This window comes from Rhyacophila brunnea, unplaced genomic scaffold, assembly GCF_057557595.1.
Source record: "Rhyacophila brunnea isolate RB1 unplaced genomic scaffold, BYU_Rbru_1.0 scaffold_75, whole genome shotgun sequence".
NCBI classification, from domain to species: domain Eukaryota; kingdom Metazoa; phylum Arthropoda; class Insecta; order Trichoptera; family Rhyacophilidae; genus Rhyacophila; species Rhyacophila brunnea.
The window spans coordinates 1,662,856-1,734,944 of record NW_028233345.1 but is presented as its reverse complement, the minus strand read 5'-3'; positions in this window follow the sequence as shown (position 1 = coordinate 1,734,944).

The following is a 72,089-nucleotide window of genomic DNA, read 5'->3' as shown; positions in this document are numbered from 1 at the left end:
CATAAATAATATGGGTGAATTCCCTTGATGTTTTCACGAACATGAATGCCGTTTTCAAGTATCATCTTGGTTAAATCATAATCACCCACCACAGAACAATAATGCAAACAATTATTACCATCACTATCTTCGCTATTCAAAACCTCGAGACTAGCTTTCTTCATAATGATGACCAATGTTCTCCAGTATTCGTCTCTTAGATCAAGACACTCGCATATACTCATGGTACTGCCCAAAATCTCTTTCTCTTTATCTTCTTTTGAAGTTGGCAATTTATCTTCTTCGATGATTATCTTTGCCAATAGATATTGAACAGTATTAATATTCTTTACTGTTCCTATATTTGGAATGAAAATATCTTCCTCAAGTTTTTGGTTAAGAATAGACGTCACAATCTCTTTTTCCTTTGCTCTCTCAAGAAAAAGTATTAGCTTCTTGTGGTTTAATTCGTCCAACATACTGAATATCTCTTTCATCTGGATTTTTGATTTCGTTACTTGATTTATATTTATCTTGAGATATGAAACTATGAATGTGAAACAGTTCCCTTACAAATTAAAAAGTTTGCATCAGATTTTATGATTCTAATTTGTTTAGGTATTTTGAAACAACCAATTGTTATTACATTCTTCTGCATATATATACCAACCACACATCTATATCCCTTTTAACTACCAATCATTTAGAATATTGAGCCAATATAATTCGCTGTATTAATATCTATTAAATTAGCTTTGTTGATTTTGAGATACCAAATTTTATGAAATAGAAAGTTACATCATAATTTATTGGTTTTTAATCAGAAAGTTGTTCGTGTGTTTTCTTAGGATATCCAATACAAGCATTTATATTCAAAATAAAATTGTTCAATCTAATATTCATTAATAGAGATTTCATGTTAAATAATACATCAAACAATTCTAGTTAATCACATACAGAAAAAGAATGTATATCACATGTTATAGAATCTTCTTAGAAGAAAAACATAAAAATTTATCCAGCATTTGTGGGCAAATCCATTATGAGAGCATACATACATTTTAGAATTATATAATTTTATGAATATAACCCCTTCCGTTAGCCCTAAGTTTTGTCTTCAAGACAAATAATATCATAGCTTAGTCTATCTTGATTTAAGAATATAAATAAAATAAATACTATACCCATGATTCAATGTTCAATAAATTCATAAAAGAAAATTCCATGCGAGAAATCGGACTTTTGGCCTAGATATAAATTATAAAAAAAAACACTTTTAAGCAAGGTTTAAATATAGATAACATATAACTTCAAAATAACGAATCTTATCTCATAAAAAATCACAAACAGGCTTTAAATGTGATTTAAAGAGCAAAAACACCACAACTTTTATTTGATAAATACATATTTATTTCTATTTTATTGAAACGAGAATAATTACAAACCTTTTATTTAGAGCCTATTCAAAATGTAATTTATATCAAACTGTACATTAAAGAGCGTTGAAATTTAAAAACCAATATGCGATTAATTTATAAAATAAAAACCACAAGTACCTTAAGTTCTTACTGGCTTATTTTAATTATAAATGTGGTATCACTTCTTACTTGTATTTTAAAATATGTGTCTTCTCAATATAACTATAGAACATAGGGTATTCGTTTTGACTGATGTCCCGAGCCAGTGTTATGGAAATCAAGCATTTACATTATTTTACCGATAATAACCTCAGAAAAAAGGTATTTTTTACAAATTAATTGTTTTTAACACTGCCTCTTGGTAACAAAGAACCAAATAAAACTAGTAAACATCAAATGTAAAGACACTGATTTTTAAACACTTTATTGGGGATTATGGGGCAGAAAATTTTATGATTACAGTTTAAATGATTGAAACAGTGTATAATTGTGGTTGAAGAGTTTTTTGTATATAGGTCAAAATATGGTTGAACTAAAAATTCCAATATACTTTCTGTTGAGACATAAATCAAGAGTGCTTACACGTATATTATAACCGTGGTAATTATTTAATGTTTAAAATATTTGCACATCGGACTCCGTTTGTTAAAAATTTCATGATTAAAAAAAATTACTGTAATTTTTTTACTAAGTGTTGTAAATTCAATCTTATATGCTAGGGCCTAAAATAATTTTTAATGGATAAGAAAGCCTAAACTATCTACTTGATTAAATGAAAAATATAATGGAATCGTTTCAAAAATAGATAAAAACATCAGATGTATTAGATTTCTAAAAACCATCATAAATAACCAATTAAAAAGCAAAATAGTAATTTTATAAGTTTCCAGGTGCTATATTACAGAGAATGTGACAAACTTTGAATTAATATATTATGATAGATAAAAAGAAAATATTGTATAAATGCATTTATAAAGTTTATTAAGAGCCTTAAAAAAAATTGATTTCTCATCAGATTCTCGGCTAATAAGGTGTAAATGCGTTTACAAACTTTTTTATACGATAAAATAGCAGAATATCATGTAGGCGTAGTTGTTTTAGTGGCCTTTTTGTAATTGTAAAGGGCTCGAGCTTCCTGATTCTTTTCCGTGGTTTTTTTGGTGCAATGTTCTTCAAGCTAGCATTTTAGATAGTTTTATCTTCATTCTATATTTTAATTTTTTCTTGATCGAATCTAGTTTGTATGGATATATTATCTTAGTGAAACACTTTTTATTGACATTCTGGTAAAAAAAACATTATTTTTTGAGTTAAAAATAATTAAACCATTATGAAAACAAAAAAAAAGCGATTTTATGTAAATTGACAAAATCTGCTTTTATATAGAAAATTTTACCACCAAATTTGTGAGCAGAAATAAAAATCATATTCTAAAGCAAAAATATTAAGCAGAATTCAAAAAATGAATACCTTAAAAAAATGTTTATTCGACTATCAACCAATAATATTTATTTTAACGGCATAAATTATTACATAGAGTATAAAAATCTATTATGAACTTCAAGTTAAGCCGAATTATTATATTAAATCTGCAATATGAGATGATTCAGATTAACTATATAAATATCGGAACATAATTAATATTTTCTTTCGACTAGATAAACAAATACAAACCTACACCATTTAATATATAAAGTAGATTAATACCCAGACTTTATACAGAAGGCACATTCTAATATTTTATTTTGCGGCGTTAAAAACATACCATTTTTTATTGCGACTTTATGGGTCATTCAAAGCTGATAGTATTAATATGAAGATTATGCTCCCTAATTATATTATAAAAATTATATTTTTATTTGAGGTTAAATTTATGGTTATAGTTTCAGTTATTGTTCTCAAGCACACTTATATTTATTTTCCTGCCCACATAGTGTATTTATAATTTAATCTCTTCTCTTCGAAATCTTCTTCAATACCTCTATTCTTTTCGAAGCCATCAATTCAAGGATTTTTTAAATACAAAGTTTTAAAATAGGCTCGCTCTGGTTTGGACATCATCTTCTTTCTGCGTCTTCAATATTAATATGTCATGGTCCTTTTTCAAGTTATAAATAATGGAATATTTTATGTATTGCACTTTTATATTAATGAAAGCTCAGATACTAGCAGATACATTATAAAAACATGAATAATATATTATTTGCGTGCTCTTAAGTATACTATTCCTAACGAAAAAAATATAGGTAAATTTATGGCGAATATCGAAAACTTTCAATTTTTTTTATAATTTACTATTAGCGTTTATACTTTGAACATATGATGAATATAGCTGTCTATATGAAAACAGGAATCTCTGAAAAATTATGAGCACTATTATATAAAAAAAGGATTTGTAAACAAAAGACTATAATAATAGTAATTTTGTTTAATCATATTTTTTGCATTGAGTTAGATCTTTTTATTTTTAGCTCACAAACAAATTAATTAACCAATCAGTCATCATAAAAGTTGATTGGTATTTTTTGTTCTTAAAAGATGTGATTCTTATTTATCGAAAATCTTTTTCAAAATATACTGTGAATAAATCCTAGATATTTTTGCTTTGAGCTTGTTCGTTTGACACATTCAAAGATTGGCTACTACCTATCTTATTATAAAGCTCTCATGCATTAATTTTGGCTTTTACTAAAGTATTATATTTTCTATAGATCTATAAAAGCATAAATAGGCTCTTTGGAGGAATGCAATGCCATGTATTTAAGATTAATCGCATATATTGGTTTTTATATGATCAAAATAGTAAAGTATTTATAAGATAATAGCATTTATACGAATTCAAAGCGTATATTCTCATATATATATACCGTATAAATAAATAAGAATGCACAAATAACCATAAATTGCATCCTGTAAAATTTCAACTCATTATTGATCAACCTCATTTGGGCTAGAGCTATTTTGTTTGTTGAATTTAGAATGCCAGTCTAAATGCTTAAATGCACATGAAAAAATTTTAATGAAAAAAAAGGTTCTGTTTTGAATTATATTAGACTCATCTACCAAGCATAAATATATACAGGCCGAATAGATTTTATTATATCATGTAGATATTTCAAACTGAATTTATTTGAAAAGACTCGGGTTCAAATAATAATTTCAAGAAAATGATCGAAATATTTGGCCAAATAAGTGTAATTTTATCTGAATTCTTTTTATACTTCGAATTTTTATGCCAAATAAAATTGTCAAAAGTGTAATTAAATGGTTTTTTAGTCATTATTTTAACATAAAAAAATAAATTAACAAGATTAATATATTTAAATTCCCACACAATAATTTTAAAAATAATTTATAAAAATATATAAGATGAATACCACCATTTGAGTTTCCTATATGAATCGTGAAGCTTTGAAATTTGCATCTCTTATAATTACACTTTCATTTATCTTTTTTTATAAATTCTAAATGCGAAACCAGCATAATTTTTTAGTTTTATGCTCTGATTTGAATCAAATATAAGGGGATAAAAAATTTGATATCATTGAATTTTGTATAAATAAAAACGAGTGCACGCTCTACGGTAAGAAAACATAATAAAATATACCTTCAGTTACAATACTTCAAGTGTTTTCGCTAAAATTTTTATAATATAAGATGTTTTATAATTTTTTTCTGGTTTATTCAATATTTATACCCAGATAATTTATTTATATCAACAATATTTGGCTGTTCTTTTTTTTTAATTCATCAGTATTATTATCAGTAAAATTTAATTAAAAATTATCTACATGATGGAAAATTTTTTTTTAAAGATTATGTATTTTATTAGAATAGATACATTAAATGAATATACTGTATATTTTTGTAAACGAACAAATCATCGAAATTTGTAATTTAAAAAGCCTTTTTGATTTTTGGAACACTGGTAAATAAAAAGTATAAAATCGATGTGATATCATTTAATAATCCCAAGTACATTTTTTATCATCATAAAAGTTTATAAAATAATATGAATATTTAATATTTATTATATGGGCATAAATATTTATTCTTCTTACTCTGTAATAAGAAATTGGTATCTCTCTAGAATCTAAAAATCACACTTTACATCTCAATGTAATCCACTTAAAAGTACAAGATAAATCAGCAAATAAGAATAACTACATTCTTGGAAGAATTATAATATGTTTTCGCCTGAAATTAAATTCAAAATTACAAAAATTTATTTTATTTATTTAATATAGCTATGAGAAATTTGACGCTTTTTAAGGTGAGTTCATGTTCCTGTATCAACAATGAGTATTAATATATCACCATTAGTCATATTATTTTATATAAATGTGATACTGTGATAAGATTGGCTAAAGGCCACATAGAGCAATTTTTAATGCCGTCAAAGGCTGGAACATATAAAAAATAATATAATGATACAACTACTGTTTATTTGACAATATATATAGGTAAAGCATGAAAAATAAAGATATGTGACAAAAAAATTCATATTAATGTGTTTAAACATTGACCTATAAAGTTCTGCTCTGGAGACTGTCATAAATTTTTTTTATATTAGCGGTATAAATTTTTTATTCACAAAAATCATATATAAAGATTTAAATAAAGATAGATATTTTTATATATACGATGTAAAATACAATTTTTCTTCTTTAACGAATAATATACTTTCTTTTCATTGTTACGATCGATTTTCGGTTTATAAATTAGATTTTCCCAAATAAAAATTACAAATATTCTCAAAATTTGGGCTTAAGATACTATTTGCGAATTTAGTTTAAAGTTTTAATAAAATCGACTTTGTTATAAGGGTGTAATTTTAAATGAATACTTTCTAAAATATTATGCCTGAGGTAATTAAATGTGTGTGAAAAAATATTTTAATTTTTTGAAAAAAAAAAGTTCCATATTATAATCAAATCAAAATAGTTGAATTTGATTTTCGTGGTAAAATAAACTTCACCTTATTTAATTTAATTATATTTAAAATTTTACTAAAAATTTTCAATACATATAATATTTATAAAAAAACTACCTAAATACATCAAAAAAGTCTCGTCTATTTTATCTTGTAGTTCTATACCGATAATTAGATAAAAAGATAAAAAACACATTTAACAACATATACTGACAAATAACTCTTGCTTTATTTTTATGTTTTTCACTATATTTCGTTAACACACGATATTTTTCGCCCTTAAAATTTGCCGCATTTTTTTTATAAAAGCAAGAATTGCGTGTGCATTTAAATCTCCTTTTTTTTTGTAAAAGTTATTCTACGGTGCAAAATTAGATCAAGATGGATCATGTAAACATTTTTACATACAATAATAAAATTTAATAGAGATGATGTTTCTATTTGCCCTTTTTACGCCCACTTTTGTTATTTTACAAAGATTAACCACTCGACTTCTCTAAAATTGCATTTTTTTTGTCAAAAAATCAAGAGCTGATTCAAGTTCAGCAACAATTTTCATATATTCATTTATTTTTTCAGTCTTTTCTTGTTCTAAATAATCACAAATTTGCTCTTTTTTTGGAAATTTGATAGTGGCTTTATCCAAATTTTGTTCTAAAATCTTAGTTTTAGTTTTCATTTCATTAATGGACTTTTCTAACATCACGTTTTGCTCTTCTAAATGTTTGCAACTTTTTTGCGATAGTTTTTGACTTTCGACTAAATCTTTTTGCTTTACTTTCAATAATTCATAACTTTTTACGGTATTAGTATTTTCTGAACCTAAGCGCTCAATATCTTTTTTATATTTTTCATTTTGATTTTTTAATAGGTTTCTTTCTTCAGTAATTGATTTACTCTCTTGTGTTAGACTTTCGTAATTTTTTTTTGGTTTTTCTTTTTCCTTTTTCAGTTCATTTTCTCTTTCTTCTGATTTTTTTTGCTTTACTTTCAATGATTCATAATTTTTTACGGCATTAGTATTTCTCATACATATATGTTTATATTTGCTAAAACTTTGATAATTATGTGCATTGAAGAGATTACGTGCACTATTTAATAAGTTTAGTTTATTTTTGATATTTTCTGTAGTTTTTTTTATTTTCGTATTTTTATGAGGCTCTAATTTAGATCTAATCTGTTTTTCGGGGCTTTTATTATTTAGTGTTACATATTGCATGTTATATAATATGTTTACTATGGAACTACATGTTTGAATTTCATTGGACTTGCTAATAATGGTCGCTCGGGCTTTATCAAGATAATCTGGTGGTTTTGTTCTTATGTCTCTAAAAATAATAATCATGTTTTTTTTTGAAAAATTTTTCGGTGTAATTTTCAGTAAATATAAACTAATAAGATTCTTTTCATTGATATTAGTTTTCTTTAAAGCAGTATATACTGGATTTAATGTTTTTATTATACATGGCTTCCGGGTTTTTGCTTTTAATTTAAGTTCTTTGTCCATTTTAAACAACAAATATTTTATTTTATTTAATAGATTTACGAAATTAATTTTCATATTTTTTTCTATTAAATCTGATTTCTGTTCTAATTTTACTTTATTCTTAAGAAAATTGTGCCATTCGTATACAAGGAAAGCTTTTAACTCATCGTCATAGGAATTTTCTTGTGAAATAGGTTGTTCATGACAGGTATGAAAGTCCATCTTTCTTAGCATTCTAATTTTATTTGATGAAAATATATCACAAAATGGCGAGCACGGTTTATATATAGTCTTTATTCTTAATATTTTCTTATACATATTCATTTCTTCAATATACCACTTAACTATGCACATTTCAATAACTTTTTTATAATTTTCTTCGTTATTTTTTATTTGATCTTTTGCCATCAAAAAATTATTGCCTTTAGAGAATTTTTGTGATAATAGTATGTTTGCATAATTTAAAAGTGCCCTTAGCCTTTTAATCTTTGATTCATTTGTTTCTATTACATATTTTTTTAAGATGCGAAACAAATTATGAAAATCTTTACAAGATCGGTGATTTGCAAACGCGTTATTTTCTTGAAATTTTTTCGGGGCTCTATTTTCACCATTGCACTTTATTTGTTCGGCTGCTTTTCTCTCTCCATACTTTTTACGTTCTAAGCTAGAAAATTTCCTATACAAGAAGGATGAAGGTATAGAATAAGATTCATGGACTAGTAATGTATACATAAAAAGTGTCAACGTATAATATTTTGTTTCTTTCTATTTAAATGTTTTGATTGATAAATTAGATTTTTATCTTTCATGCCCCAGTGATTAAATTGTTAATTCACATTTAATCTTTATAAAATATAATTTGACCATTTTTACGATATTTGTCGATATAGACTATTATACTCAAGCTTTTTTTGGAGATCACACATTTATATTAGCATATATAAAATAATATAATGTGAACTAAAATCCTCTTTGCTGCATTAAATCAATTGTTGATTTATAGTATTGAATTTTCGAGAGTTAAATTCTAATCACTTGTGCAATTTTAGTGCTAACTCTAGATTTAGTTATAAAATATGATGTAAAACCAGATAGTGACAAAAAAATAAATATTATCTGTATTTAAATTTTTTAGATGCAACACTATTTTTAATATAGCCATAAGAAATTCACAAATTACAATTGTGATATAAATTGGTGTTATTTGATTTGATAATTTGCTTAAGCTAAATTGTGATGTTTTAATTAGTTAGAATGCGTATAATTATGTATTTTCTTGTCATTTAATTTGTAATTATTCGCGATTGTACAATTGTGAAAAGACATTTATAATTACATATCATATGATATAAACAAAATAAAATTTAAAAATTTTCAATCCGTTACAATATATACAAAAATCAAAAAATATGTATTGAACTAATTAATTATTTGACTTTTGTTAGGCAAACCGATTATTCATAAAAACAAAAACATTTATGAATTTTTCGGCGATACAACATTATTTTTACGATTCGGATGGTTAATTTTCTAAAGTCGCCATAGGTTAAACATATGGTATTTTGAAAAAACATCATGGTTCGATAGGGAACCTTAAAAGAGTACTTCTAAACATGGCTGTGATCACATGCTTAATATAAATACTCTTAAAGACGGGCATAATTTTATTTGCAGCCACACGAATCATAGTTAAGAAAATACATGAGAAATAATAACCAAAAATAATAAAATTTATTTTTAATTTCTAAGACGCTGAGTGGGGATAGTACAAGAAAAATACTATTGGATTTGGCTTCTATATGATCTTATTTAGACTATAATATGCAACCTAAGTTGACAGCATTGACATCTTATTTATATGAAATAGATGTATCGATGACGTAAATAAGATAATTTCGTCTAATATTTATTAATTAAAATCTATTATTGATCTTAACATTTAATCATGCTGTAAATATTGGCAGGTAAATGGGATAGAAAGATTAAAAACATTGGTATATATCTTGTCTAATAATAGTAGTTCTTTTCATATAAAGGAAAGTTTTGGTTACAGATATATAAATTTTTTGGATTACTAAATAAAGTTCATGGTATCGCATCTGCAATTATGCTCAGTATAATTTATTATATATAATTTTTCTAAAAAATATTACAATATATTTCACTAAATTAATATAAGAGAATGAAAAGCAGAAGAAAATATGTATTTTCATATTAGTTGCGCGTTTATTAAATGTTTCTAATGTGTATATTAAAAAAATATTTTAATCCCTTTTTCGCCTGTTTATTTTCTTTTCTGAATTTTTATAAAATTGTGCATTAAATTTGCTCAAAGAACATAAAATATAAATTTATGTTGAATCATAAAATTTGCAAGAGTTGTTATTTTTAATGCAAGGTTTTATTTTTTTATATTGTCAAATCTTTTAAAACCCCTTTTCTTTTAGACACTACAATTGCATTATTTATACTTCTAGAAATAATAATGGAAAAAAATTACTTAGAAATTTATGTAAGAACATAAAAAATTTTGATTCCTGGTGATACTTTGGAGCAAAAAAATCATATTCCCATTTAAATAATTAAAGTAACGCTAAAAAAAATATAAATTTTCAAACCCTAAGTCCGTAATTTAAATATAATAAAAACACTTAAGCATGAATATGTTTAGTTATTATACAACAAAAAAATAAATTCTTAAACCGAAGATTATTATCGTTGCAACTTAATAATTAAAGGAATATTTCTTGTAAAATAGTTTTCCATGGATCGAAGCTAGATATTCGACATACTTATGCATTTGTAGGGTCCATTTTAATTATTTTAATTTTTAAATGTTGGTTATTTTCTTTTTTTTGCTTTCTGAAATTATATGGAAATAAAGGCAAAAAATATAGCGTATTCTACTCAAACAAGCTACTATAATGCCAGTATATTTTTCAGTTGATACTCAGATAGCTTTAAATTTTTATATGTATATTTTCATACAGTAGTATAGAATACTCTATTTATTTACATCTACCGTATTTTAATATCCGTTTTATCATAGATGTAATAGAAAAAATAAGAAAACTATTTTTTCATGCTTAATATGTTATCAAAGAGCTAGATGTTTATTTCCTGTCGTCAATTATTCAATAAAATGCTCTATATAAATATAATTTGGGCTGTTTCGGACTTTTTGTCCAAATGTATATTATGTAACATGCTTGCGTCTAAACTCCGCCGATTCATTCCAATACATTATTTTAGGTTGAAATACACCACTAAATAATAGTAAATACGCAAGTTCTTTGACTATAGCTTAAAAAAAAATTCATTTAAACATATTTATTAAAATATATGTTATTATTTGAATCAGTTTTTTTGACATAATTCATACGGATTCCTTGATCTTATTTTAATTTTGTTCTCTGGATTTTCAAACATACATATTTTTGATTAAGTATAAATTGGATAAATACAATTTCTATTAATTAAACAAAAACAATTATTTAAATTGTCACTTGCTATTAATCAGATAGCTCACAGAATTCTAACTTCGGTGATCTCACTAGACATATTTAATTTTTATAAATATGACTTTAGTTGACTACAATTCTTCAAATCATGCCATACAAAATTAGATTTCGCCCAAATAAGGTGAATAATTTAGTCACGATGAATAAAAATTTTAAATCAATAAAATTACAGTTAGAGTTTGTCAGATGACGTTTGACTTGCATGCAATAATTTTATTGAACATTTAGAATTAAAATTCAAGATATGTGTTGATATTTATTGATAGATACCAACACATCTTCAATTATCCCAGTTCAAATTATCTATTAAAAATTAATACAATAATCGTATTGATAAGGTTAATTAATAAATTAAGATCGTAAAATATTCTAGATTAGAATCTGTTTATAACGAAATGTTTAAACATATTTATTGTTGAATATACAGGTTTCAAGATATATCGAGATTATATAATTGCTTATCAACAAAATCCATTAAATTTTTGTTGATGCTCATATGGCATAGCCCGAAAATCCTAATTAACTCATTTTTAATTTTATGGATTGCGTATGTAAGCTCTGATACCATCTTCTATATATTTATATCCTTCATAAATATTGTAGGTCTGTAAATTGTTTCACATCGTTTTCCATTATTGCATTAAGATTAGATAACTATTTTGTTTAAAAAAAACCATCGTTCTGTACTAAGAAAAATTTATGAATAAATTATATTATTATAAACTTGATTATAATATAATTTGGCTTTGTATAGTTTAAACTTGTTCGAGAAATATTTTGCATTTTTCATAACAGTTTTGGTATATTCCGCCTATCTTAATCACATATTTACGCCTATTTTTTTAGCATTTTCCCTTGTAATTACCTATAAATTCAATTCAATTCGTTTTGATATTGTTTTTGTTTGTGCGTATTTTTCAGGTTTGCTTGGTATTCTATAATACCCAATGTATGACTTATAGTTTTTTGTGACTCCAATTTTGATGCTATAAAGTATGTTACTTTTCGTTTGCTGCATTTATAATCCATATAAAGTTTATTTTTTGATAAATTATATTTTTTTAAGCTTCGAATTCTGCACAATAATGTGTTTATATAACCCATATGCCTAGTCTATTCATGAAATAAATATTTTTATCATCGAAAATAAATTATATAATTCTGCAATAATTTAATATTCATTTCTATTCTAACTTCTTATTTGTCACCAATAGCTTCTTTTATATTATTCCTTAGACTGTGTGTCTCTAATTTATATTGGTTTTTAAAGTTGTGTTTTCTTAAAAGATTAGAGTGTATTTATCGCGTTAAACGTTATTTCACAGTGTGTATTTATAGTCAAGCTTTTATTCACACCTCTTTCTAGGTTTCCTGCACGTTTATATGTCTCTCCACAGTGTTGGCATTTTGACAAACACCCGAAAAATTATTTCTAGCTTTGTGAAAATTCCAGTTTCTTATTTTGGCTTTATTTTAGTAGTTTTTAATAATATTAAAGATCCAGTATGTTAAAAACCGAGCTGCTGTTAGCTCATAACAATTTTAAATGCTGTTTTTATCATTTATTTTGCATATTTAATTTCTTTTTTTCTGCTCAAAGATTCGATGAATGCAATTATGTGATTTTAAATAACGATAAAGTACTCATTTATAAGTTTCTGACAAAAATTTACAACCATTCGATTTTATATATTACAACCATTCTTAGGATGCTTTCTTTATTATCACTATATGGTATTATTTTAGCCCGAGAAACATCTAATTTTTAGATTCAATACGTTAAAACTCTTTCTATTTCTTATTTTTTTAATTCATAATCTTTGTTTTTCAGGCTGGAAATGTATAAGATTCTTCAGCTATTGCTGTCCCCTTAAAATCATCTATTATAGAAAATTAACATTTTGTTGTTCATTTACAATAATGTGGCAATTTAAAGATGAGTATCCTCATTGAATTTGTTGAATGTATTTTTAATCTAGAAATTCTGCAGATTTTTTTATTTTGTTTTATTTCAAAGTGTTTATTGAAGATATTCTATCGTTAAAGATAGTTTTTTTCTATATATCTTTCCTTTCGATACATCTGACGCCATTTTTTTGAATTTTCGAGTTTTTAATTTTTCTGCTCATACAAAAAAAAAACATTTTTATTGTGTTTTACTTTTAAGTTTTCTAAATCCTGTGAAACATGTTATAGATCATCTAGGTATATAATTGACTCGACCTATAAGAATTATCTAATGGTATATTTAATGTTGGCATTTCGTTTGATAGATTTATTTTCAAATCAAAAAGAAATGATGAAAAAACTTTACTTTGTATTAAAACTCAGTAAATATATGTAAATTTTTTTCCGTTGTTATGCTATACCAAAATAAGCATCCCTTTTTTTCACACGTATAAAATTATTTCCACATTGATTGTTTAATTTTTAATATTACCGCATAAGATAATTATTTTAATATTATAAATACACTTTCTTTCATAATTTAATTTAGTTTAAGTTATTTTCTTTATCTATTAACTCTTTTTCCGTGGCTCTTTATTAGGCAAATGTTACCGGTTTGGATTTCTATTCCGTAAATTTGTTTTTATGAAGTCAATCGTAATTTTATTCTGGCTTCGCTAGATTGGATTATTTCAAATATGATTCATTTAAAAGAAAGGTCTAAATCCTCTTATATTTTTAGAATCCTTTTTTGCTATGTGTTATAAGTGGCTCTGTGCAATCAAAGGTCTCAATTGTACCTCATAATATAATATTGTTTATATTATCGGAAATTCAATTTCTTGGGCTAAGCATTTTGTTAATAACTTTTTATGTGTTATATTTGATCTAGCAGCCATCCTCCAGACAAATAGTTCGATTTTTCTATAAAAACTCAAAATATGCCAAAAAAATTCAGAGTTTTCTCTTCGAATTCGTACACATAGCTATTTTTAAAAACATATTTTCTCTGTCTTTATTCACCAAAAACCTTAATATCAGTTTTAATCGGCTCTTAATGTGTATTTATTTTATTTTTATCGACTACAAAACCGTCTTCTTATATTTAACTGATGTCTTGCCAGTTGAAACTATTATCTTTTGTTATTTTTCGATATATATTCATTCTAATTTTTATTTTCATTTTTATACAGCTTTTAGTCACATTGTTTTTAGTAGAGGATTTTATTTTGTGGCTGATGTATTTTAGAATATTTAATTTTTTACATCATGGGCTTTCTTCTTAGGTTACTATACAGGGCCAAATCGTAATTTATTTCTAAAATTCAAGTTTTTTCATTATAAGACAATTAATTTATGGTGGCATACACATTTTTGGAGATCTCCTCATAAGTGAATAGGATTCTTAGTAGGATTTCGATATTTTTTGTATTCAATACTGATACAGTTTGCAAAATATTATTTAGATTCTTTGGAATTTTTTTATTTATCAAGTAGGAAAGTATTTTATTTCTTTTTCATAAATTCTTATCTTTTTGTTCGTAAAATCTTAGTATTTTTTTATAAAATACTTTAAAAGAGCAGTTTTCATTTTAATCTGTTGAAGTTTAGATTTAAAATTTATTTACCAGCGAATTTTTTTTACTATTAAAGGATCTTATTTCCAAACTGTAATTTCTACCTCTTCTATATAAAAAGTTGGTTTTCTTGCTTTTTTATTTCATGTTAGAGCGTTTTATTTTACACCTTCATTTTCAAAAGGTTGATATTTTTGTCAATCTAGCTGGGGCATAGGTTTAAATACCAAGATATTTAATTCATACAAATTATGGTTATGCATATTTTATGAAGTAATGCATTTTATTTTTATTGTGTTCATTATGAGAGTTTTGCAGCATATTATATATTGTAACATGGTCAAACGTCTTTTTTATATCCTTTTTCTGTCTTTACACGATAAATTGGGGTGTTTTTGCTGTCGTTGTGTCTTTTTCTGATTTTCATGACATACTAATAATTTACACATTTATGTTTTACATCTTTATAAATATCGCTTATTAGCACTGAAATTATTTCTTAACTGAAAATCTTCAGCTTTGCTCATCCGAAAAGGCTTTCTGACTATATTAATGCAAATTTAAATCTTTCTAAAAAGAATCTGTTATTATAAAGAAAAAAAATGTATTTCTACTGGATTTTTCATGATTATATGCCACATCTATACTTTATTTTCCTCTTTATTATTGCTGAACAGTGTAAATTATTTTTCATAATTGCGACATAGATGAAGAGCTACACATTAATGACTTATTTTCCATTGTAATATCAATATTATTAATTTATTTTTTTCTGCTTATTAAACGCCCCTTGTGGATATTTTTAATTTGGAGGAAAATATAATTTGGTGGGATTAATATCGAAGGTTACAGATAAAACCGTCAAAATAAGATTTTAATAATTATAATATTTATTCTTAACAATAATATTTTCAGTTTAAGTAAAATTATATACATAACACTAAAAATAGAATAAATGTACCATAAAACTTAAATATTTAAAAATACGGGCAAATGATCATTAAAAATCAATTATTCCTTCGTTGCATCACAGATCACTTGATTCAATGAAATTCATACTTTTTAATATAGATCATTTGATTTTGATCTATAAACTAGTACAAACAGATGGTGGTTTAATATTTAAACTAATTTGGTGGTTTTTTTGTACACAAGTAATTTTTTTATTTACTAAATTTAGTTAAAGCTTAAACCATGACTTATCGAGTGATTTTGTCTATTTATATAAAATAAAAAATGATTCTTGTGAAATCTGTGATTTTAAGAATGATATAAATGTTAAGGTATCATATTCTTGATACAATTATTATTATTTTTGATATTTTTATTTAAAAAAGATTCATAAATTTGATTAGATTGTTCTGTTTGTGATTTTATATAGAAAACCATCAATCATACCTAAAATTCGATCCAAAAACATCATCTATCTATAATTATCACAATTCTGATAAATTACATCAAATATTTCGGGGATAAAATTCAGCACAAAGGTTTATTATTGAAAAATTAATAATCAGATCTGTTGTAAACTAGTGTCTTTCGTAGACAGAAACGAGTAATAGAAGCCAGCAAATTCTGTTTTGACTGTATTTGTTTTAAACTGGTTTTTCTGGATCTAAAGAATTGATCTAAAATGCATTTCATATTTGAAGATAAATTTTAAAATTTAATATCGAAAAAATCATGGTAACTAAAATTTGATAATCAATAATTTGAGATCGAATCGTATCTTAAATAAAAAATCCCATACAAAAATAAATAAAACTTTATCCATCCTGAATTATTTTTTATATATGCTAAGTAAACATGCAATCTACAAAGAATTGGTTTTTATGGTGTGAAATCTTTAGTGATTTGGGACATTTCGAATCATATTCACGTGTTGATAATATCAAATAAAAAACAATTTGAATTTTTATAAATAAATAATTTAAACATAAAAATTATTCTATTATCGTGTTTAAATCCTAATGTGGGTAATATTACATTTTAAATCATGTATTTTTTGTATATATTTAATTACTAAGGGTGCTAAAATTTTTGAAGATCAAGCAATAAATATTGTTCTCTTTTTCCCCATAATTCTCTTCACAATGAAATTTGTGGCTTTAAGTTATTCGAATTCTATCTTGTTTTTTAATATATATCTGATTCGTATTAATATTTTACCATACTTTAATCAAAGGAATCGCATAAACTCATTACGTTTTTTTGTAAAAAAACACATTAATATAATTTTATTTTAACATTTTGTATTGGTTTAAAAAATATTAAAATTTTTTGAAACATCTATATTAACAATTATGATACAATCTATAATGAAAAACGTGATTAATGGAGTAATAAGATTGCTTTATCTTTTTCTTAAAAAACTAGTCCGATAAAATTCATATTGTGTCTATAATACGTAAATTTACGAATAAAAAAATATTCTTATTTTTCTAATCTTAATTTCTTCAATAAAATATTCTTCATGATTTTTTTATTTATTGGTTAATTTTAGTGCTGTTATTTTATATATTCTGTTGGAGCATAACATGATTTATTTTTTTAATTGGCATTATATTTATAATCTTGGTTATACTCTCTTCTATTTCCTTTTCCTATAATTATCTTCTCTTTCAAGAATTTCTATTCAAGGGTTTTCCCAAATCCTATAATTTAGATATATCCCTTAATCTGGTTTTTTACTTAAGTTCTTTCTGGTCACTCTTCTAATATTGCATTACCACATCATTCCATGCATTAAGTGAACCTATATTTTACAACTATAAATAGATTAGAATAATCTAAAGGAAAACAAATTTGATTCAAATAACAGAATGCGCGATCATGAATAAAAAATATTTTTATAAAGAATTTACATAAGTATTTCTATCTATATGCTATTTATCAAGCAAGCCTAATCATTAAAAACTTGTTATTGGTTAGACATTATCGAAGATGGCTATCAATAAAACATACGGAAAAAGATTGATTTTGTCAAAATCGATAATTTTTACAAATAAGCATTTAAATTACCATAAAAATTAGATAGACTAAATCTATAAATTCTATCTACTCGATAAAAGCATGATATTAATGATGTGGGGACAAAAATTAACCCTAAAAAAAGGTGAATTAGCCAAATTTATATTCGTTTCTTGCAAAAAAAAATAATGAATAACACATTAAAAATTATGAATCTATTTGGAATCTCGATTCTATAAATTACACACAAAAATAAAAATAGATTTAAGAATGTGTAGTATAAGCAAGCTTAGAAAATAAGAATTATAGAATTATTCTCTGTGCCTTTAATAAATTTGACTGATAGAATGTTAGTCACAACTAAATTTAAGGTTTAAACTCACTGGGTTTGATTACTGAATATATTCTGCATTTACTTAAATATATAAGTTTTGCCCATGTTACATAATTGTTAATTTTAAATGGTTTTCTAAGGCATGGTGTGAATTGTCTTGATTAGATTAAATTAAAATACTCTGGATTTTTTTCGAAACTCATTGTATTATAGATGAATTTTACTAAATTTTAATTTTTATTACTTTATCCGTTTATTTATTTATTATATATAAATTTAGCCGATATAGTTTTCTGCATAATCTAATACGGGCCATAATATACTATTTCACCTAAAATCAGGCAAAAAGAAAAATAATAAAAGGTATGTTTTTGCTAGATGTCAAAAATGTTTTTTTATAAACACATGAATTGATTATCTGTATATAAGATTCACTATAAATAATACATTTTATTTGGATTTATTATAAAATTATTTCAATTTTTTTTCGCATTATTATGTTTTTCGAAAAAATATTTGATAAATTGATATTTTATGGGTGCGCGAAATAATCATGTTGCAATCATACCAGAATCAAATCTATAATCATTCCGCTGATGTGATTAACTATAGATCAGATATTTTTTGATTAACCATTCTATCACACAGTAGATATACCTGTAAATATTTTTTAACGACATTCGATTATATTTAAATTAAAAAAATATCAATAAATTTATTGCTTTTTAATAATATCTTTTATATCACATTAATTTTTTTATTTTGCTGAAAAACTAAATGATTTTCTTTATGGAATGATTCTATGTAATACAGTCTATCCGCTAAAAATTATAAAAAGGCAGAAAATACGTTTATAATCTTGGCAATACATTTTATTGACAAGAGCAGAAAAAAATAAATAAACATTTTTTATGTTACAGAAACATAGTTCGAAAAATATCAAAGTTTTATAAACATGTAACATAAATTGTAATTACGATTTATATAAGTTTTTTACACATAGAAACTCCATAATGAAATAGCATAATCATATTTTGACAATTTTTATAAGGGTTTAAAAAATTTTAAAAGGCTTTGGTATGTAAATTTTTATACCCTTTACGTTTTTTTGGGGTTAAGATCCAATAGGAATTCGTGGTTTTGTCAATAAATAGTATTATTCTAAAACTTCGAATAAATTTACACAAAGTTCAAATATTTTGGAATTAATCTATAAAAATATGTGTTTGCACGAATATAAAATATCATTTTACAATTTAAACCAAATTATATTAGATTGCTATTGTTTTTACGATATATAAAATATCATATTCTATTGATTTGAAGTTTATTTGCAAAATATGCTACTGAAAATAGTTTTTTTAAACTGGGATATTTAATTGCTTTTTTTTATAATCAAGATGCTGATTAATATCTAATAATACTAAATGTACAGTTTTTTGTAATTTTTTTACGTAGTTAAAGTGAAAAAATGGCCTTGATCGATCATTTAAAGACATTGGGAATAACAGTTGAATTTACATATAATATTTAAGCCAAATATATATAATAATTAAAACCCTGAGCTTTAAACAAACAAGAATATGATTTCCTATTCACAATCGCAAATACCAAAAGGTGACAGAAATTAATTTTAGATATAATTGTATATATTATGCAGGTTTTATTGATTTCATAAGATTTATAATATGAGGCATCACGATTCTTAACCTAAACTTTCTTTAAATAAAAAAGTGCGCATTATTTAGAATAAGTGCAAAAATCTTAATTTTTTATTAACATTTTTGCAAAGGTTTCGAAATTTTATCCAAATTTATTAATTTTTTTTAAGCATTATGGTTGATAGTATTGAAAACTAATATGAAATATATTGTTATTAATTTTATACTATTTTGAATCTTATACTATGTTGAATTTTATAGTATGCTGAATTTTATACTAGTTTTAATTTTATAAATTTTTAATCATATAATATGTTGAATCCTTTTAGTAAATTGAATCTTATTCTATTTTTAACCTTTTATTATGTTGAATTTTATATTATTTTTAATCTTATGTTATTTTTAATCTATATTATGTTGAATCTTATACAGTTTTGAGTTTATTCTTTTTTAAAATTATAGTATGTTGAATTTTATATGTGGCTTACATGTTTTAGTCGCGCCTCAAAAAGCATTTTCCTTCCAAGGGTTATGTTTCTACCTTTGTCTACTACTATAAAGCCAAAGTTATAAGTTTAGGTAGAATAGTTTAAATATGTCTATATTTGTTAAAATTTCAGTAAAAATTTGTTTGTTTTAGATATTTCTGTCGTTTTGTATATAATAAATATTGCATGAGTTCTACTTGATTCTTAAAATGCGATTTGAAACAATTTTTTGCAATAATTATATTTCACTAGACTTTTAATCATATTAATCTACTATTTATTCTCGAGTAAGTTTTTGGATTATAGACTATCTGGCATTAACTTGAAATATAACACCTGAAAATTCACTCCTTAGCAAAGTGGTTAAGATTGTGTGGTTCAACTTCTATAATGGTATCTTCAATTTTAATTATTAATAGTTACAACCCGTTTCAAGCAAGGATGTGTATATTGTAAAGAGGTAATTACGTTGCATAAATGGAAGCTATACACAAACATTGCCGGTCCGGCTCACGGTAAAAGTAAGATATTGATTTTTACATAAATTCAGTTGTGTCGCTGTAACAATTTGACACGATTCCCGGGCCCAAATGCAAGCAATCAAAGCTATTATCGGTAAGTCGATGTTTTCCAGAAGTGGTGAATGATTGATATGGTCGAATTGAAAAAATTAAATAAAACTGCACAAATATGCAAGTTCAAATAAAATATCCATTCTCAACAAAGAAATATTGATCAATTGTAACTTAACATCTTATTAAACAAATATGTATCCAACGTTTATATCACAAAAATATTTTATTTAGGGATATTTTAATGAATATAAGATATAATGCGTTAATAAATTTTAATTTTACCTTTATTATTGATATATAATCTTATTAATCCTCAAAATTTTCTTAGTTCAATATTAGGATGCGTGGCTTTTTATCTTTAAAGGGGGCATATTTAGCGTAGATTTAAAAAATTTAAATACATTATCCGGTTTAATTAATGTGTTAAAATTTATACGTTTTATTTTTTCTTGATTTCATGTTTGGTTTTTTTTCTGCACGAATATTTATAGGGTCTAATATCATGACTATATTTTTACTTAATATCCTTTTATATAATGTTTATGTTGCATAATTTATTTATGAATAGCTTAGTTTACATATTTTCGCAATTTCATTATTGCTACAGTTTTTATCTATGCATTGTTCAATTATAATTTTATTATATTGTATTTTTTTATTTTCGCAATATTACAATTTCTAAAGTTTTTATCTATGCATTGTTTATTGATTTTTATTTATGGTTTAGTTTGATTTTTAGCTTTTATAGTTGTTAAAGCAAATGTTGAGATTATTCTATAGAACGGATTTAACAGATAAATCTTTTCGCCTCATCATCTTATCAATCATGCTTGTGCATACTATTCGTTATTGTGTCTTCCTCAATCCTATTGCTTGTGTGTGCATTGCTTAATTAATATTATTTGAATTTTTTATTTATATATTCTTGCAATATCATTATTGGGTTGGTTTTTATCCATGAATATTTTAATATTATATTTTCAATTTATTAACCTTTTATTCATGGATAATTTTTATTTATATCATTATTGGTTTATTTTTTATCCATGAATATTTTAATATTATATTTTTAATTTATTAACCTTTTATTTATTTATATTTTTGAAATATCATTATTGGTTTATTTTTTATCCATGAATATTTTAATATTATATTTTCAATTTATTAACCTTTTATTCATGGATATTTTCATTTATATAGTAATGGATATTTTAATTTATGTATAAAGTATTTTTTTTTATTCAAGGGCTATATTTATAGTTGTAATTTTAGTTTTTGTTCTCAGACACAGCTTGCTTGATTGTCTGTACACACAGCGTATTTATACTTTCGGCTATCTTCACCTCTCCATAGTCTTCTTCAATACCCCTCCTTCTTTCGAGACCTATTAATTCTAGGGTTTTTCTCAATCCCAAGGTTTGAATATATGCCTCAACCTGGTTCGTGACATCTAGTTCCTTCAGGTACCTTCTATGATATCGTGTCACCACACCGTCCCATGTTATAACATATGGAATAATTTTTGTCTTGCATTTGTATATTAATGATAGTTCAGATGCTAGCAGGTCATATTTTCTCAATTTTTCGTTTTCAGCTATGTTTATGTTGTCAATACTTGTCACGCCAATTTCGATCAGAGTGATGCAGTTCTTCTTTTTGTCATATACAAAAATATCAGGTCTGTCATTCGATAACTTGATGTCTGTTTTAATTCTTGTATCTACTTTGATCTCTGCGAATTCGTTTTCCATTATTTCTTGTACAGAGTGTCTGCGGATTTTTTTAGTTTTTTTGAAATTGTATTTTCTTGCCAACATAAAGTGAAGACATCTTACAATCTCGTTGTGTCTTCTTGTATAGTCATGACCAAGCATTTTTTTACATCTGCTTGCTAAGTGGTCAACAGTTTTAATTGAGTCGTTACAGTGCGGGCACCTTGATCTATCTCCAAAGAATACGTTTCTATCATGAATAAAGCAGAATCTCGCCTCTTCTAATGGTCTGATATTTCCATATTGTAGCCACATTGAGGATCCTAATATTTCAAGCGTTGGATTTTTATGAACATCGAAGAGTTTTTGATGTAGTGTTTTTTGATGTATTTTACACAATAAACTCTCTTTTTGTTTTAATTCAAGCGCAGGAAGGTCTATGTCAACGAGACCATATTTTGTTCTAAGGAATTCATTTATTACGGATAGGTGTGTTGTGTTTTCATTTTCAAATTTAAATATTGCGGCTTTTCTGGGTGATTGTCCTTTTTCTTGGTTTAGAGTTTTATATAGTTGGTTGTGTATTCTTTCGGATTTAAACTCAATATTTTCCAATCCACGTCCTAGTTCATTTCTTTTAAGATATAATCTTTCTTTATTGGTTAATTTATGTATAATGGATATTTTAATTTATATATTAATGTATTAGATTTTTTATTATTTGCTATATTTTCTCTTATTCAGGCTTAACTTAATTATTTCCTTGTGATCACATTTTATTTGTAGTTTCGACTATAACTTTTTTATTATATTATGATTTCAAATTAAATTTATAATTTTTTTAACCCCATATATGACAGTAGCTTTAGAACCGAACGCCTGCCTCCACGGCCACAAACAGCGAATCACTTCAATCTCTGTTCCCGAAGATTCTCCGGATACGTTTTACACTTCTTCACGGGATAAAAAGATTCTAAGATGGAAAGTTACCCATTCCGATGGTTTTGCCATGGTCAAAAAAGCTTTTGAAGGCTCGACCCATTTTGTTAATACAATTGCAGTGACTCGAAGTGATAAAGTTATTGGTGGAAGTGCAGACGGTGTTACCCGAATTTATGATGTTGATTCAGGTGAAGTTACTGCATTAAAAGATCATGCCCGAGATGTCACTTGTGTTTGCATAAACCATAATGATAATAAGATAGTGACAGGAAGTCTTGATGCAAGTATAGTTTTATGGAATACAAGTGGAGAAATGATAGCTAAGTTTGGAAGAAATCACCCTAATGGGCATCAAGATTGGGTTACCTGTGCAGCTTTTATACCAGGAAAGGATTCTGTTGTTAGTGGTTGTTTTGATGGTTCTTTAAAGGTTTGGGATATTAACACTGGTGATGTTCTTAGTACTTTTTATCGTGGAGGCCTTAAAATGATTTCTGAATGTGGAGGTGTCACTTGTTTGAGTATTACTCCTGATGGAACTTATTGTGCTTATGCTGGAAGAGATTCTGAAGTATATATTATGCATCTGGAACGTGGAGAATGCATAAGAACCTTTAAGACTGAATCTATTGTTTATGCATGCTCGTTTGCATTGACAGAACCTATTATAGCACTTGCATCGAGATCTCAAATTACTTTATGGGACATTCTCGATGACAAGGTTCTTACCAAAATAAATATTGCTGATTTTGACAAATCATCATTCTGCACCTCAGTTGCATGGTTCAAAAACAGTCTTCTCGTAGGACTCGATAACGGAAAACTTATGGTATTCAACTATAACAGAGAAACACTCTAAAACAGTTTAATTTAAATAAATGACCAACGAGTAAATCCATCCAGGCTTCTAAAATTACAATATTTGAATATGGTCAATAGATTTAAAATATCTTTAACATTCTTCATCATCGTTAGTTAATAGTCTATTTATATTATCAGCGATTTATAAAATTCTGAACATTTAATGGTATATTTATATTATTAGCGATCTTATAAGATTCTGAACATTTAATAGTCTATTTATAATATTAGCGATCTTTAAGATTCTGAACATTTAATAGTCTATTTATATTTTTTAGCGATCTTATAAAATTCTGAACATTTACTTATCTATTTTTATTATTAATAATCTACTATATTCCAAAATGTCTTTATATATTTATTTAAGGTTTAATTTTGCTATTAAATTTTCATGTTTATCGCGCAAAACTTTAGATTGCTCTATATTATTTAAAATTTGCTTTATATTTAAGATTTGCTCTATGTTTAAGATTTGCTGTACACTCTTTTCAAACACATTGCCCCAAAGTCTTCTTCAATACACATTATACACTCAATACATTTTCATTCAAGTTTTTTTTTCAATGCTATTGTATGACCATAAGCTTCCACTTCCGTTGGTTTCCACTTTCTTAATATCTGACTCATGGTATTAAAACTAAAATTTATGGTCCAACATTCAAAATTCAAAGACTTAAAAAATTCCAATACCTTAAAATTTTTTATATTTATAGCCTAACTTAACAAATTAAAGATAGTATAAAATTCAAATATCTAGACATTTATTTATATGCTATTCTATATATTTCTGACAATCTAATATCTTAAAAGTCCTTATTTATAGGTTTTATACTTCTAAGCACAGAAACTTGCAGCGTTTGATTTCAAATAAAATTGACATAACAAATTTTATTTATTTTGGGTCTATATTATTCGTTATAATTTTAGTTTTTGTTCTCAAGCACAGCTTGCATGATCTCTTGTGCGCATGGTGTATTTATACTTTCGGCTATTTTATCCTCTTTGATGTAAATAAACAAAAAATATATATGGGTTAATTTTAGTTTTAAATATATATTATTCGTTATAATTTTAGTTTTTGTTCTCAAGCACAACTTGCATGATCTCTCATGCGCATTGCGTATTTATACTTTCGGCTATTTTCTCCCTTTTGATATAAATAAACAAATATATATGGGTTAATCTAATTTTTAGACATATATTATTCGTTATAATTTTAGTTTTTGTTCTCAAGCACAGCTTGCATGATCTCTCGTGCGCATTGCGTATTTATACTTTCGGCTATTTTCTCCTCTTTGATATAAATAAACAAAATATATATATGGGTTAATCTAATTTTTAAATATATATTATTCGTTATAATTTTAGTTTTTGTTCACAAGCACAACTTGCATGATCTCTTGTGCGGATTACGTATTTATACTTTCGGTTATTTTCTCCTCTTTGATATAAATAAACAAAAAATATATATGGGTTAACTTAATTTTTAAATATATATTATTCGTTATAATTTTAGTTTTTGTTCACAAGCACAACTTGCATGATCTCTCGTGCGCATTACGTATTTATACTTTCGGTTATTTTCTCCTCTTTGATATAATAAACAAAAAATATACATGGGTTAATTTAATTTTTAGATACATAATCGTATTAAAGCAAAACTTTAGAATATCCAAAATTTAAGATCTGACTAGTACATTTTCAACATCGTCTTCATTACAATCTTCCTCAAAACATCTTCTTCTTTCAAGCATTATTGATCCAACAGAATTAGTCTGCTCATATTTACAGTCCTTTCAATTTTCGCATCTTTTGAAACCTTCTTTATGCAGTTATCTTTTTAAGTAGTACTAATTATAGTATGTTCTTCGATACTATTGTTTCCCCCTTGTTCTTATATTGATATCCTCAAAATTTAACATTTGATTTATGGTATCGGCCCTTCTCTCATACTTTATGATGGCTTTGTTTAGAAGGTCATTTTTAATAAAATACCAACAATACTTTAAAAAGCGGAGAAGCATATAAAACAGAAGACCAAATACCAATTACACATAAAGCAATGTTTTATAATGAAAATACACGGTGACATAGCGAAATGGTATGATGTATACACTTTATGATAGTGAGGAAATTAAATTTAAAAAAATAAAGACAATTTGTAGAAAGGAAGAAATAAAAGATGTCAGGGAGAAAAGAAAGATTTTATAAATCACTAGTTAATAGAATTAAAGAAAAAAGTAAAGATGTTGGGGTTACAAGAAAAATTAAATAAATCAATAGTTAATAGAATTAAATTAGAAATTCAAGATGTCGGTGTGAAAATATAGATAGTCTAAATCAGTAGTTAATAGCATTTAAGAAATTTTTTCATTGACAACAATAATAGCTAAAACGAAATTAACCCACAAATAAAATCATGCTCTACAAAGTAAAATAAATACAGTGTGATAAGACGCTTAATCAATGATGGATCAATGAATAAATAGCAAAAGTAATTCTTAATATATAATTAAAGCACTAGCTTTTATAAAACATTAATTTATTAGAAAATACTAATTTTTAATATATAATTAAAGCACTAGCTTTTATAAAATAGTAATTTATTAGATAATAGCACTTGCCTGCGAACTAATCTTAGGCCACATTTCACTAACCTCACGAGGAACAGGCCCTGCAATCTGTGTTCCTTTAATATCACCATTAGGCAAAATAACAATTCCTGCATTATCTTCAAACCCAATATGGATTCCTTCCCTTCGCCTAAAAACCTTCTTCTGACGAATAAGAACTACCGGAACTACTTTTTTACGCATTTCTGGCTTTCCTTTCTTAATAGTGCAAATCAATATATCTCCAGGACTTCCTGATGGCAATCTGTTGAGTCGACCTTGTATACCACTGGCTGCTATTACTTTTCCTGTCTTCGCTCCAGTATTATCTGCTATGTTAATTACTGCACCAACTTGGATTCCTCGCGTCATTTTTTGACGATTTACTTTTTTATCTTTCTTATTCTTTCCACCTGCTGCCATTTTATTGGGGGCATGAAAAAATTAAATTAGGAGGCTTCTAAAAAATGATATAAATATAATTTTTGGTATTTATACATTAAATGATTTTGCAATGCTTTTTTTGGTTTAAAATATTGAAATATTTTGCTATAATCAATTAATATAATATAATATAGAAAGACTAAACAATTATTTATAAATTATTTTATTGCCTATATAATCTTAAAGGAAGCATTATAAGAATTAAAAATTATATTGAAACTTATTTTTGTGTGTGTATTTTGATAACTGGCAAAAAATACCAGTACATAGTGGAAATAATTATAATTTCTGTGTTAAAGATCATATTAAAAACTCGATGTTTTATATTAAAGATGATCCATCTTTTTTTTATGTTTTATGCCCAGAGTTTAAGTCACTACAGCTAATTATATTTCCAGTATATAATATAGCAGAATATCTTAAACTCAATGTATGGATAAATATGGTTTATAAATTCATCATAATTCACTTTATATTTTTTAAGAGACCAAAAAAATAAATATTTATATAATTTGTCAATTCGAGGTTTGTTTTGGCATTATTGTATGAGTTGAATCTTAAGTCTGAATTCTGAAACCAAATGATGCTACAGATCATTAATAACAGGCCGTTTTTTTATGAAAATACAAACCAGACCAATTGAAATTTTTCGTCTGCATTTTTTTAGATAAGTATAGCTTTTAATCATTGTTAAATTCCTTATTCCAAAATTACTTTGATTTCTGTCACAGATAATCCTAATATTTTATTTTCTGAAAAATACATCGCGTGAAAATGTATTATAATTGCACAATAACTATTTTTTTATTTAATAACTAGTTTTAAAGGCTAAATTATCTATAAATCTTGTGGTTTTTATAATGAAGATACAAACTATTGTTTTGAATCCTTTAAAGAAACTTGTTGTATTATTACAACTATTCCAAAATAAAAAGGGCTATTTTTAATATTTCATATATGCCAGACATTTTTTTCCCTTTTTCCTGAAAATGATCACCATAATCAGCAAGAAATAAATTTTAATGACTTTTCGAAGTGTATTTATATAATTACAATAAGGTTTCATAAAATATCACTTCTCTATATATTTTTATAAGTTATTATACGTAAAAATACCCTTACATGGGTGATTTTAAAATTCTATAAACTTTGTTTTTTATTTTTTTATTTATTCATATATTGATTTTATAACATTTCAGATTTCAACTAAGCAAAATTTTAGATTGCTCTTTATTGAAAGCATATAATATAAATTTATACATTTAATTATCAATTTTATTTATTCATAGATTGATTTTATAACATTTCTATTTTCAACTAAGCAAAATTTTAGATTGCTCTTCATTGAAAGCATATTATACAAATTTATTATATAATTATCAATTTTATTTCTTTATGAATGATTCCAACGAAAGCCGAAGCCTATACTAAAAAAATAGTATCATATAAAACACTTGAATCTATAAGTCTAGAGCGTAGAAAATATCTTATAAGATTATAAGGATGAATAGATTAAAAATTATAACACAAAAACCAGTAATATACAGTAACTATAGTTTGCACAAGGAAACACGATTATTCAAACGAAATTGTGGTCCCTAAATAAATAAAAGGTGTTGATTTATATTATTTTTGTATAATTTCTCTTCTTCAACAAAGAAATACTTTCTGTGGCTGTATAGAGCATAAAATCACGGGTATGCAACATAAAAAATATATTTAAATGACTCTGTGTGTTTGTTGCATGAAATTATATTTTAAATAAAAAAAACCTTTTATATAGTTTTATGAGAAGCAACATTCGTAAATTTTTCAGTCTGTTGACAAAATATTGCATAATTTTCTATTTTTAAAAAATCATAATTTATGTGTCTTACTTAATCTTGTTATTTTTATATATACATCAGCTTTTTAGCATCCCTAACAGCTTAACATACTATTTTAAAAAATCATGCACTGCATAAAATAGTATTTAAAGTATAAATTTTTTTTGTATAGAAAGCGTTCAAATATAAGAATAATAAATAAAAATATGAAATTCGAGCGCACAAAAAAATATACACTAGGGTCAATTCCTCGAACTAGAATGAAATTAAACTATTTTCGGGACCTATAATTTTCTGTGGTAACAAATATTTGATACTGTGGCTAAATTATTTGAATTATAACTTGTTATATAAAATTAGGTTAAATTTTTTTTTGCGAGGTAAATTCATATTTAACTTATTATTTCTAAACATAAGCAGAAAAAATTGAAATCAAATAAAAGAATAGTATCAAAGTATGAAATCATTATTTTTGATAAACAATTCTATTTATTCCTTGCATATTGGAGGAAATACATATAACTATTATTTTTCTTTAACAATCCATTTCTTTCAATAAGATGATCAACATATTATAAATATTCTAATTTCCATAATATAATAATATTTACATGAAATATTTTTATTAAAATATTCGAATATATAGATAAACATCTTATCTACAAAAAGGTCTATTAATAATGAATCTATGAATCTAGAATATTATTTGCTTTAAGCATAATCCTGTAAATATCTTGTAAAGCCAATATTCGAGTAGTTGCATACCTTTTTATATTACTTTATTCATATTAAGTGTATTTTGGAAATTTATCATACGATAAGTTATTTATATGCTTAAATCAGATAGATTCTGCAATAAGTAAACTACTCAAAATTTAAACTTACAAATAAATATGCGTATGTTCGGTATTTTGATTAAGAAAGGAGTTTAATGTTTATTTATAAATTAATTGACTTTTATAAACATTCAATCTAAAATTTTATCTATAATTATATGAATTTTCATCTAGCGACACCTCCCAAATTATATAAAAAATGCAAAAATAACCGTACCAAAAAATATTAATTTAAAAAGCCAATATCAATCGTGCCATCTACTTTTTTATATTTATAGATAGTACATGGCCTGAAACTATATAATCCTATTTTATACAGGGAAAGTGCTTTTAAATATATTTTTCCAAATTATTATTGGTATACGTATGTAATTGGTTATAATTCACCTTTTTATTTTCTTTAGCACTCAGAAAACTGAATTTTATAATTTTTTTTTGTGTGAATTCTTGCATGGTTATAATCATTTTATTTTCGATCGAATATAAAACTAGTGATCATAGCTTACAGCGACCCTATAAAATCCATAGGTGAAAGTGAAGATGCCAGATAGAATGAATTATACATTCAAAGTAATCAAAGTAAAAAATTGAATCCTAGAGGAAGCAAATATAATTATTATAAGGCATGACTTGCTAATGAAGACATATGAGGCTGGTGGTTTTACGATTCTATAATTTAGCTTCTATATTTCCATAATTATTATATAAAGAACAATATTTTATATATTTGCCCTAATCCATTTCCTAATTCTATTTTCTTTATTTATTTATTTGAATCGGTACCTTGTTATTATAGGACACAAAATGTTGTTTGTGCAATTTTACAGTTTTTTAAAGCCGTAATAATCGAGAATTTGCCTGCAAAAGCACTCATAATATCTTAAAATAATTGTATAACTTCCTTTCTACCGATTATACTTTTTAAAGCCTCTTACTATTTTTTATTATAATAAGATTCCTATATGTTTCATTTCATCTGGAGAATATGTACAAATATATCTGTCGCTGATACATGTGTACTCAAAATAATTATATAACTTCCTTTCTACTGATTATACTTTTTAAAGCCTCTTATGGTTTTTTTATTATAATAAGATTCCTATATGTTTCATTTCATCTGAAGAATCTGTACAAATATATCTGTCGGTGATACATTTGTACTCAAAGAACAATATTCATTATTTTCTAGATGTTTTCAGAGCGCGTGAGACTTTGATTTATAATGTGTCCCTTTTAATCTTTCGAATAGTATTGCAAAAACCAAACATTCTCAAATATTTGTTCTTAAAAAATTTGGACAATAAAATATTAACATGCAATCATCGAATTTTTTTGTGTTAATTGTTAATCTAGATAAATATACAAGGTATGTTAGTAAAAATCCCAATCAAAAAGTAATTAATATATTTCAATATATTATGTCGCATGAATCATACTTCGATTCTTGCAGGCATTAATTTAATGGTAAAGATACAGATGGCATATTTATATACTCATACCCTTTTTTTTTATATTTATTAATTTCGTCGCTGATGATTTGCAGAGAAGTAGGCATGTAAAATATATTCAGATTCTAATATGCTGTGTTTTAAAACAAATAAATGTTTATTACTGATTGGCTTTGATATTTCGTTTTAAATTCATTCATTTTATACGTCTATGAGTTTATTAATTTGTAGGTTTATAAATTTATATTATATTTTTAAATATGGTGTATAAAATGTGAATTTCAGGTATTTTATTTTTTTGTACATTATATTTTTTATAAAATTATAATCTATTAAGTATTAATCCTGAAAAATAGCTTGTAAAACCACCATCCAAATCATATTATTTTCTGTTAAAACTATATTTATACAAGTTTACTTAGAAAAATTTTATTGTATGGTTTAAATTATCCATAAATATTGCGAAGGTTATCAATTATTCATAAAGCTTAAAAAATACTAAACATTTCATCATTTATATCATATGGTGGGAATCAAGAAGACCGTCTTTAAGCTTCAATCATTGTATAAATAATACTAGGTATAAGACATGCTAATGATCAATTTTTTCAAAAGGCATGACACTTTTTTAAATTTGATATTATGAGCTAAACATACTTTTTTAGGTTAAAGAGCGTTGACATCAAACAAAAACACCAGATGTATTATTATTTCTCATTTTTTACTGTGAATAAGTGTTTCTTGGAAGATTATCGGAATAAACTTGCGTCGGGTCGATGCGAATGATAGAAATATAGAAATGTTAAAATATTGTTAAAAATAAATCGGCAATTTAATTTCAATTGGAAAACTAAACATATCGAATCGAATCGAAAAATTCTCTTTCTATTTTACTATATAAATAGGTGATAAGTTTATCACAATTTAAACTAAATCATATTTTTTCTCTATAAAAACTGATGAGAATTATAATACCTTCCTATTTATATAATATTAGAATTTATTTTATTAAGTTATTATGGATGTGTTAAAAAAACGTGCATTTTGGAAACATAAATTTTTTATTCGTTCTAGGTCTTTTTTTATAAAGCGCTGTTTTTTTTCGAACAGAATATGACGAAGTTTCTGCACGGGAATATAATTCAATTATTTTTTTGTGCTTTTTTAAGAAAAGGGGCATAAATTTTTATCAATGTATGTAATTTACTTTTTTAATATTTAAAGCTGCTTATAGTTTCCCGAAAAATATTATAAGTTACGCTAGTAATTGGTTAAATTAAATAATGTGGATTTTAAATGTCTTATAGTTCTTACTTTTATCTAAATCAAGTTTTTTTAGAAATACTAAGACTTAGATAATATAATTTGATTTTATGGATATTATCCGTAAAATAGGGAAAAAATGATCTATCAAACTATCGATTCTCTTTTAAAAAACCGTTTGGTCATTTAGGACTGGGATTTTGAAGAAAGATCCATATGGATATTTTCTATTCATGATAACATAAATTATAAATGCATCTTGTTTTATTTAAATCAACAAATATATTGAGATATCCAAAAAGGTATAAATTAATTAATAAATAGAGTAAATTTTTGATTCTTAAGCACACGACAAGAAGATAAAAAAATAGAAATCAATGTTTATAAAAAAAAATCCTGAAGAAAATAGATGTCACGAACCAGATCGAGGCATATATACAAACTTTGAGATTGAGGAAAACCCTTGAATTAATAGGTCTCGAAAAGAGTAGAGGTATTGAAGAAGACTTCAGAGAGAAGAAGATAACCGAATGTATAAATACGCTGTGCGCGCAGGGAATCAAGAAATTTTTTAACGAAAACTAAAATTATAACTATAAATTTAGCCCATAAATAGAAAATAACAATCAGTAATAATTTTGTATTTAAATTTACCCAATTTATATTCCGATTTTTTCTTGTATCAAACCTTAAATTGCAATAAAAAAAATTAACATTGAAGACTAAAATTTTTGCTGAAAATAACCACAATTCAAATTATTTTTATGTTAAAATATTTTTTGTTGGATTTTATACATTTTTTTTACTAGGTTGCTTTTTTATGCTCAATATATGGAAGCTTTGTTATTTTATACACTTTTTTCAATTTTTTATTAGGTAACTGTGGAAGTTTTTATGGTAAATAAATGATATGGTACATCGTAATCATTAAACATGTTTTAAATTATAAGTGCCCGACATATATTGCTCATTTAGATATTTATTTCAGGCTAAAAGTGTAAGAAACTAATCAATTTTCAATAAAATAATACGCGATCAAGTTTCTATACACGTTTACAGCAATCAAAAAGATGCTGCGAATATTATCTTTTATCAGCACTCTATCATTTAATGCTTGAATTCATCAAAATAACTATAATTGCATCTCCTGGTGCAATACATTGATTTTTTATATAAAAAAGATGGATTCTCTTTTCGTGACATGAGATTGCATGTCCAACTTTAAGTAAATAATTCACAGAACTTTTTTAATAGCATACTATCTTTTATTAACCCATCAAAACCATCCGAAAATATAAAAAATTATAAAAAACAACACCCAAATACGTGTAGTAATTTAGTCTGAATATTTTCATATCCAACTTCACTGATACAAAGCATAATTTTGACAATAATTAGTGTTATTGTAGAAACAATATATTGATAAACCGGTAGCAATCAAATTAAATTTGATGATAGATTAAAATATTCAGTTAATAAAATGATCTATATTAATTGAAATATAAAATAATTTTATTTCTAAAGATAGATTAATGGATCAGTTAAATTAATTTTTAAGATCACTTTATTCCATCAAAATTTCACATATAGTGATAGATCACTTACTGGAAGATTTAATTTAAATTAAAAGGATAAAATTAAAAAAACCACGTAACTCAAATCAAATTCAAAACAAAAACACGAAATAAATATTGAAATCAATATCTTTATCATATCGTACAATTATACCAGTCCCTTAAATTTCGAATAACAAAAAACTCAAACTAAGTGAGCACTATACTTCAAAGTAAAAAAGGTTAAATGTTAAATTTGATACGTAAATTTTTTTTAGTCATTCAAGAGCGCTATGGGATATAAAAATTTTAATTCTGACTTAAAAAAACTGAATTTTATCTGATCGAAAAAAGTTGGAAGTCAAATAAGATGACAAAATTTTCTGAAAGATAAAATAAAATGATCAAAGATAAAATATAATAGGAAAAAAACTACATAGTAATTAGGAATATCATATCTGGTAAACTTTTTATTCAATTATATTTCGGTCGGTTATAATTTGCATTCTCTCATCATGAATTTCAGAACCCGAAAAATAAAGTTAAGTGTACATAAAGTAGAAAATATATATGTAAGATAATTCGCTGACTTTTGGCATAAAATTTATAATATTGTTTTCGAATATAAAAGCAGGCTCCTTATATGACAAAATACAATGCACACGTCCCATTCGAAGAGAAGACGTTATTTATAGCATTTGTGTATGTATTTGAATATATTGTAATTTCAGGTAATAGATGCATATAAAAACAAGCAAAGAAGGTTATATAGGAATTAAAGATGAACCGGTTGTAAAATAATCTAAAACAAATCATAAAAATTTCGAACCAATATAAAATCTATAAAAAATAGACAAAATATTGAAAACACACAAAAATTATAATATTTGGTGCTTGAAGCAGTTTAAATCAGATATAATTTAAAATAATATAAATAATTATAATATTCGAAAACTAACAGTATTTAGTGTTCTTTAGTAAGTTTCATAGAAAAAATTCCAAATATTATAATAATTTTATTTTGGAAAAAAAAAGTTGAGGGCTATACTCTTGTTTAACAGGTTAGGTATTATTGGAATGAATATAGCCGGAGTTTTTCTTATTTAACACAGAGTATTTACTTAAACAAGAGAATAATATTTATACTCAGAAAGATTTCTTTTTGCCGAATAATAACCTGAAATGATATATCAGGTCTATATCATCTATACAATTTTTATGGTAAAAAAAGAGAAAATAGTCTATTTTACTCAATACTACTGTTTTTTTATTCATATAGATAAGAATTTTATTCTTATGGGCTGGTGACAAAGGGGACAGATAAAACCTTTTATTTACAATAAAAAAATAAACCTTTTATCAGACTATTAAGTGAGTATTAATTTTCTTTCGATAATTATCATATTTCATTGCAGGATTGTGATTTTTTTTTTGTGAATAAATGATTTTTAGAAAATTGACTAAGTTCGAAAACAGTAGCAATAAAAGTTTATGAATTTATAGACCACTTCATTTTATTATTTACATTCTTACATCATAATTGCACTGAAAGTCGAAAAACAAGAATTAAAGAACCTGCTATTTTAATTCTTTAAATGCTATGCATTTTGATTCTCTTAATCACAAAAATTTTATATGGAGATAACAACCCAACGTAAAGATCTTAAATTGGAAATATCTTATATATCCAGATATAAGGAAAATAATGCATGGTGATTTTCAATTATTTATTATTAAAACAAAAAATTTTATATTCAAATATAAATTTTTTAAGTTCACCAAAATGATCACACTAAATAAGCTCTAAAAATAAATAATTTCTAAGTAATTGCGAAGGATTCGATATGAGTCGTTGAATAATATAATATGTATAAAAAACCTAAAAATAGTAAAAAAAGCTATTTTTTTTGTAAAAAAATAAGTATCCCAATAAGTTATCGATTATAAACAAAACAGTAAACATATAAATAAAAAAACAGCAACAGCATAATTTTGAAAAAAGTGGATTGTAGATAATAATTGTAAAAATAGAAATAAACACAAGTATTTATCTATAATATTGCCGAGCTTATCTAATTTTCTCGAAAACTGTAAGTTTTATTGTTTTTCATCATTGTTTTCAATATATTCCCTTAAACGTTTTGTTTAAATTATATTTTTAAATAGTATGAATTTAAAAATCAATATGTCGACCTTTAAAAAATGTGATATGTTTAATGTGGTGCAAAATTCAGATTTAGAATGTATCTACTTTGGTTAAAATATTTATATTCAGAGTTGCATAGTACTCGAACTTAGTATATCATTTTATTTTTGATTCATTTTTCACTAGCTTTTAAAATCTTTAATTTACCACGTAGTGCATAAATATTTCAAAAAGCATCATATATTCAAATTTAAAGTGTCAGGAATGTTATTTTGCACGAAATCAAGAATCCGAAATTTCCAAACCCTAGAAATTCAAAAAAATCAAAGATAAGCATTTCTTCTAAATAATTGCATTGAAAATATAAATTTAGAGAAAACATAAGTATATTTATAATACTAAAATCTGTGAAATTAATATGAAAAAAATGTATTTTAGCGTGGGAATTATAATGATAAAAAAACGATTTGAGTCAAAATATACAGTTCAAAGGTAACATTTAGATGCCCATAAATGGAATTGTCTTGAAAAATAGTATGAACAACATAGTTTTAGAAGATAAGTCCCTGATTTGAAATTAGAAAAGTTATAATAATAATGATCAGCATGGCGCTAGGAAATTATAAATTATAAAAATAATACATAGTATATCAAATTAGGAAATAGAAATAATGGAATATAAAAACTTCAAGGCATATGAAATATTTGAAAGATTGTATAAAACACACAATAATTATAGTATTCGCACATAAAAGCATACCAATTCAACAAGTAACATATAGAATACACAAAAATATTTAGGATACTATATAAGATTATATAAATATAGCTTCAAAGGTAAATCAAAAAAAACTTTAACGCTATAGTTCAAAATGTGTTTTTATCATTCCAATTTTCTAAATAATGAAAAACTTGTACTACGATTGTTCCCTTTAATTTTTACAGTTTATTCGATAATTGCAACCTCCAGTTTTGCACATTATATTCCATATACTAGGGTTTTAATATAAATTTTTTTATGTAAAAATATTTTTTGCATATTTTTTTATTTATATACTCTTCAAAGGTATTCTAAATGAATATTAAGTTGAAATTTCGTTTGGTGTTATATCATTATTCAAAACAATTATGCATTTCATTTTATTTATGTGTATTGATCAATTTCTACCTATGAAATTTAAAATGTAATTAATTATTCAAAAGAAACTATAATGAAAGGCCTTTATTTTCTAATGTTATATCATATTACTAATTTCATCCTTATTACAGTAAAATGTATTTATTCACCTATTGCATTTTACTTTCTAATTTTAAATCATAACTCAGATTTGATATTCATTATAACTAATTATAGTTCATTTTAATACTTAGATTTATTTTATTTTTATGACTTCATAGGTTAGATTCCTGATCTTTAAATATTCCCAATATTTGCTTTTTAATGTGTTATTTGATTTTAAAATAAAAGAAAATTCAAGATACACCGCTTTACCAATGATAATATTTTCTATTTCTAATCCCAAATTACATGTCTACATTATACTAATAAACAAATAAAATGTTTTTATTTATTTATGGGCTTATAAAAATATTATTGTGAATTTTACCTTCAAACATCACTTGTTTATTTATTCAGAAAGCGTAATATGTATACTTTTACATATATATCCTCAAATCCGTTTTATAAACTTTCTTTTTTATATACATTTTAGTACATGGGCTTTACCCAGTTCATGGTTGTGATCAATTTAAAACATTATTTCATATATAGACTTTAAGAGTATAATTTGATTTTGTATGCATACATCAAATTACAAATTTCCATACTCATTAACAATTCGCTTTTATTCTAAATTTTAATCTGAATTTTTATTTTTTTCAATTTGAATATTTATATTAAATGCTAATTCAAACATAAGTCAAAAGTTGGAAATACATGAAATCACACACATAAAAAATGGGATTACGGAAAAAAATTCAATCAATAAGCTTTATAGGTGAGTATTTAGGAGAAGGTTAGTGATGTAACGAGATGAAATAATTATGAATATGTCCTATTCTATAGACCTATCAAGGTTTTTTTGGTTGAAAAGAAGTAAAAGCATGATAATATAAAAGTAAATATAAATAAATTCAATTTTAAGATTTGTTGTGGTTAATTTTAATATTTCTATATTTCAAATACTATAAAATTTATTAGCGTAAGTTTATAAGACTTTTGAACATTAACTTTGGACCTAAATATATGACTTTTTAGAATTATGCACCTTGAAGAGATTAAAATCCGAGGTAAAGTTCCATAGAAAAAACATTAAATTATTTTGTATGTTCTAGAACTATAATCGGGACCGTATGTGAATAAAATTTGAAATTGAATCCATATTAGCTTGTATAATTTGTGTAAACTTTTAGGGTTCTTATAAATCTGAGTTTCTTGATCAAGTTTTTTTGTAGGCACAGAAAATAGCATATTAAATGAATTGTCAGCAGAATAAGTGAATTTTGAAAATTAAATGGCACATTTATTATCAATATGTATGCATTCGATAGGTTTTTAAAGAACCATGAATAATTTATAAATTTAAATTAAATTCAGATGGTTTTATTTTAAATTGCAATATTTGTGGTAAGTTTTAAGATCTAAAATGGTGAATAAATAACCAAAACCACTTAATTGGCATTTTTTATGCCACTAATCTGTAAAAAAATACCAAAAGATCCACAGAATAACAAGAATATCAATAGATTTGCTTTTACAAATACAATTCAAATCGAAAGTTAAGTGCAATTTTGGCTAATAAAATGTTTTCATCCTTTATCTACATAAAGATAGAAAACTAACGCATTAGCAAATTATAAATTTTATTGTTAAAAACGAAGAACACAAAGAAAAAATTTTAAATACTGTTGTGGGGAAGTCAAAATGAGGCGGAGTGACTGAAACAAAGTAGTTCGTCTTTTAGAGCCAGCAAAAACAATATAATATTTGAGATGAAAATATCCTTTAAAAGGCTAAGTTTTCAAAATGTGCATCCTTAGAATAATTAAATTATGGATGGGAAATTCTATAAAAAAATATCATAACATATGAAATCTAAATTGATGAATAAGAAGTACGAAGAATATTGATAGAATAACAAAATACAGTAATTCCGAAGCATTATGGAAAATTAGCCCAGAAGGGCAGTTAAGAAATTGTGGTTGGAATAGATGAGTCTAAGTTTGGAAAGCGTCAAAAGGGCATTAAAATTGCTAATTGAAGTATTGGAGACGCCTGATAACAAAAGAATCAAGTTTGTTGTGATCGAAAATAGAATAATAAAATAAAGCTTAAATAAGAAATGAATCATGGCATTTAGAAGAACACAATAATTTTTTACTTACTGCTGGGAAGGAAAATATGCAGCTAATAAAATTTCTCTGAAAATAAACTTTAATCCATAAAACAGATTTATAGGATCACAAGATGGGCTGCCATGAGCACTCGATTATAGGATGTTAAGCAAATATGATAATTCATCTATAATTCAGAGGAAGAACAAAAAAAGAAGATCAAGTTATTTTTGGTAAGACACATGATCTTAAAAACTGGATAAAACATCCAGTTACATAATATATTACGGTAAATTTTCTAATTTTAGCAATTTATGTTTTGGGAAAAGACAGCATTTAATGCCCAGTGTTCACAATTAAAATAAACTTTTTTTTGAGCTGTATATAATATTATTTAGATTCTAATATCTTAATGCCATAAAAAATCTCGAAATACGTTAAAATTTTCTTGTTAGTTTACAAGACAGATTTTATGTCATTTTAGAAAACATAAATATTCATTCTAATTTTAAAACAGAAAGTTTGAAAATAATATAATCCTTTAAAACTTGATTAATTATTTTTGCAACTTGTTTTGATTCTTTTGAAATTAAGTTTTTTTGATTCTTATTTTAATTTAATTCATAATCATTTAAAAAATATAAAAATAAAGCTAAGAGAATATGAAATAGAAATCACTTTAATTATCGATTTGATGTATAAGATACCTCTTCTTATTTCTTTTTAGCATATGTACATCCATGATCAAAGTGGATTCCAGCGTCATATTACACAAAATCATTCATTGATTCTTTTACTGCAGTTAGAATCCCATTTTTGATTATATACTTGTAGAAATAAATAAGGTTTTTTACTATGATTATATCGCTTCAATCGGATTCGATTATCGGCTATAATGAAGCAAGAAAACCAATTCATGTACGGAATTTTATATGATATATTTAAATTCCCTTGTTTAAGTATACAAAAATTTTTAAACAATTATTTTCATTTCATTCATGTTATTTCATCTAAAATACATTATTAGGCCTTTAACGAATGTTTCGAACGATATTGGTTGTATCGGAATTCCTGTATCTTATATAAATAAATTTTATTTTGCACATGGCAGCGATTACACTTTGAATTTTGGATTTTATGCTTCTAGCTGCTTTAATGGGAGTAGTATCCACAAAGCTTCTGCAATTTTTGTCTCGTTGTAACACTGATAACGAATTTATCTAAAAAAATTATCATAATCGACATTAAGAATATTCTTACAGCATTCGAATATTTTCTAGATATTGTTCACACAATTTATCTGTATCGGAGCCAATTTTATTCTAAAAAAGGATAATTCAAGTACCAATTGAATCATTTATCGTAGATTAACAAACATTGATATACTGCGTTTTATGGTTCTTGATCTAAAAGGTTCGAAGTGCCGAATAATCATCCCAAGTCTCTCTATATATTAGTTCCATGGTTTTGGTGTTATTTGTTTCTCCTTAGTCCTTCGTCGGGCGATTTTCCCAATTCTTTCTGTATTTTTATACAAATTTGTGATTTAGAAGAATGTTTATATAAACAAGCTCTCTGGTTATTTATATAGACTTTTTTAGTCTTAATACTTTTCAATAATCAAGTTTCTTTCGTCATTAGATGCCTTTCTATGGCTTAATATTTCTATAATAAGGAGATTAAAGTCCGACTTTTTTAAAATTACTTATAATATTTGAATTACATTTATAACTAAGAAATTTTTTTTATTTCTAGTTATCTTAATGGATTAAATTGAATTATAAAAGAATTAAATTTCAAAGGTATTTAGTAATAAGAAAAAGATTAAATTAAGTTAAAAACATTGTAACAGAAATAGGGTGATTCTATCATGGTATGTATGCCTGTGAATAGACTAAACTTCATTCAACCCATCTAAACTCACAGTCAAATTTATCCGAAACCACAACCATGTTTTTAATTATCTTACGTCATTTACTATTATAAAATCTTATCATGATTAATTTTTAATTCTATTTATGTGTTAATTTTTCATTCGACATTTAAATTTCTCAAGAAGATTGTGTGATACAATTCTTGGTGCAAACTATATCAATGCTTTTTACTATCTCTTCCTCTGCTATATCCCCATCGATACACCTCCTTTGCTCAAGACTTATCAGTTCAATGATCTTTCCCAATCCTATGGTTTGCACTTATGCCTCGAATTCATTGAAAATTACAAGTTCTTTCAAATATTTCTTGTGAAAATATGTAACCACCCATCTTTATCATGATTATCAATTTTATAACGAAATGGCCAATAAGATTTTTAATGATTAAAATTTTGTATATATTAATACGCCATTCTTATTGAATTAGAAATAAAATGTCGTTAAAAACATCAAGTGTGGTCAAATCGAATGTTTTATTATGTTTATCTTTCATACCAATCTCTGGAAAGAAGAGAAAAAACATAGAAAAATCGAAATCATCATTTGAGAAGATAAACAAAATGGAAGGATGTACGTCACATAAAGTCGGTGAAAATAATATAGTGTCGAAAAATCCAGGTGCATTTTTAAAAATGTTAAAATCGAAAAAATATATTAAAAAAAATACAAAAGATGGAACAATTATTAAAAAAAATATAAAAGGTGGAACAATTATCAAAGAAAATACAAAAGGGGGAACAATTATCAAAGAAAATACAAAAGGTGGAACAATTATCAAAGAAAATACAAAAGGTGGAACAATTATTAGAGAATCAGATTTTAAATATTCTAGCTATATAATATACCATGGAACAAATGGTCAAGATTACAACAAAAAAACAAACTATTCGGACATTTACAAAAAAATTATATCGAATAAAAATAGACACGTCACTATTTCTAAATTTTACAAGTTAGCCATTAGATCTCGAAAGGAACTTAAGGCATTCCTTTCTACTTATAAAAACAAAGAAAAATCACATTATAACGCAATACACCTACAAAAAATCGAACATATTGAAAAAGAATTCAAATTTTGTACAGATAAAATTAAAGAAATATTTTTTAAATCCAAAGATAACTGTTCAAATGGTAAAGAAAAGGTTAAAACCAACAATTTGATAATAAGAGATTTTTTTGTGCCTTTGTGTGTATTATGTCCAGATTTTATGATCTTAATAAATCGATTTTTAGATGAATGCAACTGGGAAACATTTAAAAAAAAACTTTATTAGAATCAAACAACTTATAATTCAAAAAATAAAACATCTGCGGCAGCAACTGATGAAAATAAAAATAAGAGAGAAAACCCAGATTCAAATGCTGATGAAAGCTACAGAAGAAATACGCCTGAAATCAGCATAAATGAATTGGAAATGTCAAATAACAAATATATTAGCAATCTAGAGAAAATGAATGTGAGATTAGAACAATTCCTTTCAAGATACTCAATTTTTTTAAAAAAAATTTATAGGGGAGGTGAGTATCTGTGTAAAGCTAATGTAAACCATCCGAAAAAAATATTAGATATTTATTGTGTTCTTTCGATTAAAACAAGAAGGTATTATGATTATTTGATAAGTATGTCTGAATTTTATGAATATATAGGCGAATTATTTTTGCCTATTATTAATCTAAATTGTTATGGCCGATGTATATCATACTTAAAATCAGTCAGGCGAAACCAATTGCAAATTGCATCTTGTCGCGGGGGCAGTCAGAATTTATCCATTCATACGCATACAAGTTTTTGCATAGCATTTCTCTTGAATGAAAATGAATTAAAGGAATTTGAAAGTAATGATGCAGGTGAAATATGCTTGATTAGAAAGGAAAGATATCGATTCGGCGTTCTTTATCAATACGCATTTTCCAAAAAACAATTTGACATCTTTATGAAAAGCCTCCGCAAATTTTATGCTCAACATGAAAGATTTACAAGATATAGTATGAAGCATAATAAAAATAATGTTTTAAAAACATTTAAACCACGAAAAAAACAACTTAAAATGTATTTATTAAAAGAAATGAAAAATGGAGACAAAATTTTTGTCAGATTCGAAACTGTGTTGAGGGTTCTTTTTGATGTCATTAATTACGAAATGCTTATAATCATGTGCAAGAATAGAAATCAATCAAAATGAATTACATTCATGAGATAAATGAATCATTAAGATAAAATAAATTTTTTATTAGTGGTAATTTTATTTTTTTATGTCGTAAAATACGCGTTATTTTTAACAAGAAAATCTATTGTGTTTCTTAAATACATTCATAATTTATAATATAAACAATATAAAAGTAATCCTTGCTGTTAAAAAAACAAGAGACGTCGTTTATTGTTGCAAAAAGCCTCTTTATATATTCACCTCTCTGATTACCTCATGAAATTATAAATTCGGTATAAACCATTCCAATGAAAAAAGGAATGAAATTTTTTTCAATTAATATTATGAGGCAATTTTAGCCAGAAAAGTGCTATATTACAATTTTGAAAGCTTTATTTATAGTTTATATGTGGATATACAAAAATTAAATTGTTTCGAATACAAATACCATACATTTTGGCTTATAGACCAAAAAAATAAATTTTAGAATTCCCTATTTTATTAATATTATTATGGTATTCTTTCATGTATTGAATTATGATTTCAGATCTCAACTTGAAATTTTTAGAATAAATAAAACTGTGCCGCTCGAAATACACTTAGATAATAGTTTAAATTCTACATTAAAATACCTGTACAGAAAAATATTGAATATAAAAAAAATAAGAATGATGAAAATACCTGGAAGAAAAATTTGTTTTGTGATAAATACAAAGTAATAGAGTCACGCTAAATTTAACTTAAATCCCATTTAAGTATATTTGCAAAGAAGAGTCACACTTGATGGCGATTTGCTGCTGAAAGCGATGAAGAAAAATGAAAAATTCATTAAATCTATTTTTTTCAATTTTAAAATTATAAAATGGTCTAATGTCGGAAAATCACATTAATTTGATTTTGTTTAATATACGGTTTAGCAAAATCCCATGAAGCATTTTAATTTTAGGCATTAAAAACAGCAACTGAATTTGCACTTAATGGGTATTCAATATGAAGAAGGAAAGATCAGATAAAAAGGTTTATTCTCCAAAAAAAATTTATATATTAAACCTTCATGTTCGAAATATACTTTTTATATTTTTTTTTCAATCTATAAATTTATTTAAATGATTATATTTTGTGTGTTAAATGCTTATTTTCGAAACTGTATTCTAGTATTGTTATGCTTTTCTATATTTTTTCGTAATATAAAAGTTTAGGCATATCCCTTAATTTATCTGTGGTAGTTTAATAATATAATATATTTTCTATTCCATTTTTATAAATTAATTCTTTTAAATTGGAATATTAACAATTAAAGTTTTTTTATCTTAAGAATTTTAAAATAAAAAATAAAATATGATTTTGATAAAAACGACTTTAAATCTAGCGAGATATGACGCCCTAATCATCCTCAAATAAAATTATAAGAATAATAGGACATTAACATATCAATTATATTATACTAAATCAAAACCACACTAAATACATGCATGAAACAGGTCGCAATTTAAAATTATGATTTAATTATATGGATCGAAAAATAATGAATTATTCGGTGTGTTTATAGATACATATAAAACCATATATTTTGTTAAAAAAAAATTGTTTCTCATAAAGAATCAAATCCATTTATGCAATTTTTTTATCTACAAAACCTTCTATTCTCATCAGAGTATCTTTATGTCTGAAACGGGTAATGGAAATTAATTTAACTACATCAAGTGTCTAAAATAATGTTTAAATTACAAAAACATATAGAAATGGGATTATGCTACTATAAATTGAAATACTGTAAAGAAAGCTATTTTCGCATATATTGTTGTGTGTGAAAAGTATGATCAAAAAGAAAAGCAGTTTGAATAGCTAAGGAACATAAATCGATGATTTTTAGGGACTAATATGAATATTAGTAACTATATTTACCTTTGAAATCTTTTTTTAAGCATATGTAATTCGTTTGAATAATTGTTTTAAGTGTAAAAAATATTCTGTCTCTATATCTAAGGTTTTTATAAGTAGATTGGGCTTATAAAACATAAGTTATAATATATAAAGTGTGATTTAGAATATCTTAAAGTAATTAGGTAATCCTCGAAATAACTTCAAAGTAAAATAAGCTAAAAGATGGAACATGAATACAGGCTTCGCACTGAAATAATATTTTGCTGCATATAATTAATTTATCTAGAAAGAATTATAAATCAAATACTGTAAATATTAGATTAAAATGATTATTTTTCTTAAACTATGTATCATCCACATTGGTTTAAAATATATTTTATAAAAGATAAATAAATGCTCCAAAGACACGTAAACCAGATATAAATGACGTTATTTATTTAGAAGAAAAATAAAAGAGGTCTCAGATTTTAGTCAACAGTAATGCAACAGTGGATTGGTGTGCATGTTCGTATAAAAATCTTATATTGAATGATTGATGGTTCGAATACAGGCCACGAAAGAGTATTATTAAATTACCAAATAGGTAATTACACCTGCCCGGCTGGAAGGAATGTAAAAAGCACTAAAAGGCGAGCCAATGGTGAAAGAAATCTTATATGTTTAATATAAACTTCATTTTGGTGCCAAAATAATTTGACTCGATTCCTAAAAGTAAGTGTAAATAATAAATCGATTAATTTTTTATTTATGGGCCATATTTATAGTCGTAATTTTAGTTTTTGTTCTCAGGCACAGCTTGCTTGATTCTCTGTACGTACAGCTTATTTATACTTTCGGTTATCTTCCCCTCTCCAAAATCTTCTTCAATATACCACCTTCTTTCGAGACCTATTAATTATAGGGTTTTTCTCAATCCCAAGGTTAGGATATATGCCTCAACCTAGTTCGTGACATCTAGTTCCTTCAGGTACCTTCTATTATAATAATAAATCTTTAATTGATATTTTATTTAGTTTAACTCGTGGCAGTGACTTAGATACCCTAATAAAATATATTTTTCATTTTTTTTATCGAATCACAAATTTTAATATTTACTACAATTTAAAGTGGTTTTTCTATATGTTCGATTTTATTTTAAAGGCATAAAAGCTAACTATTTGTATCTTCAAAATTTTCATGATTTCGAGATTAAAAACCTCAAAACCAAAATTACCGTGATATTTTAATTTTATTTTAGTTTAGGAGTAATTTATACTGATGTATTGTTCTCGTAAAAAGCTTCAATACTACATTGAAGTTTCCGCTCTATGCGTTTATTTTAAAATATACGAAAAATTCATGTAATTCTATATTACATATATAAACCAGAAAAAAGGTGAGAAAAATTTAAAATAGAATTCTGTCTGTTGCAAGACATTATTTATTCTTCTTGGAACCTTTTTATTATTATGTATCAATTAGATTTATATTCCAGAAATAGGATTTGAATAAGCATATTTAATCATGGAATAAGCTGTATCTGTTTACTGTCTGAAATTTAAAGTTAAAAATATGATTCTTAGTATGGATTATAATGTCTTTCATTATAATTCAAGATTCAAATCCTTATCTAGTTTCAAACTTTACTGAAAAAAACCATGATGTTTTTTTTCACATGAATTTGATGTATATTTAATATTTTTTTAGTGAAAAATATGATAAATTGCTCTGAAAAATGTTAAATTTAGTTTCATTAATTTTTTTCACGTGTATAGTAATCTAAAAAATTATTTTGTACAATGAAACAAATTTCAATTAAAATTTTTGTAATTTTGAAAATATTAGGTTGATGTTTATGTTTTTTTTTCATTTATTTATGGTGCATTTATTATATAATGTAATAAAAAAGCAGATGGATATTTATTTAGGATTTTTAAAAATTATATCCAAAATATATAATATTGTAATATCAGGGTATAAAATTTCTTTAGCCTTTGTCAAATAAATGATAGATAAAAAAACCAAATCAAAAAATAAGACAAAAAAAGTAAAATTATCTTATAAAAAAAATACATGGCGTATCTGTTAAATAAATTAACTGGCAGATACTATTCATGTAGAGCATATGTATTTATTATACGAAAAATAAACCACTTTTAAATTATCAATAAATGATTTGGAGATAAATAAAATTTTAGAGCTTATATGAGTTGATATTTTTTTTAAATTGTTATTGCCTATCTTTTAAGATTTTTAAAAATACATGTAATAAAATTAAAATATTATGCAGATAAATTATCATCAATTAAATATTTAAATATAAAAATTCCAATTTTTGACATAAATTTACACTATAAAAGAAATTTATAACACTGGGAGCCACAGCTCACTTTATATTTTCTATTGTTGTTAAGTTAATTTTCTTTATAAAATAATAGACATTGTCCCATTTAGAATGTTTCAAATAGATATTTGCATACTATCAAGTGATACGAAAGAAGGTATTCTGTATCATGTCCATCATTAATGTATAATTTGAATTTTATAAATTTATAATAGCTCAATATGGCGATATTTTTAACGATAATATAAAATATGTCTAAAAGATTTTATAACGAAAAAATTGTATGATTTTTTAAGCCTTTTTACTCAAATCGTTTCTTGCTGGTTTCTATGATATCTGAGATCTTATTCAAATCTTTTAATGCAATAATTGTATCTAAAAGAGTTTCTTTATATAAAAAAATCTATTAATTTATGCTTTCAAACTATATCTACATATAATTAGAATAATATGATGCTGTGCAATGGCAATTTTTCGATCATACAATTGGATTGATTTTCTCAAAATTTAAATTTTTGCAGGGATTTAGTTAAAATCGCTTTTTCGTTTTGAGAATATTCCCAGCAGTTTTTTTTTCTGGTTTGTTAAATAATAAATCTTTCGTATAATGGGATTTACTTCAGCAAATAAATATATGTGTAACAGAATATGATTGTGCCGATTGTCATCCGAAAAACAAAACACATTGAATTTTACGCGTATCACAATAAGAGCGTATATTCGCTCTAATTTGCATGTTCATGCATTTTATACTGTCTGTTTTAATATTTATTTAAATTTCAATAACTGATCAAATGAATATAAAATCAAAATATATTTTCTTTCTGCCGAATGTTGTATTGATTTAGGGCATGAAATTGAATCTTTTATATTTTAAATTTGGTTTAAATGCTGACGACTCTTACTTCATTTTAATTTTTATTACAAACACCTTTGCAACTTGCATTTAAATCTTACATCTGAACACTTAAGTAGTTTAATCTAAATGATTCTGATTAGAAAGCAATTCAAATAGGAAATATGTTAAAATTTATAGGAAAGTATTTTAGTTTTTAAATAAGTAATGATGTTTTTAAAGATAACGCATTTTTTTGCATTCATTCATCCGTATATTTATTTTATTTTCAAATATTACTACTTCTGCTTCATTTGAATAATAGATTAAGCTTAGTGTAGAATAAAAAACCATTGATTAAAGTCCAAAAAAAACGTAATAAAGTATCTTATTTTGAAGGATTTAGGGGATTTTAATTGTATACTATTCAGGAAAGCATCATAAAAATTGCCGGAAGTATATTTATCAAATAATATCGTATCTAAATGAATTTAAACCAGATTTGGTTTAAATAAATAAGTTATGATATTCAAGTAAAAAATGCCGTGATTTTATAGATAATCAATTTTTGTATTGTAAAAAGGAAACACCTATTTATATATTTAATTCCGCCATCTATTACTCGTCCATTGTCTCTCTGCCTTTATAAAACATAAATATCATGTGGAAAAAAAAACATTCGTTATGAAGCTATATATATTTTATAACAAAATTGCTAATTTATCGAGTTTTATTGAATATTATAGATAATCTTTTTTTTAACAATGTAAAGCTGTATTCTATCGTTTTTAAATTACATATACATAAATTTTAATAATCTTTCTGCATAGATGAAGATAGATCAGGGGAAGGTGTCAAAAGATGCATCAAGAAGTTGTGCAATATTCCCAACACGCTGACCTCGTCTAAATAGATAAAATCGATAAAAACAAAATTAACCCATAAATAATTGTATTGTTCCTTTAACAAATGAAGATAGATCAGGGCAAGGTTGTAAAAGATGTATCAAGGAGTTGTGCAATATTGCCACTCTGCTGACCACGTCTCAAAAGATGAGATTGCTAAAAAGATACTTAACCAATAAATAAAAAAATAAAAAATTCCTTGAACTTACAAAGCTTGCTATATATTACAGATTTTTTATATGCTCTTTTCAAGCTAATCATACTTACATTTTTCTATATTACGTCTTCTTGCTCAAGAATTATACATTCAAGCTATTTTCTCTATACCATTAGATGTGCTATTTATCGCATCCGTAGGTTTTCCTTTTATTAACAAGACAAGTATAAAATTATGATTTATCTGGAAAGATTTAAATAATTCAGCTAACAATTTTACGAATTTCTAAAGACGATTTTGTAGAAATCTTTAGTTATATTCACGTTATACTAATTTCATCATTGTATCTTTGAAAAAGCCGTAGTATTCAATGCTTATTCCGCAGTACCAATACCCGGTGTACAGTTCTCTCCCAAAAGATTAAAAATATTTACTCCATACAAAATTATTTCTCAAATCATCTTTTTTTTTGTAAAAAAAATTTATGCGGGTATTTTATTTTCCTTATATACAAAGACATCTTTTTTAGAAATAAGGCATGATTAGTCTTTAGAATCAATTTTTTCCTTAAAACAGGTTCATCCAAAGCTAAAAATAAAATATTATTTGAGTATATACATATAATAGCGGCAATAAGGCCTTGATTGAATCTAAACTAATACAAAAATTCAACCACCCTCATATTTAAAGGGCAATTTTTCGACTCTAATTATATATATTTTTATCCTTTGTCATTTTTGTTTTCAGATCTCTACGCTAAGATCGTAATATAGGCTTTTAATAAAAGCCAGTTAAAAGGCTATATATATGCGCACCAAATTTTTTTTCTACACAATAAAAAAATATCTAGCATTTATCGACTATTTATTTTAAAAATGAACTCCTTAAGCCGGTTTTAATATATATTGCAAAATAATATTAAAATCGGCATATTAATTCATATATTTGGATGATTTTTCGTCAATAAAGTAAGCTTTCATTAAATATTTTTTAGTTAATGAGCTTATAAAACATCCAATTTAAATAAATATTTTAATTTCAAATATATAATATAAACTATATGCGTTCGAAAATTTTGCATGCTACCATTGTGTTATTACGAGATAAGTATTATTCTTCTATCTATATTTTAGTAACTTTTATTCATTTTAATGCCTTTAAGTGAACGATATGGTAAAAAAAACGAATGTTTTTATACATTTTATTTTCAAATATACTGGATTTTTCATAATAAAGAACATATATTACATCAAATAATTCTTTCTATAGATTATAACCAATGCAATGCCTTTATATCTGTAATCTTCTAAAAACCCCGAGATTTCAAAGCAATTATTTACACATTTTATATTTTATTCTGCTTCTATTTATATTAAACGATTTGTCGCTCTGTAATGGCAACACTATAATTATATGTAAAAATTTTTGTTTTTACATTTTTCGATATTATTTTTAATTTGCATTCTAAAGGTGAACTTAAGGCTTTGCATAGAGTCTTGATATAAGCTGAATTTACATATACCAAATATTTATTTTTGTTCTTATATCATAAGGAACTATAGCAATTTTCAATTATTAAATAAAATATTATCTGTATACATTTTATTTTAAAAATATTAAAGAATCTCAGTATAGCTTTCATGTAGTGTTTTACATAAATCAATTCAATTTTGTATTTTTTTATATTTTTATGGACCAAATAAAACCTCCGTATGTAATTATGTAATTAAAAATATTTTTGGCCCATTAAATATTAATTATTGACCTATCAAAAATATATACCATAAAACAATCCTTTATAAATTATTTATTTATGTATTTACAATTTTGCTTTTTCCCCATCCAATAATTCGTCAAAGGATAAACATATGAAATGGTAAATGGATTTACTCTTATTGGTGATTTAAAACAATAGATCTGTTTTTGTATAAAAATTCGTTTTTATTTCTTTATTTGGGTAAATTATGTCCTTAGATCAAATGAAATATTTTTTTCTATATTTGTGTCTGATCTTGCATTATATCGATCTCTTGCAGGCTTGCATAATGTAAAAAGGTGTATTGGGTTCAAAAGCGTGTGCTCTAGAATGTTGAGAATCTATATAAGAATGATGTTTTAGTTCTTTATAATGATTTATTATATAATTGATATTATAATAATATTTTTAACGAAACTGAAAAGTGGTGACAAAACATATGAAATGTTGCCATTAAGAATAATTTGGAGGGAAAATGATGACTGGAAAGCATATGAAGACATTAAGAAAATTGATGGTCTTTATGGAAAAAATCCTATGCTTGCAAATATTTCAATATTTGAAAAAAATAATAATATTGACGGATGGAAAGATGATGTCAAAGCAGAGGAGCAATGTACGAGTAAAACAAAAAAAGAAGATTGTAGAGAAAATGTGGGAAAAAACAATTACAATAGTACAAATAAAGAAACAAAGGAACACTTAACCATACCAGATAAAGGTATGAATAACAGAAAAAACATGATATGTATATTGCTGAGCGGCTATGGTATAGCCATTATATTTGGAATAGTGATAGTAGGCCCAAAAAGGGTTTTAATGTGCCTGAAAATTTTTTTCAGGAGCATTAAAGATTATCTGAAACCTGGGTCAGACTTAGAAGATACGCCACAGGCTCCAGCCAACAATGTTGTGGTTCAGATTATTGAATAAAAAAAATAAACATATTTTACAATTGAAAATTTTTAAACTATATAAACTTTTTGCTAGATAATTGAAAAAATTTTTAGTATTAATAATAAATAAGTCAAAAAAACCTAGTTTTTCATGATTACAAGGAAGAAAGTATATCGCAATTATATGACTTGGCTATGGAAACAATCCTAAATAGCAACTTCTAATTTCATAGATAAAAAGAGTTTTTGTAATTGTTTTTATATATATTTTATTAAAAGTAGAAAAGGATAACAAAACACATCTTTCACTAATTGAAGGAAATCTAAAAAATAAATATCATGCCAATATCACCGATTCCGAGACACTGGGGAAAAAGCAGCGTGAAAGTCTATTGTGTAAAATAAAAGAAAAACCATTGCACTAAAAACTCTTTGAAGCCAAGAATAATGATATGGTTGATATTGTTGGATCATCAAGATGGATAAAAGATTGCAACATTTAACCAAGTGAAGAAGGGAAAATATTGTTTTATTCAAGATAGAAATGTGTTTTTCGGTAAGAGGATAAAATGCTCACACTGTAACGAAGCCATGAAAACAATCAAACACCTTGCAGCGAGATTCAAGAAAATGTATGGGCAAGATTACACGCGAAGATATAATGAAATCCTAAGATTACTTAATTTCCTCCTATCCAGATGATACAACTTTAAGAAAACCAAAAAAATCAGAACTCACTCAGTACAAGAGATCTGCGAAAACGAAAATGCAGAAATAAAGGTTGATACTAGAATAAAAACAAATATATTAATCAAACAAAATAGACCGAATATTTTATATACGATAAAGAAGAAAATGTTATTTAGTTGATTGAAATAGGTATAACGAGCCTTGAAAAGTAAACTAAAGGTTAGAATGAAAAATATAGGAAGTATGTCATCTTGGCAAATATTCTTAGTTTAATTTACAAATGCAAAACAAGAATAATACCATATGTGATGACTTGGGATGGTGTGTTTACAAAATTCCATAAAAAATATGTTAAGTAGTTAGAAATCCCGGACGAAGTAGAAGCACGCATGTAAGCTCTCACACTTTGCAAGACACTTGAACTCATCCCATTTGAGAGAAGAAGAGCAATTGATGAAGATGGATCCGACGAAGGTGATAAAAGATCTATCAAGGGGTCTCCAATATTACAAATATACTGACCGCGTCTAAATAGATAAAATAGATGAAAATGAAAATAATCTATAGATAAAAAAATTTACAACGCATTTGCAAATCTTAAAGAATTATAATAGCCTTTTTATGCGGATTTAATATTTTCTACGTAATTTTTTGTCAAATCCCTTAAAATATATGTAAGAAACCATTTATTTCCCTCTACCTTATTAGTGTTTGCTAAAAATAATCGTATAGTAATGGTGTTTTCATGCAGATTACATCTATTTTAACGCAAATCTTAGTTATATAATGTAACTTTATAATTATAATTAGTTCTTCTTCGAAAAATTTGTTAGTAAAATATTAGGAAACTGAAATAATTTTTTTTATGATAAAGGCCTAGATATGATCAAAAAAAGTTATCTTTAAAATCAAAAGCAATGTCTTTGCACATATTAAATCAAATCAGAATATAATTTATTATATTGCAGTATTCTGAAATAGAAATAGTCTTAGTTTTCTATTTATTCTGATATAGGACCATAAAAACCTTCCATATTTAAGGCGAACAAAATTAGAATTTTTTTTATGCTTGCAAGTATCTGAGTTCTTGTTAAAAGTAAATCTGAATTTCATTTTTATATAAATTACGCGCAAATTTTTAACTTTTTTTAATTCAAGAAGCCTTAATTTCCATGTATTTAATTTTATTAGTATGCACACGAATAACTGCTTTTTCTTTTAAAGATACACCCCATTACCAAGATTTTCGTATTGTGACAATCAAAATGTAGTGATATATCCTTTTTATATACATGATAGGCATTTTCACGCAATAAAAAAATTGATTGTTTTCTACCTTTCCCAAATAACTAATTTGAATATTTTAGAAAGCCCAGGATTCTGTTCTTTTATTTTTATTGCAGCGGAATACAACATCATAAATCTTTTCTTAAATTTTTTTTCTGTTTGTTTTTATATTTTTTAGAATTTAAAAATACTCGAGGGCGAACTTTTCTTTAATAACAAGATGAATTATTGTTTCAAAAATGATAGTATATTTTATTAGAGTATAACAGAATTAAGCGTGTCAGCTATATCCTATAGCAAAATTACCAATATTAATTACCTTAATTATGGAAACCCATCTAATTATCACCAAAACAATTGAAAAAATAATTCATTAATTGCACATAATTAGATAAGTTCATAAAAAAAAGGGTTATTGATCATATTTTCATGTTAAAATCTATAATTTATCCCATCATTTATATAAAAAAATATTATAAATATTTCTTTTCGAGAAAATTTTAATATTTTATACTAATTTTTACTGTTAGAAAATGTTCCCGATATCAATTAATTAAAGAAAATTCCTGATATGATATCATTAAATGTTAATATCATTTAAAAAAGATATGTAGCTTGGGATCTTACTCGTTTTTATATTCTAATAAAATCAAAACCCAATTTTTATATAAATAGTTTTAATAATTATATAGCTAAGCATCAGTTAAATTGTGAAATTGTGTATAATTCATTTCTTTATTAATAGGTCGGCATAAAAAAAGTAACACAAATTATTTTATATTTCTAGTCAGGTTTTTATTGAAATAAATCAAATGATTTTTATATAGATATTATACTAACCTTAAAAATACAAAATTTTCAATATTTTTATTGATATAGTACATTCGTTATGTAAACGAAATTTGCACCATAAACAATAGTGTTTTATTAAAAAACTTTATTGAACTGATAAAGACATTTAAATAAATAAAATGTTTTTGGGTGTTTTATGACGCTATTTTAGAAAATCGATATCCATCTTAGAGTATAAAAACTTTAGAAATAAAATATCTTAAATTTTTTTTTTCGAGGAGTATAATATGCAAAATATAAGTTTATTATCGTTATTTATTTAAACATACAACAAAGTCGTTTTCTGTGTATTTTTATTTTTTTGTGTTAAAATATATTGAAGATACACACGCGAATATATTACAAAAACTGTTTTAAGTAAAATTTCGAAGGGTTAATTTGTACTATAAGTTATCAAACTTCTGGTTTTTTTTAATAAGTTGTGATTATTTCGTATTTCTTTCTAAAGAAACAATATCCATGTCTCTAGTGGCAGCTAAATTTTTGCATTTTGTTTACTCAAAACATAGTGCTTGGTATCGATCTTACAGTTTGAAAATAACAGTACATTGAAAGATCTTGATCATTCGTAGTATTTTTTAATCTAAAAAAATGATTTCATTTACCGAATAAATCTTAAAATATACAATTTTATTAACTACATACTAATTTTTATATCCCCTTTTAATAGCACGTCAATTTTAGTCTATAGATTTTTATATTGATTATTATTAGTAGATTTTCTAATTGTATTCACCGCAATTAGTTTTCTTACGAATGATTTGATTTCGAATAAAAAAATTTAAGTGGACGTGTTATTTACCACTATTTGCTTTTATGGATATAATATCATCTAGCGCAAATAAATAATTTTATATGTTTTTAATAGGCTAGTAAAAATGTTATCACTGTGTTGTTGATATCTATGTTTGGTTCATTTAGTCAGAAACCATAAGTAATTAGATAGACCCATAATACCGGATATTATTGGCGGGAATAGATTATTTATTTATCAAACATACAATCAAATAATATGGTAAAAAAATAATTTCTTTTATAAATTATTTTTCGATGCCAGGGTCACGAAATTGAAATACTAACATAAACACATTTCAATCCAAATTTCAATTATTTAATACCCTAAACGAATTTAATGGGATATATCAAGAAGCATAAAACCACCGATAAATCAGTCAATGATACGCATGGGTTAATATCACTTGATGCCATAGTATTAAAATCACTTGGAAATACAGAAATAGAAGAATCGAAAAATACGCCTCAAAAACGCGCTGTAAGAAAATCATCACTACTATCTACAACCAATAAATTAATAGCGTTAAACCCGAAAGAAGTAAAACTAAATTCTAAATTGAAGAGTGAACAAACTACACCTTATCAACAAGGAAAGAATAAACTCATAACTCTCTTACCAAAAGAAGTAAAAGCAAATTATAAATTGAAGAGTGAACAAACCACACCTTATCAACAAGGAAAGAATCAACACATAACTCCCAAACCGAAAGAAGTAAAGCTAAATTCTAAATTAAAGAGTGAACAAACTACACCTTATCAACAAGGAAAGAATCAACTCATAACTCCGAAACCAAAAGAAGTAAAAGCAAATTCTAAATTACAAAATATATCTTCCGCATCTAGTGCGGATAAATCGGTAACTCCCAAACTAAAGGAATCTAAAACAAATTCTAAATTAAATACTGCCTTCAAAGTATATAAGTTTATAGAACATGATATCAATAAAACAAAAAAACAAATGGAAAAAACAAATAATAAGCCTGTCAATAAGAAAAAGCAAAAATTGAAAGATACATCATTTTTAGACAAAAGTATGACTTTTGGTATTGATGAGACACAAGAATTATTGGCAGAAAAGGATAATGTTGACAGTATTTATGAAAACCAGAGTGAACTTACTTTATCAATGATGATTGAAAACGATAGAAAACGAAGAAAAATGAATAGAAAAGGTTCTGAAAGTGGAAGCAAAAAGTTCGATCATTATGAAATTTATGCTAAGTCGGATGCTAGTATTGATAATCTTAGTTTTAATAATAAACACTGTGTTAATAGAGGCAATAATAGCGACGATAATATTATTGACATAACTACCAATTATGAAGGCGGTAATAATAAACACTGTGTTGATAGAGGCAATAATAGCAAAGATAATATTATTGATATAAATACCAGTTTTGAAGGCGGTAATAATAAATACAGTGTTAATAGAAACAACAATAATAACAGTAATATTATTGATACAACTACCAATTTTGAAGGCGGTAATAATAATCTTAGTGCCGATAGAAGTAATAAGATTATCGATGCAAATGCTAAGAATTATGGTTGTATTTATAATCTTGGCTGTAATAATAATCTAAACATCCATAAAAGGGATAAGGGCAACAATAAAATTGAAAATTTCAGTAAAATTGGCGAGGAATCAAAAATACTAGAAAATAAAAAATATGAAACAAGAAAAAATTCAGTGCCAATTTTAAAAGAAAACATAGAAAATATACTAGAAAATTCACAAACAATAAAAAAACAAGAAAAATCACACTTTTTATGTACAAAACCACCTCATAATCTAAAAAAATCAGTGCAAGAATTTTTAAATGGTGAGAAAACAATCGACTGCTCATTTTTTTCGAATGAAGATATGAAAAATATGATGGAATCTTATATAGAACAAAATAAAAATTCAAAAAATGGCGTAGATAATCGAATAGAAGAGATTTTTAAAATATTGAATGTACCTATTTGCAATGAAAAAATTATTGATGATGTTGATTTTATTGATAGATTATATGATCATTTAAAGGTTATTGAAAAAAATAAAGTTATCAAGTTTCTGTTTGATAATGTTTTGATGTTAAATGAAGAGAAACTAGAAATATTGCATCTTTTCTATATCAATGCTATAGAAGACAAACCAGACATAAAAACAAAATCGTTGCTAGAAAATTCAGATGAAAAGATTGAAGATGTAGAAAAGATTTCAACGCAAGAAAATACTGAAAATTTTATAGGAAAAAACCCATTTATACAGCATAAATCCAATCACCTACAAAACATAATAGTAAAAAAAAGTCAAGAAATAAAAAACATGGATTTTGAGAGAAAAAAGGAGAATGAACAAGCATTGAAAATCGAATATTCGCTTCGACAAGAAAATGCACAATTAAAATCTGCGTTAAAAGTCAAAGAAAAAATTATGGAAGCTCTACTTGAAGAAATTCGAGATCTTAAAAATATTATTGAAGAATTGAATGATAGAAAACCAATCGATGATGCGAAAGAAAAGGCGGAAAAATTAATTAACAATGTTAAATCTGGATATGAATCTATGATAAGTTCAAAAGAAGAGAAAATTTATGGGCTGAAACAGCTTAATTCTAGTTTAGTTCATAAAATATCCGATTTAGAAAACATTGTAGATCTATTGACTGAAAAGATTCGACAAGAACGATCTAAAAATTCTGATAAAGTAAATATGGGTCAATAAGATATTGTAATAAATGTCATATACCCTTGTCATCTCGTTTTTAAGGCGGGACGAATAAATAGAACAAAAACATAATAATATCCTCATATGAAGCAGATTAAATAAATATTCATCTATTTTTTCCTTTTCGACTTCTGAAAAATAAAAGATTTTCTTCTTGATACCCATCAATTATAATCAACTTTAAAATTGTATATAGCTGTTAACCCCAGTAAATTTATATTCAAAATCATTTTTTTTGTCTATTATTTCTTTGGAATGTGGCAATTTCTCTTCCATGCATTTACCTGTTATAATTTACACTAATTATTATTTTCGGATAGGAGTTTAATCTTAACTATTCATGACTTGCGCTTATTTTGAAAAAAATAATTATCTCTTAAAAAAATGAAATTTGTATGATAATAAGGGTATTTATTATTTTTGGTGGGTGTTTAATCTTAACAGTTCAAATGTATGTATAATCTGTCTAGAATGGGATATATCTCTTCCTTCTTTTTTCCTTTATATTTTAGGCTACGTGTTATTTTCGATGGGTGTTTAATCCTAACATTTTATAACTGCGCCCATTTTGAAAAAATAGGTTTCCCTACAAAGAATTAAATGTGTGTGGCTACCCATTTTTTCCCTTATGAGAATTATATGCTATAAATACAATCATCTTGAATTATAGCTCTATTTGTGACTTAAATTAGCCTATGACATGTTGATTTTGTCAGATGATACCATCTTTGGGCTCGTTTAACGATATAAAATATGTTCTAAGAGTTTTAAATCCAATCGGAAGGTATTAATAATACATCTTAGAAGCACTTATAAATTATTTCTAGTAATTTCATGGTAAAATACGGATTTTTAGATAATTTTTACCCAGAAAATTAAGAAAAAGTAGTCCATTAACTCCATAAAACTAAATGTGTGAAACACTAAATTAGAATAAATATATATTCCTTCTTTTATGATGAATTATCTATTCAAGATCATATGACCTTGAAAAAAATTATTAAACTTCCAAAGATATCTATAAGATAGTGATCGAATTATTACGTGTGATCAAAGTGTGCAATATCTTTTTCTTCTAGAATAAAAATGATGTGGCACGTACATTGTTCTGGCTTGATAAATAAAACGAAAAGCTAAATTTTATTAAGTTCCTAAAGGGGTTGATATTTTACGCTGTCTCTCAAAATTGATGCATAGGGTGTTTTGAAACGCTTAAATAGGGTATGCTGATAGGTACATAATTATATTAACATGCATAATTATTTCATCTGATTATAAAGACTTGTCTTTTCTTATTTTCTGTAATAAAATATATCCCGTGCACGTTTCAAGGCTTGGTCGAAGCTTTCGGGCAATATAATGTTTTTTTAATCTTCTGAAATTATAAAATTCAAACGGCTATCTTTAGTAGATCTAAAGGCGATATAGTCACAAATGAATTTAAAAATAAGACAAAATTCGATCCAATCTTGAAGAAACTTGATCGGATATATTAGAAATATAATGTAAAATGGCATTGGCTTCAAAAAAAGATGTAGATATCTTAATATGCTAAGGTGCTTCATATTGACCGCTAATTCTTTTTTTTATCTGTATCTGAACTTCTATGCGTATAAAAATATTTTGAAGCTTGATGTTTGTATTCTTATGTCTTTATATATAATTATTTATTTATAAATGCTTAAAACAAGCTATATTAAAATTATTATCAAGCCATTCTATATTTTACAGAAAATCAGCTTGAGCATTTAATATTTTTCAAAATTTTTTATCTTTTGATGGAAAATAAAAGGTAAAAACGATATCGTATGTAAAATTCGCGAAAGGAGAGAATTGATAAATAGATCATTTTATTTATGTGTTTGATGGATTTTTAAACAACAATTATATATAAATAGAAACAAATCTCAAGCAATTATGTATGTAAGTACAGATTCGTGTATTTATTTATTCATTTCGAAGCCAGAAACGTATTGAACAACTCAGTTTTAACACCCAAAATATCACAAAAAACACTATTCTTTTACATTAAAAGTACATAAATGGCAATAATACTTTAATGCTGATAATTCTTAGTATATTATACAGAACTATAAAGATCTATTGGGTATCCATGACAGTGAAGAAATAAAAAATAACTTAGACATGTATATAGATAAAGCCACCGAAAATATAGAGTTTTTTTCTACTAAGACTGATTATATATTTAGTATCACATTGGCGATATATAGTATCCTGTATAATTTATAAAAATGTTTTTAGGTGTTTCATTCACATCTGCAATAATATAAAAATAAGTGAAGCATTATTTGTAAACTTTTGATTTGATATAAGAAAATTCTTCAGAATAAATTTATCTCCCTAATTTTAAAACAAAATTCAATTGTCAATTTTATAATTTAGAAATTTTTGAAAAAATAAAACACGCTCTAAGTTACCTTGGCTATTAGAGTATTTCATAGAAAACGCTTATCTACGTGTTTTTGTGCTAAAAATAACACGAAAAAAAAGTCGAATCGCCTATTTTAGAACCCACGCTGAACATAACTCATACAAGATTTCTAGGCTTTGACCAGATAAATAGATTTGATTTTATCCCATACTTGTGCTACTAGTCCCATAAATTTATATTAAAATTTTTAATAATTGTTTGAAAAAAATTAAAAATTTATCATACTAAATGATTTTACGCCCATTAATTCTTTTATTTAGAGAGTCTAATATAATTCATATAAGATATTTGTGACTGAAAGCTTGTAATACGTAGATTCGGATTTAAATCGATATGCTGATAAGCGCGATGAATCTGAGATATATATACTGTTCTTGCAGCAGGATTATTATGTAAGAATTGTTATAAAAACCTATTATATCTTTTAATTTTCCTCTGCACGCAAAAATAATTGCGGTTTGTAGAAGTTGAAATTAAATTTAGGCTATTGAAAGAAATAGGAGAGCTCTTTAATTATTTTAAATGGCTCAATTATGAAGTTTTTAGGCCATATTTTCAGTAAAAATATTTTAAATTTATCCAATCAAAAAAAAAAATTTTAGTTCATGATTTTACTTGAAAAAAACGGGCTGATATACCTTTAAATTCTTTGGGGCTTGTTTAACTTATTCACATTCTATTGAAAATATTAAATGTTTATATCTCATAAATCTTTATTTATTGTCATGTTTATATAAATTAAATGGTATATTTTTTTCTAAAACTTTCTTATCATCGTATTTATAATTTTTTAGACCCTGAATTCATATTTTAAACTTGATATTGTAATGTTTTATCATGAAGTTAGGGGGAAAATAAAATGTAATATCAGTGAAAAAATAAAAAGTATGCTACAGCATGAATATTTAGATGTATTTATCTTTAAATAAAATGTATGAACAATTAATATTTATCAGATTTCTCCAATAAATGAAATACATTTTTAGAAAATAAAATTGGCATAAACAAATATCATTCTTTTTTTTACGGAATTCTGTTAAAAGTCTGTGATTAAAAGTATGTCTGATGAACAGGAATTATAAAGATAAGACTAGATCTGATTTAGAGGCTATGAAGGATTATTCTGTATTTTATAAAACATGAAGCGAAAACAAGACATGCTGTATGTAATTGCGGGGGTTTATAGCATAAAACTTGGCGTTATAAATAAAAAAAAGAGGCAAAAAATCGAGAGGGGTTTGTATATCGTGGTAATAGAAAGAATTCAACAAAAAAAATATACTTTTTACGGATGTAGATGAGATAATTATAATTTGACAAATAGCTTTACGAAAATCTATAATAAATATAGAATGATAGAAAACATATCCAAATATTTTTCGTAACTTAAAATTTCACAAAATTTATAAATTTACAGAAGAGCTTATACTATTCATACTTTATTTAAAACTAATACTGTATAGGAAGAATAAAGAGATTTAATTAGAAATACTTGTTTAGGAATAGACAAAAAAAGATAATTTATTTAAATGTGCTTAAGAAAGTGAAACTATTGTTTTTTTTTGTGCGTTTGGTGTTTTTATTAAAAAAAATCAAAATTCAGTAATTTTTTATTGGAAAGCTTTTGATTTCTATTTTTATAATTCATTTTTGAAAGTTTTTGAATCATATTTTAAAGCTTATGAACTCCAATTCTAGGATTTTAGTACTCTAAATTCTAATATCGAATACGTATTATATGTGACATGAAAACCTCACCATAAAACTTTTGTTTTATAATAGATTCTTGTAAAAAAAAGCACCAGAAATTTATTGGTAAAATAAATATATTTTCAGCACAAAAATAATTTATGACTACAGTATAATGCTATAATTTATAATAATGACCTGCATTATTATGCTCTTCCTAAATAGTGTAAATTAAATTTTATTGCCTGGCAGAAACAAGGATGATCTCAGGTAGAATGGTACAAAAAATTTTGCTAAATAAAATTCAAAACGTTCTTTCTATTTTATTTCTTGTAGATAAAGTTTCTGTCGATATCTAATAAAAATCTAAATAAAAAAAAATGATTTTATGCAGAAAATCGTTGCAAACCTGATTTTAAAACTAAAAAACCACAAATAATGTAAATACTAACATTTATAGGCTCCTGCCCTTAAAACAGTACATTTATGTTTAAAGTCGGACATTATGATACTTATGCGACCAAAAAAATCTGTAATATACGTATGCATGGGGCATGTGTACTTGTTTTATTTTTTTGTGCACAATAAAAAAATTGCAAGGATTATCTTTTGTAGCATATATTTCCTAAAAGTAATCTACTTCTTAAATGAAAATTGAACATTATAATTATGCAGGTGCTGTTGTTGAAAAACGGTGTATTTTTGCTAACATTTATAAAAAGAAGCACACAATAACTTTATTGCTATTCGATTCCAGTATTCTGTTTTTATAATCTAAGCCATTCATTGGTATTTTTTGGGATCCTTATGCTAATATCGCAATTAGCATTCTAAATAATACAAATTCATTTATTTTTAATCATCAAAGCACATAAAATAATAAAAATATTTTTATAGGCTTAAATATAGAAATTTAACACTTTAGAGTTTTTTATTGTGGTAAATTTTTATTTTTGATGTATTTTTAACTGAAAATAAATGTAACGAAAAAATTACATATAGACAATTTTTACTGTAAAAAATTCTAATATGCATCAAATTATCACTATTTATATGAAAATATGGCCATTTTTAAAAAATATAATGATAGAATGTATTTTATGATATAATACTAGCATCGTGTATCTATTAAATGTATGATAATTCATCATAAAATAATTTTACGCGTAATTCTATTCAGTCTAGATATTGAAATCATATCTTTATTATCACTGTTGATAGTATTCTAGATAAAAATTCATTTGTATCTTTTTTTTGGTGGCATATTTCTGGTCATCGAATTATTTTAATAGAAAAAACAGTTTTGCGCTTATTTTTATATGGTAAATATGTGAAAAACAATTATTTCAAGTTTTAATGTAAATTTCAACACCAAAAAAATTTTAACATCATATTTACACAAAAAACACCAACAAAAATATAATACTAGAGTATCCGAAAGCCTATTAATGTATTTGTTTCTAATAGCTAAATTAGGCAACCTTAAACATGTATATATCATTAGAACTCCATTAATTTTCCTCAAAAATTATTTATAGCAAATGCTTTTTTTCCACACCATATTTTTTTGTGTGCTCGAAGATACCAAAATTGGAAAAGAAAAACTAAATTGTATTCCAAGTTATTAAATAATTAATTGCATTCCATCATCATCTGAACAAAAATAGATGGATTATTTCTGTTTTTATGTTTTATATTAGCAATCCCTGCTTTATCCCCGTTCAAATAACTTAATTTTATTTTTATCAACTAAAATCATAAAATCAACAAGTTATACAATGTTATCCTTCATATGATCCGCAAAATAAGTTCTTAATACATTAAATCCTTTAATATCCGCATAAACTATATTCTAAAGGCATATGCTTGTTTCGAATATAAATTAAAGTTATAGGATTTTTTTTGCACGATCAATTGCAAATATGTTTCGTGCTTAATATCTTTTAACCATGCCAAAGGCCAAAAATCATACTAAAAAATTTAAACCATAATATTCATGAATATCAAATTTTGTATCTTTAATCTCCTCTGAAATTCCTGATCTTTTTTTCTATAGCATATTTAAATTTTCTAATTTATATTGTAGCTGAAATTTTTAAATATGTATGATGATGAAATTTTCTTATATATTGAAGAGTTTATCAACGAAGAATTAAACACGTTTTAAAACTAATATCACAAAATTTCGAGATATGTGATGCCGTTTAACGGTATTCTCATTAAAAATTTTAAAGGTATAAACATTTTTTTGTCCGAATTATGATTATTTGCTATGATGGTTTCATGCCGCACTTATTATGCTTAAAACTTCGCTGTAAAATTTTTCACGCCCCCCCCCATATTTAATTTTTCATCTTTTTGAAAAAAATTATCGATTCTAAATCTTATAGCATCTTATGTACACGCATTGTTAACGGGCAAAAAATAACTTAATTCGCTACTTTAGATTTGAAGGAATTAGTGGGCTTTGCCCTAAGATCCAGTACAGAGATAACGTTATCTCAACCTAGTTTTGAAAATAATACCGCAAACAATATATTTTAAATAAACTTATTATGTTTCAATTGGACCATTTATATTCGTAAGAGCTGGTTCATAATATATTAACAGCATTTTTAACAAAAAAATCGAATCATTTACAATAAATCATTGATATAGATTCTAGATTTTCATATTTCTACACCATATAACTTACAATCAATTTATAGTATATTAACATAATCTTACTATGATCAATGAATTTTCGAAACAAGATAAAATGTATGGGATAATTACATAAATAACAAAACGCAAACAAATTTCCTAAAATGAAAGATAACTTATGATGAACGCTTGATTATTGATTTATAATCAACTTCTATTAAACCGTACATTAAAATATTAAAATAGACTATTTTTCTTGAATTAAAATTGAGTAAAAGACCATATATAATCATAAAATTACCTGAAGTATTTATATATTTAGATGTGGTCTAACTGTTCTATTAACTTTTCATGTTTGCGCGTGCAAAACTTAAAATTCTCAATAATACAAATTTAATTTATACTATTTTCGTGAAGACCATCTTTACAATCTTCCTAAATTCATCTTCTGAGCTCAAGACTTATACATTCAAGTGTTTGATCAATACATTGTTTGTGAATTTGCATCCGCTTCCGTTTACACACCTAATTCTTTATTTAAGACTTGTGGTATTCTGTGACAAAATAATCCCATTTTATGTCAATTTTCTGTAGTATCACTATTTCTAATTCAAATAACAAAAATCAAATTGCATCAGATCTGATAAAGTAAATATGTCTGTAAATCAAAAAATTCAATAAAAATTAATAGAATATAAATAATTTTTAGTAAAACTTTTGATAAAACAAAAGATACAACCAAATTATTTTTTTACAATGCTTGCGATAAAATAATATCTTCATAAAAAGCCTTTTAATTGAATAAATATACTATTTTTCAAACTAGAAGCAATAATAAAATGATTTACATTATAGGGGCACATAAAAATAATGTTAAAATCTTATCCATTCATGTGTTAAAATTTTGGAAAATAACGTTTTATTTATTCAAATACTATAAATAAAAAACATTAGTATTTGATACTAAAAGTAAAATAGGTCATTTTTATAGGATAAAATAGTAATTTTCCAAAATTTTAACTACATAAATGGATGAGATTTTAACATTATTTTTATGTACCCCTATAATAAAGTGTATTCTGAAGACCTTATTTGCCATATAACTTATTTTAGAGCCTATATGTGCACGCAAGCATATTTTTTATATTTATTATTTAATCTTCCAATTCTTTTGCTTTTTATTTATTATATTAAGATATAAACTTGATTTGTTACACTCGAAACAAAAACCTAAAAGAGATCATATTATGTACAGATGAAAGATATATGTACAAATTAAATAGAAATATATGGTTCTAGAGCAGACATATCTAGTCTTTTTTTTTACCGATTCCATTAAACCCATAAAATTAATTTTAAGGTGTTGAAATTATTTGTTAATTGCGTTAGAATTTATAATTAAAGCTTCAATAAATTGCCTACATGTATATGCTATTGCATATATCTTTATACATGAAATTTTTTTCGTAATCACTCTCCAGATTATATATAGTATCAATTACATCCCGATTTGATGAGGGTGGTAGAAAGATCCTTTTTTTTTTAACTTTCGGTCACTTGTCTATGATTCAAAGAAAATATATTTTTTGCATTAATTATCTTAATAAAGTATCACTGCTATCATATTCAAACATACAAATACGAATGGATAGTTAGAGATTGAACAATTTTTTTATTTTAATTTCGCTTTATTCACTTTTAAGCAATATATTGGTCATTTATTTTAACTAAATTTACATTGTTGCCTCGGAACACTTTATTAGGATCTTTAGTCTATTTTTTTTTCAATACTATATTTTTACAAATTTAGTCCACGTTTATATTTTTGATTTAATTATTCATAGTTTATATTGATTTTTAGGCTGATTAAATTGATTTGAAAACGCCGTAAATATTAGAAAGCAGATGTAGTGTAAAATTTAAATTAAATGGCCTATTTTTCCATATTTATAATTTTTAGCTTCAAAGAACCAATGAAAGAATCTTGTTTCTATGACTATTAGTAGTTAAATAAACCAGAAATCTGTTTAGATGAACGGAAAGAAGGTCAGATATTATTGAAAAGCGGTAAATTTATATAAAAAGGGTTATTGATTGAAAAAGTATCTGGTATTTTTTATACAGTGCTAACATAGATTTAAAACTTCTAAGTGATCCTTCGAGATCCTATTATGTAGTAATTTTAAAGAAAGTATATATACAGTGTTTAGTAATTGAAAAACAGTAATTTTTTGTGGTCTGTAAGGACAAAAATCAATGATTATTTTCAGATATATTAAGAGTGAAATATTGAAAATCATCAGATTATATATATAATCCAACCTAATGCGCAATATCAATGTAAAATAAATTATAAGTAATATCTTTGGTTTTGGTTCAATATTTATATAGCTATATAAAACATATAACATTACATTTAAAAAAATAAGACGCAATCACAATAACATAGGAAAATATAAGATAAGCTTGGAATACATTATTCATTTGCTAAACCTTAAAAAGATATAGGTTTAGGAAAAATTGAAATACAATCCATAAAAAAATTTATTAAATCGTACAACAATATAGTTTTAAAGAAAATTGAAATGTACCCTATAGAAAAATTAATTAAATTTCAATATGGCTATAAAACTAAATAAAAAATAATAAATTTAAACTATTCTATAATACAGAGAACAATTATGATTTTGCATGATAATTAATAAGTAACCACATTTTTAAAATTTTTATGCGACAAAATAACCTGTAAATAATATTTTATGAATTTATCCTTAAAAATAAGCATAAATTATACCATTTTATTTTCTGAAAATAGGGTGAAATCAATTTTAATTATGTAAAAAACTTAATTAAACATACTAGATTCTCTGATATACGTAAACCCTAAAGTTTTTTTGTGTTTCTTTTTTATAGCACAAGATCTTTTATTTTTTGTGCATAAAAAAGAGTAAAATCCGAATAATTTTAACAGTTATCGTTACAAATACATGGCTTTGTTGAAATTAAAATATTTACTTTATTAACTAAAAAGCATTTAAAAGTTTTTTGGTGATGATTTATATAGATACGTTACATGTGTGTTATTATATTCTAAAAAAATAATTAAAAAATCTTACTATGTACCAGAATTTGCATTGAATTTTAGAAATAAATCGAATTCCAATCGATAAATTTTTTTTTTGTTTTAAAGAAGCACCAGTCTTTTCCAACCAAAAAATAACTATGGAGTTCTGTATATTTAGTAAAATAAACCTTTGAAATCTTTTTTGATCATTATTTAGGATTCCGTAAAATAAATTATTAAAATTAGTTAAATTAAAAAATTCTTGTGTTGGATAAAAATATATACTATATCAATATAAGTAAGATGCAAAAGGCATAATTTTTGATTAAAAATCTTATGTATAATTTCGCTGAAAATTTGTAATATCGCAATAAATTTATATTTAAAAATTATTTAAGACTATGCTAACTAAATAAAGCGATATTAAAGTAAAATAATATACCTACGAAAATAAGTTTACTCTTTTTATGGCAAATCTTCGTTCGGAATATAAATTTTTAATAATTTAAGATATTAGCTGACTCGAGTAAGCGATATGGAAGTAAGTTTTTATGCTTAATTATGTAAATTTGATGCAAATCTAACTCTTTCTAATGATTTAAATATAAGCAATTATTGGATCTAAATATTTACAGGCTAGTTTTTTCTGTTATCTTCTCTATTTTCAATCAAGAAAAAATTAAAACGCTTTATAGAGCAGGCCGTATTTATATATATTTTAGCTCTATCTATTATACAATCTCCATTGTTATTTAATTTTAATATATTGTAAAAAAGCTATTAATAATATAATTATAGTGTGTTAAAACAAATTTATAGTACCTAAACCATGAGAAATGATGATGTTGCCACAAAATACTATAAGTCTTATATTAAGGAATTTGGGGTGCAACAGAATCAATGCAAAAACAATCAAATTTAGAAAAAAAAACTTGAATTTAAAAGTCTGTGCATAGAATATACATTGAGAAATACTGTAAAGGTGTTTTCCTGATATTAGTATATCACAAAATGTACTATAGAGCAATCTAAAGTTTTACGCGAGCAAATATTAAAAGTTAAATGAAAAATTAGCCCCTTACCAATATTATAACAAAATTCAAAATTTTGTTTAAAATTTGTGGTAACATAATATGAAATCTAATATAATTCTAGATACAATGACAATTTTGAGCCGCTTTTATTTCTAATTATGCCATTTTAATATTAGATATAATATATGGTGCCAAGATTGTAATGAAACCCTTTTTTTATTTGCATATGTTTTAACTTATAACTTTTAGGATTTAAATTAATTGTATGAGAAAATATAAAATTTAATCCGGAATATCCGGACAATTTAATGTTGAATTTTAGTCAAGCCACAAATTGAATGATACCAGGATTGTGATGTTTTTATTATAATTTTCCCATAGTTTTTAGAAATATTCTAAATGTAGTATTTAAAAATTCTAAAGTAACAGTAAGAATATTTTTAGAAGTTATATCTTATTTTTTTCAATTCTAATATAGTTTTCTGGCTAAATAAATATTTAGAAGTTTAGATGAATGTTTATAAAATGTATTTTCATGCAATTTAAATTTAGTTTTCTGGCAAATAAATATTTTAAAATTTTTATATTTATGTTATTTGAGTTTTATGACGAAATAGATAATTAAAAATATGAAAAATATAATTTCTTGTGTGGATATTTTAGTTATTTAGATTTACATATGTTCTTTTTAGGAATTTTACTTATGACTATTAGTATTTTTTGCTTATCTTATGCACTGCAAGGTGTGATTCTTCACATTTTCTGTAATTAGTTTGATTTCCGAGATTAGACCTGCTTTACCAGGTTATAGTCGATATGATAGTTATGTGATTCTATCTACATTCCGTCGCAGGCTAATTTTGCTACCACTACTCTACTCTTACCCACATATTTGCAATACGGCAAAGTTAAATGTTTAGTGCACGTTTTAGGCGTCTCACACAGAAAACTCGTAATTTATTCACTGCTTATATGTCTTGTCATGTTTTTATGTCTAGTTTCGACAATTAGACCCTTGCAGGTATTTCTCATTTAAATAAATTCATTGAATCCAGGGGGTGGCCAGTTAAAACTCAGAAAACTTGTTAAAGCTCTTCTAAACCAACTGAAATGCCCCCTATAGAAAAAATTTGTATAATTATTTATAAATTATACTCACAAGAAAAATCGAACTTTAAATAAGTAAAGGGGATTAGAAGATGCATAATTGAAGGAATAATAGAAGATGAAATAGCAGAGATAAAAGTAAACACTTGAGGAAAATAGAAAAAAAATTATCGCATCTCACGCATAAATAAGTGCATGATACAAAGAAAAACTTGATTAAATTTATAAGAATAGGAATAGCTAGTATTGATACCTGGCTGATATGGAAAATGAGAACAGAAAAATATAATCTATTTGTAATAAAATTTCTCAAATTTACAAATACATAACACGAAGGGCATCATATGTCATAAAATGTAATAATATAGTCACTAAATACCATAAGTCGTATTTTAATATGCTATCAGTTCCGTCGAAGCAGAAATGTACCAACAGACAATATGATTTAGGAATAAAATTGAACTAAATAAATCTTGAAAAATGATATTATAGTGACAACAAAACGTGTAATAGGAAAGTATAATAGGAATGTGTAAGAAACTTGAACTGATAAGTTTTGAAAGGTGATAATGTATGAACTAAGATGGACAAGAGAATGTGCAATATGAAAGTATAATGGGATTGAATAAGAAACTTGAACTAATAAGTATTGAAAGATGATAATGTATGAACTAAGATGGACAAGAGAATGTGCAATATGAAAGTATAATGGGATTGAATAAGAAACTTGAACTAATAAGTATTGAAAGATGATAATGTATGAATTAAGATGGACAAGAGAATGTGCAATATGAAGGTATAATGGGATTGAGTAAGAAAATTGAACTAATAAGTATTGAAAGGCGATAATGTATGGACTAAGGTGATCGAAAAGATTTATAATATGATTGTGTAAGAAACATAAACTAAAAGATACAAAGGTTATAATGTATGGACTAAGGTGGACAAGAGAATGTGTAATAGGTTTAAGAAATGGACATAAAATAATAAGTCAAAAAGGTAAGATACATAGATGAGATTGAAAAGGCGTTGATTTTAAAAGGTTTAATAAACTTAAT